Here is a 72,089-nt window from a genome sequence, read left to right as displayed (position 1 = left end):
AGATCTGACAATACATATGAGTACATCACTTTAGATTTCAGAGAGTATTGTATTGTGAATGAGATCGGTATGGTGAAGATTATTTTCCAAATGCCTCAAGAGAATGAATTAGTTGGAAAATGAATCAAACTATGAACGAGTGCGCTAGAAGCATGAGATTGCACGTCGGGCTACCTAAAACCTTATGGACATAATCTATCAACATTGTTGTCTACTTGATAAACAAAGGACCCTCTGTTCCTCTTGAATTCAATTATTTTAGAAGAATCCTAGAGCAATAAAAAGCAAACACTTCTTATTTAAAATTGTTTGGTTGTTTATCATATGTGAATATTAATGAATGTGATATAAACAAGCTTGATCCGAAGTCTAACAAGTATTTTCTATTGGTTATGGTGGTATCGAGTTTGGATATTATTTTTTGGATAATCAAATGTGGAAGATCATTCGTAGAAGGAACATCATCTTCATTGAATAGGTTCTTTACAAAGATTGTGTTGGGAAGTTAGATTGTAAATCTAAATTGGAAGAGACTGGTATGGTTGATTTGAGAGATTTTTTAAGCTAAATACCAATTATCGAAGAAGACCAAAGTGTTGTTGAAGAAGAAATCGTTGAGAGTTTGGTCCTAGAGGCAAATCAGCAAACACTAGCTATACAGTTGAAAAGATCTTCAATAAATCGAAACAAGTCGAGAAATGGTCACCATCTTTGAACTACATCTTGTTGATAGATAGAGAAGAACCTGAATGCTACGAGAAAATAATACAATCTAATGAATTAGTTAAGTAAGAGTCTATGAGAAAAGATGAGAATGACTATTTGACGTCGAATCAGACTTGGGAGCTCAACGAGCTATCAAAGAGAAATAAAACACTTCACAAAAAATGAATTTTCAAAATAAAAAAATATGATAAAACCATGAGGTATAAGGTAAGGCTGGTTTTGAAAAGATTTCAACAGAAATAATGTATTGACTACAACGAGATCTTCTCTTTAGTGGTCAAAATGATTACAATTAGAACTATTTTGAGTTTGGTTATGAAAGAAGACTTTCATTTTCAACAAATGGATGTCAAAACTTCTTTTCTTTAAGATAATTTGGATGAAGAGATTAAATGCGACAACCACATGACTTTGAAGTAAAAGGAAACTAGATGAGTTTGTGTGTAAGCTTCAGAAGAGTCTGTATAGTTTAAAGTAGGCTTCAAGACAATGGTACAAGAAATTTTATAGCTTCATGAAAAGTAACAACTTTATGAAGCGCAAACCTGATCATTGCTGCCAAATTAACAGATTTAATAAATCTTACATGATTCTACTCATCTACGTTGATGACATGTTAATTGTTGGAGCAAGTTAAACAAGCTAAAGAAAGAGTTATTTGAGAAGTTTGCAATGAAGGATTTGAGTTCTATAAAATAAATCATTGGGATGATGATATTTAACGATAAAGATATTCTCAAACTCTCACAAGAAGAATATGTGAAGAATATTCTCAACAGGTTCAGCTTATACGATGCAGAACTAGTTTCTACCCCCTTAACCACTCACTTTAGACTATCTAAAGCCTAGTCACCTTCAACAGAGGATGAGAACAATTACATGTACATATATCTGTATGCCTTTGTCATTGGTAGTATTATATATGCAATTGTTTGTACATGACCAGACGTTGCACATGTAGTGAGAGTTGTTAACAGATTTAAGAACAACTTGGGTAGATGGTATTAGGAAGTAGTAAGGTGAATACTACGATACTCACGAGGAAGTATGGGCTCTCTTTGTATTTTCGAAAGTCTAACATGGGTTTGGAAGAATACGTTGATGCTGGCAATGATGGTAATGTTGATAGTAAGAAGAATACAACATGTTCCATCTATACTCTAGGAAATACTACAATTAATTGGGTTTCAAAATTGTAGAAGATTGTTGTTCTTTCTAGTTACAAGTTAGAGTATGTTGTTGCGACTGAGGCTGCTAAGGAGATTATGTGGTTGCAACCATTTTTATGAGAATTGGGTCAAGACTACAAGGAAAGTGGTTTGCGATGCGATAGTTAGAGTGTCATTCATTTGGAAACGAATCTGGTTATCACGGTAAGACAAAGCATTTACACGTTTGTTATCATTTCATCCAATTAACTTTATAAAATTGAGTGTTAGCTCTTGGGAAGATTCCCTGGAGTGAGAATCCAACTGATATGCTGATGAAAGTTGTGACAAATCAGAAACTAAGTTGTGCGCAACTTCAGTTGGTCTTCTACATTAAGACATCGGATGGAGAGCCGTTACCGATTGAGAGAAGATGAATTTAGTCTCCAAGTAAGAGATTGTTGAGTTATAGAACCTACACTTATAATCAAATTTAAGAAGTTAATTAGAGTTTATTGGGTTTGTGTTTAGGTTTAGGTTTAGGCCTAGTTTGACCAAGAGTTATTTATATTTTATTATATGAATGTTTATCCTATAAATATGTTATTGTTAAGGTCTTACACATTAACACTAATTTTTAGAGAGATAAATAGTGTGAGGCAAAAACTTTGTATTCTTCCTTCTTCAAAGTGAAATTAGGTGGCAGCTAGAAATGGACTTAACTCTTTTAAGTGAACCACTATAAATTTGTGTCTTTTATATTCTTATTTTATTATATTTTTGTAGATCGCTTCAAACAAATAATATTTGGGAGATCCAAATCCTAACAAATATTAGTACAAAAAAATGGCGTCAAACCTAATAAAGCATGTTGAGAAGTTATCGAGTAGGTTACGATAGATTATCCGATCTCAGCTTGAAATCCATCGAGACGAGAAAAAGGCACTATGGTCGTCCACCTTCAAATGGAGGGAGTATTGTAATGAAAATAGTTGCTCATAGCTCTGATGTAACTGTGATAGAGGAGATAGAAAGTAGTAGAAAGCAAATGAGAGGCTTAAGATAATGACCTAGATATGACGTAAAGTTGAAATAATTAATAAATATATAAAAAAGGCCTTGAAGATATTATATAGTTACAAATAACTAATATTCTTTAAATGAAAATAAAATTTATCCCTATCGTTAGTTATTAAGGGATTACTATATAAATACTCTCATACATCTTTTTAAATATTGATTAATTTTGTTAAGAAATGCAATTTACACTTTTCATTTCACCTTTTGTAAGTTTTTTTTATGGTTCACTTTCGTTTCAACGTTTTTATTTTTAAAATACCCTGTTATAAAGAGGAGTTCGTGCGATTCGAAATTAGTCGGTCTCATTCATTGCCTTCCTCACGTGCTCCCGCAGTAGGAGACGAAAGATTTTTATGATAAGTTTTACTCGTATACTATTTTTAAGGAAGAAAATGTTTTGTTTGTTGATTATGCGAGCTATATTAGAGAACCCCTCACCTTACCTTCCTTTGCATCCCATAAAATATTCGAGAAGACCACTCTCTCAAGAGTTGTCTCGTCTCAAATGACTTAATTGCCCCGTAGAGGTTTTAAGTCAATTATGTATTCGAATATATTGATTAATTGACTTCGAGAGTCGCCGCTTTAGTTTACTTGTTAGAGTATTCATTTTAAGGTTCGGTGTTAGATTACGTGAGAGAAAAGTCATCAATGTTATGTCTCACACGTATATCCTAAACAAATAGTCTCTACTCGAATATAGTCGGCTATTTGTTTTTTTTTTTTTTTTGAAGGATTGTGTTTTGAGTTTAGAACTTTTTTTCTCTTATGAATATCATAACATGTATCTAAAATGGATAGTCTTATTAATTTCCTAGAACAAATCTAAAAGTCCATTAATTAAATATTAGGTTAGAATAAAAGAGAAGTCTAGAACGCCTTTCCCAGTCAAGAATGTGAATAAAACCGATAAGTAAAAAATTCCAAATTTTCTTGATTAGAGATTTGTTTGCACATTTGGGTAGAAAATATCTTCAGAAACACCTTGGAGCTTTCCTTGAAATTTTCAAAATCGAGAAACTCTATTCAAACACTGCAAGAATGAGTGATATTTCTCGAGCTGGTTAAAAATATTTTTGGGAGTATTCAGAAATCAAGTTTTTAATTTTAGGAGTTATAAAACTCCGTTGTGACATTATAAAGATAAAAAGAAAATTTTAATATGCTCCGAAAATTTTAATATTTTGTGGATATCAAAAATATTTTCAGGAACTTGCAGAATTTATTTTGTGAATTTTGGAGTTATGAAACTCAATTTATGACCTTACGAAGTTAAGGAATTTTCTAAACGGGTCCTGAAATTTTGATTTTTTTTATTATTGTTGAAAATAATATTTTTGGCCATTAAGATTTTTTATAATGATTTTGAATATATGAATCCATGAAAGAATCTATTTGCCAAAAAGAGAAAGAAATTGTCCTTAAATTGTTTTTAAATTTTGGAAATTGGTAGTTTAAGAACAAAATTGAACTTAAATGAAGTTTAGGGTGAATTTTGGAAATTCAGTGGCCAAAATATTTTTTTATTATTAAAAATAATTCGAAATTAGAACAGTCATAATTTGACTTATTTGAGGCTCGTATGAAAGAAGCTGAAAATTCTGAGAGTTAACAAATTTAACTTATTTATAATAAGTTAAAATTAAGAAGTATGGCTAAAATTGGTGGTCAATAAAGTCAGTGTAAAAAAGGACATCAACTGATGATTTGAGGGCTTGAACGTCTTATTTTAGGGACAACGGTAATTAGGGAGAATCGGACCCTTTAGCCGTGTTAGGGATGAACAAACGGGTAAAACCAATATGTTTTGTCCGATTCGTAATAAACCAAACTAAATTTATTCAATCCGTAATCCAAATCATTTTATTAATTAATACGGATCAAATACGGATTAATAAAATATGGTTTGGACAATCCAAACTATTTTTTTTTTGGAAAACGGCCTAGTGTCATTTCATTAAAAATCCCAAAATTGTAAATGAGTTTCAAATAACTGAATTACAGAACAAACAGAACAACAAACAATTGAATTATAAACAAGTCATCAAATAAGAACTATTTGAACCTGATAGAAAAATTTTATCATTATCCTAATCATGAATATAGACTATAATTATAACGCAGCGGAAGCGTATCTGAAGATGATCCCATTGTAGATCCGGATTGATCTGTTCTTGAAAGAAATGGTTAGGTCTTCCAAGACTAAGTATTATCCGTTCTCCTCTGATATTGACGGGGGAAATCAAAGGACAAGAAAACGGAGGAGAGTTGAGAGAGAGAAGGCGTGAGAGTTCTTCTTTGAATCTCCATCTTCTGTTTCTTAAATAATACTTGTCTCAGGGACCTAACCCTAGTTGAAGTCTATATATTGTTAAAGCCCACAATATAAGAAGGCCCACCATATTATTAATACTTGTTTTGTCACGTCACCAAATAAACAAATACTAAACGGATATCTACAATTATTCATTTCATAATCATTAAGCCCATGACTTTAATCTATAATATGTTCTATATATTTAAATCCAAAATCCAACAATCTCCCACTGGAATTAATATGTATCTGAATGAACACATTATTCTTCAAGAGCTCAATTTATCAGTCAATAAAAATAAAAGGCTTATAACAATCTGGTCCATCAATCATAGCAATATAGGACTAAAGAAGCATTCGTCATATTTATGGCTAAACTAACAATAATCACTAATACTACTGCAATCAAACGACATAGATCAATTATGAAACATGTAGAGAGAAAATCACATTAATGTGACCTGAATATGTCAATTTTCTCTGGTCCAAACTTAATGAGATCGTTATCTTTGAATATAGTGTACAAAAGTGTCAAAAATAAACTTTATTTCTGATCAGAAAAGTGCTTTAGAAAACATCGCGCAATTGACAAAAAATTAATTGTAGCATACTCTCCCACTATAATGAAGCTTCCTTATATTGTAACACACCTTTAGTTAGGGGGTCTGCTAACATAGATTTTGTTCCTAAATGCTCGATGCAAATCTGACCACTTTGTACCATTTCTTTCACACGTAGGAACTTAATGTCAATATTCTTTGACTTCGACGAGCTCCTATTTTTATTGGAATACAAAACAACTGAATTGTTTTCACAAAAAAATCTTAATAGGTCTTTCGATCCCCGGAATAATGCGCAGCCTTGTGACAAAATTCTTTAACCAAATTCCCTGATGTGATGCTTCAAAACATGCCACAAATTCAGCCTCCATAGTAGAGCTGGTAACAAGTGTCTGTTTGGCACTACGCCAAGAAATGGCTCCTCCAGCCAATGTATAAACGCAGCCAGATGTAGACCTCCTACTGTCTGGGCAACCCGCAAAATTGGAGTCAGAATACCCAACGATCTCCAAATGGTCTGACTTCCTATATGTGAGCATATAATCCTTTGTTTTCTTTAGGTATCTCATCACCCTTTTAGCTGCTTTCCAGTGATCCATTCCAGGATTATTGAGATATCTGCTTAACACACCAACTATGAACGCAATATCCGGACGCGTACATACTTGTGCATACATAAGACTTCCAACTGCAGAAGCATATTGAATCTTTTGCATTTCCTGGATGTCTAAACTTGATTTTGGACATTGATTTAAACTGAATTTGTCTCCTTTGGCAACTGGGGTATTTCCTGGTTTGCAATTCTGCATGTCAAATCGTTCAAGCACTTTATACTGAGAATATACTGAGATCTTTCACGGTATATTTAGATCCCTAATACAAAAGATGCTTCACCAAGATTTTTCATTTCAAAGTTATTCGAAAGAAATTTCTTAGTTTCGTGCAATAAGCTCATATCATTTGTGGAAAGCAGAATGTCATCCACATACAAAACCAAAAAAATAAATTTACTCCCTCTAAACTTTTAATAGACACAATCATCAACTACATTCATTTCAAAACCGTATGAAAGAATTATTTGATGAAATTTGTGATACCACTGGCGAGATGCTTGTTTTAGTCCATAAATAGATTTTCTTAATTTACAAACTATTTGTTTCGGGTCATCGACCTCAAAACTTCCAGGTTGTACCATATAGATTGTTTCATCAATGTCACCATTCACAAACGTTGTCTTTACATCCATCTGATGAACCTCCAAATCAAAATGTGCCACTAGAGCTATGATTGTCCTAAAAGAGTCTTTCGAAGAAACCGGAGAGAAAGTCTCTTTATAGTCAATTCCCTTTTTCTGAGTATAACCTTTAGCTACAAGACGTGCTTTATACCTCTCCACATTTCTATAAGCATCCCGTTTGGTTTTAAAAATCCATTTACAACCTACGGGTTTTGCACCTTCTGGCAATAGGACAAGTTCCCAAACCTTATTGTCTTGCACTGATTTATACTCATCACGCATTGCTTCGATCCATTTATCCAAATTAGGACCCTTCATGGCATGACAAAAGTTGATAGGATCATCCTCAGTCATGCCACCATTGTCCTCATTTTCTTGAAGAAATGTCACATAATCATTCGGAATGGCATTTCTCCGTTCTCTAGTGGATCTACGTAATAATGTTGGCTCTTGAACAATATGTTCTTGAATTTCTTGAGTTTGTTCTTCAGCTACAACTTGGTGTTCCCGTTCAATTTGAATGGGTTCCTCAATTGTATCTTGAAACTGTATGGGAGTTGGAATGACTAATCCTTCTTGAAGTGTCAGGTCAATCACTTTGGTGATTTCTTGATCCTCTAAATAAAAGTCTAAAACTGTATTTCTCCCCCCAAATTCAACATTCTCAAAGAACGTGGCAGTACCCGTCTCAAAAAATGTTTCTTGATGTGGGATCATAAAACTTATACCCCTTTGACCGTTCCGAGTAACCAATAAAGTGACTACTCACCGTATGAGATGCTAGCTTTGGTTCATTTGGCATATAACGCCTTACCTCAGCTGGACATCCCCACACCCTAAAATGAAGTAAGTTGGGTTTACGCCCAGTCCAGAGTTCATAAGGTGTTTTGATTGTCGCCTTAGTCGGTACTCGATTAAGAATGTAGACTGCAGTTTTCAATGCTTCCCCAAAAAAAGATTTTGGCAAAGTAGTTTGACATATCATACTTCGAACCATATCTTTTAATGTGCGATTACGTCTCTCTGCAACACCATTCATGTTAGGAGGACCCGACATGGTGTATTGAGGGACTATTCCACACTCTTTAAGGAAGTCAGCAAAAGGGCCTGGACGTTATTCACCTGATCCATCATTTCTACCGTAATATTCACCTCCATGGTCAGATCTGATGATCTTAATGCGTTTGTTGAGTTGATTTTCAACTTCAACCTTAAATGATTTGAACATGTCCACTGCCTCAAATTTTTCCCTTATGAGGTAAAGATAGCCATATCAAGAATAATCAGCTGTGAATGATACAAAGTATTGTTGACCATTCCACGAAGGTGTGGAAAATGGCCCACAAATGTTTGTATGTATCAACTCTAAGACTTCTGTAGCTCGATAAGCACCTGTCTTCTTCACTTTGGTTTGTTTACCTTTAATGCAGTTAACACAAATCTCAATATCCGAAAAATCTATGGAATCAAGGATTCCATCTTTAATGAGTCTTTCAACTCGATTTTTCGAAATATGACCTAAACGTTTGTGCCATAATAAACTTGAATTATTTAATTTTCGCTGAGTACCTCTCGTTTGCACATTTAGGGTTTCATGATATGAAGTTAAAGTGTCAAGCATGTATAAATTGTCATTCAACATAAAAGTACCAAAACCAACCAAATTTGAATTCAAAGACATTGTAACTTCATTATTTCCAAACGAACAATAATAACCGAATTTGTCCAAATAAGAAACATAAACCAAATTCCGTCTAAATGAAGGTATAATAAAAGTGTCTTTTAATTCAATAAAATGCCCAGTACTTAGCAATAATTTAAAATTTCCAACTACTTCCACTTCGACCGATTCCCCATTTCCAAAGTAAATACGTCTTTCAGCATCAATTGGGCTTCAGTGGCTTAGGCAACCCTTCATTGAAACACTGATGTTAGTAGTTGAACTAGAGTCTAACCACCAAGTGTTTCGAGGCACTGAATCTAGATTAACTTCAGAACAAACCAAAGTAAGAACAATACCTTTCTTCACACAACAATTGTGATAGCTGGCACAATCCTTCTTTTCATGTCCAGTCTTCTTGCAAAAGAAACAAGATTTCTCCATAAGACGAGCCTGAGGAGCTGGGACTGGAGCCTTAGCAGTCTCAATCTTCACGGCCTTAAACTTTCTTTTATTGCCGCCGACATATTTCGAGGTTCCAATCATATGTACCTCCTCAGTCCTTTTGTGCTTCATTCTTTCTTCCTCTTCAACATAGTGAGAAATGAGTTCATTAAGAGTCCATTTCTCCTTTTGACAGTTATAACTAACTTTGAACTGATCGTATTGAGTAGGAAGTGAGAGTAGGACCAATAGGACTAACATGTCCTCTGAAAGGTCTAACTTGAGTGCTCTCAGTTTTGAAGTGACATTGGACATATTAAGGATGTACTCCCTTATCTTCCCCTTCCCGAGATACCTCATGGTAATGAGTGACTTAAGAAAAGTACTCATTTCTGCCTTATCGCTTTTAGTAAAGCATTTTTCTATCTCGATGAGAAATTCTTCAGCCTTAGTGATATCATCAGATATCGTACCCCGAAATATTTTTGGAATGTTTTTCTTTAAGATCATCAAACTTAAACGATTAGACCTTTCCCACTTCTCAAACATCTGCCTTTGATCAACCGTGCTTACATCCGTAAGAGGAGCGGGTTGGTCTATCCTTAATGCTAAGTCCAGATCCATACAGCCAAAATGAATTAAAATGGATTCTTTCCAATTCTTAAAGTTGTCCCCCGATAAAATGGGGACTAGATAGTTAGCAGATATCAAAGAACCAGATCCTGAAGTTAACAAAAAATATAAACACTCACATTATTACAAATATTTAAATAATAAACAAATTATGGTTAACCCCATCGCAAGATACCAAACACATCATTAAAAACAAATCTTTGGATAATAATTTTAATTGTAAGTGGTACTCTTGTTGCAATAATAAAATCTTGACAATAAATTCTGTAAAACTAATAAATTTATCTTTAGATAAAAGTATAATCCACATGAAAACTTTATAACTGTCACAGATTTATTACCACGAGTATGTTTATATTTCTGCCAAGTATTGATCAACCTTTGAGTTAATCAATAAACGCATGAAATAAAAAAAAATATATACAACCATCCTTAAGAATTTAAATTAAACGATTACGAAATAGAGGTCACTTTGGTGACATCTGAAGATGAAATTATTTTATTTAAATGGAATAAATATTAGATTTAATATTATTATCTAATTTAATAAAACAGATTCTAATAATTCATTTCTTAGCCGTTAATATTATTTAATATAATATAAATTCTTTATTAATGATGATAAAAATAAAATTTATATTATCAATTCCTTATTTATTTAATGATATTAAAAAATTATTATATTATCAATTCCTTATTTATTTAATAATAATAAAAAATATTATATTATCAATTCCATATTTATTTAATAATAATAAAAAATATTATATTATCAATTCCTTATTTATTTTATTTTCTTAATAGAGAATATTATTTCCTTATTTATCTTGTAGTTTAATAATAATGATAATAAAAATAAAATAATATATTTTATTTGTTATTAATTAAAAATAAATAAACCAATCCAGATTCAAATACGATCATTATAAAAATTATCGATTCATAAATAGGATAGCTCTGATACCAACTGATAGAAATTTTTTTATCATTATCCTAATCATGAATATAGACTATAATTATAACGCAGCGAAAGCGTACCTGAAGATGATCCCATTGTAGATCCGGATTGATCTATTCTTGAAAGGAACAGTTAAGTCTTCCAAGACTAAGTATTATCCGTTCTCCTCTGATATTGACGGGGGAAATCAAAAGACAAGAAAACGGAGGTGAGTTGAGAGAGAGAAGACGTGAGAGTTCTTCTTTAAATCTCCCTCTCCTATTTCTTAAATAATACTTGTCTCAGGGACCTAACCCTAGTTGAAGCTCATATATTGTTAAAGCCCACAATATAAAAAGGCCCACCATATTATTAATATTTGTTTTGTCACGTCACCAAATAAACAAATACTAAACGGGTATCTACAATTATTCATTTAATAATCATTAAGCCCATGACTTTAATCTAATAATATGTTCTACATACATATTTAAATCCAAAATCCAACAGAACCTTCCTTTCCTTGTACTGATTTTATAGGGGATGTTCTATCTTTGACTAAACTTCCATCTGTCTTAATTTATCGGAATTTCCCTCCATGTATGTATGAGAGTGTTGCTATCAGAAAAAATATAATTCCAAACTTTTCATTATGTTCTCTTAATCGTGCTATGAATTCTTTTAGGGCTCCAAAGAAGCATTTGAAAATATTCGTGTTAAAGTTATCGCCCTTAGCCTTTTTCTTTACAAGATTTATGATTGCGTTCCATGTACCTGGAAATTTAGTGATATTAATGTTTTGAGCAAAATTGATACATAGCTTGGATACAAATGTGCACTCCCCAAATAAGTGGTCAATGCTTTCCTCTTTTACTGCGAAATTGGGCAATTAATGTCTGGAATATTCATATACTTCTTAAATTTGTCTCATGTCGCCAATCTTTTCCTAAATGTCAGCCAAAGAATGAATTGGTTTCGAGGTATAATCTTTGAAGACCAAACTACTTTATGCCAATTGACCACCACCTCCTTTGTTCTAATGATCTCCCATACTTTTCCTGACACAAACTTCCTATTCATAATAGTATCTCAGCTCTTTGTATTAGTGTTTTCATTGAATTTTATATTATTGACCAGATTCCGAATTCTAACTCCTTCTAGAATACTCCTAAGAATAGAACTGCATTTTCCTTTTTGAATATCTCTAATTGAGTACAAGAGAAAATTTCCTCTGATTCTGACTCCGATAGTTTGGAATTCTTCCCGAAAAATTATGGAATTCTAACTCTGATTCTGACAATTTCTTCATGTCAGAATAATATTCTCATTCCATTACCGAGTATAAACTTCATCATCTGAAAAAAATAATAAAAAATATAAAATAAGTCAACCTTTAAACTTAAGTGTTTTCCTAAAAACAATTAAAATATTTTTTAATGAAATTGTGTCTTGTTTTTTGGAAAACGGTTATAACCATTTCATTAAAATCTCAAAAGTGGGAGAGTCAGAAATCAAAGCTAGACAAACCCTAGCTATGATTAAGAATGACAATCAAAAGATCCTAAAAAATTGATTAGTAGCATTCATACATTCTAAAAAACAGAGATAACAAACAGAAAAGACTACATTCAAACCTAACCATCGTAGCCTGAGATTTTGGCATGCCATATATTTCTGAGATTACAAACAAAAATTGTGTCTTAATCAAAACTAAAATAAATAATTCATCAAATTTTATTTACAAATCTATATATATATATATATAATGATGCTTAATTTCAAACTTTCTGTCTAAATTGCAGGGTTCTTAGTGGTTAATTTATATATATATATATATACATATATATATATATATATATTGGGGAATAAAGGAAAACTAGCATGACAACCCCATAAACTATGACCCTCCTCTAAAACTCAAAGCGCTTCTAGATGGAATCGAACCGGTGACCTTTTGATCTCTTAAACCAACCATTACCATTGGGCTACCTTGGTAGGATGATTAATTTGGATATATGTGAGAGTAAATGGATACTTTGGTTGGATTGTGGGTTGACCCGTGCATAAACTTAAAATGATTAAAAATAAAGTTAAAATATTATATGTATGTTTCGAACTTACAACCTAACAAAAACACATACAATCCTTTAACTAGGTAGGCTAATAAGACGTTATATTTTAAATTTAACACCAAATTTGATGAGCGCGGGACATTCTTTACAATATAAGTTTAACTTTTTAACTAACTAATATATATATATATAATGATGCTTAATTTAAAGTGTCTGGATTGCTAGGTCGAGAGTTGTGTAATTTGGATATATATGTGAGAGTAAATGGATACTTGGGTCGGATTGTGGATTGACCCACCCATAAACTTAAAACAGTCAATAATAAAATTAAAAATGTTATATGTATGTTTCAAACATGCAACCTAACAAACACGCACAAACCTTTAACCAATTAGGTCCAATTAAGTTAATAAGACTTTATATTTTAAATTCAACATCAAATTTGATGAACTCGGGACATTATTAACAATTTAAGTTCAAATTTTTAACTAACTAATATATATATATATATTTATATATAATGACGCTTAATTTAAAAGTGTATGGATTGTCGAGTCGAGAGTTGTGGTTAATTTGGATATATATGTGAGAGTAAATAGATACTTGAGTCAGATTATGGGTTGACTCGCCCATAAATTTATAACGGTTAAAAATAAAATTAAAAATATTATATGTATGTTTCAAACTTAGAACCTAAAAAATAACTCAAATCATTTAATCAACTAGGCTAATAAGACTTTATATTTTAAATTTAACACCAAATTTGATGAACACTAGACATTCTTAACAATATAAGTTCAACATTTTAACTAACTAATTTATATATATATATATATATATATATATATATATAATGATGTTTAATTTCAATGTGACCGGATTGTCGGGTGGAGAGCTGTGGTTAATTTGGATAAATATTTGAGAGTAAATGAATATTTTGATCGGATTGTGTGTTGACCCGCCCATAAACTTAAAACGGTTAAAAATAAAATTAAAAATATTATATGTATGTTTTGAATTTGCAACATAATAAAACAAGTACAACCCTTAAACAAGTGTGATTGAGATGTGGTTTGCCGATGGATAATAGGCCGATAACAATTGAAAATGGTTAAAAGTTTTGAATCAAATATTTGATTGACCAAAGTGAAAGTTTGAGATCACGAGATGAAATGTTCATTAGAAAAAAATATGTGATAAAATTTGTGAGTAGATGAGTTGTTTTACCGAAGTGAATAAAATGTGGAATAAAAATGTTCTATTTTTATTTTAACATATTATTCGTGATTTATTAAAATAAATATATATTGAAGGCATATTATTATAATTTTTTATTAAAATTTTGTTTATATTTGCACCGGAATCGTCCTAATTCATTTAATTTGATAGATAATTCAGACATAATTACATTTCATAACAAGTCAAAACATTTTAAATTATATTTTCAATCGGCTAACCTATTTTTTTATCAAATAATAATTTTGTAATTACATAAAATTTTATATCATAATTATGTCACAGTGTTTATTTACCATACCATTATATATTTAAGAAGTAGAAATTATAAATAATAATTTTTAATTTTTTACGGAATTGTTAAATTAGGCTCCTTATATATAAGAGATTAACTAAGATTTTAGACTTCTTTTTTTTTACAAATTTCACCGTTTGTGACTTTTTATTGTTAAAATTATACAAAATAATGTTTTTGATTAACGAATTTCAAAAACTTATTAGTCAAAATTCTTAACTCCATAACTAATTAGTGATATAATTATTTATTTATTTATATATATGTCACTTAGATAATAAATTTCTAAAGATTAATAGTACTAAAAATAATCTAAAATGATAATCTATCAATAATAAATTTACAAAATGGACTATTGTTAGCCCATTTAACAACGGTAGTCAAAAGTGGCGAAGCTGTAATAACTGTAATTAAGACTCTTTCATTCTCTTCTCTGTCTCTTACACACAGACCGAAAGACACAGGCATAAAGACAAACCGTTGATTATCGGAAACGACGAGCTCCGATTTGAAAAGTGAAGATGATTTACATGATTTTTTTTTAACTTGGGCTATAAAAAAGTCAGTATTTGTCCGAGTCTTTAGGACTAGTTGGAATAAAGAAAGAGTCAGTAGTTGTCCGAGTCTTTAGGACTAGTTGGAATAAAGAAAGAGTCAGTAGTTGTCCGAGTCTTTAGAACTAGTTGGAATAAACTCCTATCTTGTAGAATTGTTAGTCTAATTTGATTAAGTCTTATTTTGTTTGTAATCGTGACTATTATTCAGCCTTAGTTTCTTTTTGTTGTGAGTTTGATGTAACTAACTAGTGCTATACATAGTTCTTATTGAATAACTTGCAAGTATTTTCTCTATTCTTTACATTTGGTATCAGAGCCAAGTTGTGAGAGTGAGAGTTTTTGAGAGGTGGCAACTTGAGATCTCAAACACAGCAAAATGAGTGAAGATAAAACACTTACAAAAATTCCACATTTTGATGGTCACTATGATCATTGGAGCGAGCTCATGGAAAACCTGTTGAGGATAAAGGGTCTCTAGATTCTTGTGGAATGCGGTTTTGAAGAACCAACGGAAAGAACCCTGCTCATAGATGCACAACATGGACAATTGGACAATGCCAGAACCAAAGATCACCAAGTAAAACATTATCTCTATCAAGTAATAGATAGAACTGTTTTCGAGCAAATTCTAGATCGGCACACGTCCAAGGTGGTGTGAGACTCACTAAAGAAGAAATTTGGAAGAAATGAAAAAGTGAAAAAATCATTGAAAAATTCTCTACGAAGAGATTTTGAAATTCTAGAGATTAAGAAAGGAGAAAACATCATTGATTACTTTGCAAGAGTAATGGTAATTGCAAATAAGTTGCGCATCAACGGGGAGAACATGCAGGATTCTAAGATTGTGGAGAAGATCTTGCGCACCTTGATTGAGCAATTCACATGTGTGATAGTGTTCATCAAAGAATCCAAGGACACAAATAACATATCCATTAATGAACTACAGAGCTCACTTGTGATGCACGAGCAGAAGTTCAATCGTGTTCACAAGGAAGATGACAACTAGGCTCTCAAGGTGGAAGAAAGAGCAAGTTATGTTAGGGACAAAGGACCATCTCGAGGTCGTGAACGAGGCATAGGAAGATATACTATGGATAAAGCCACTATTGAGTGTTTTAAGTGTCAAAATTTCGGACACTATCAATTTGAGTGTCCTAAGTGGAACAAAGAAGCAAATTATGCTGAACTGGAAGAGGATGAACTTCTATTGATGGCATATTAGGATGATTCTATGAGAAAAAGGAGAGACGCTTGGTTCATTGATTCAGGGTGCTCAAACCATATGTGTAGTGACAAAGATATGTTTTCAAAGTTTGGACTTGACATTATCTCATTCAGTAAAGCTTGGAAACAACAACAGAATGCAAGTAAGTGGCAAAGGGGTTGATAAACTGGAGCTAAAAGGTGTTGTATATGGCATATGAAATGTCTATTTCGTACCAAATCTCAAGAACAATATGTTGAGTGTTGACCAACTGCAAGAGAAGGTATTATCAGTGTTGTTTTAAGGGAAAATATGCAATATCTATCACCCACAAAGAGGTTTGATTGCACAGACGGAGAAGAGTGCAAACAGGATGTTCACAATTTTGTTAGAATCACCCAGGGTTAATAATGTGCATCAAGAAAGAAGCAAAGAAGTGAATTGTTTTCACACAAATGGAGATGATTTATCTAAGCTTTGGCACCAACGATATGGCCACCTCAGTTACAAAGGTCTACGCACACTTCAATACAAAGAGATGGTACATGGTCTTCCAATGTTCTCGACTTCAATTGTAACGTGTGTGGATTGCCTAAATGGAAAACAGACAAGAAGTGCAATCCCAAAGCATGTCTCTTGGAGAGTAACTCAACTGTTGGAGCTCGTGTACTTAGACATTTGTGGTCCTATAACTCCTACATCCAATAGTGGAAAGATGTATTTTCTAAGCTTTATTGATGATTTTAGCAGAAAAATATGGGTCTATTTTTTATAAAAAAAAATCAGAAGCCCTAGAATGTTTCAAAATGTTCAAGATTTTAGTTGAAAAGAAAGCAGGGAAGGCACTCAAGTCTCTAAGAACTAATTAGGGCGGTGAATACACATCCATTCTTTTTTATGACTTTTTCAATAAGAACGGGATTCGTAGGCAACTAAAAAATTCCTACACACCTCAACAAAATGGCATTGCCAAGAGGAAGAACCGAATATTAATGAATATGGTGCGAGCATTACTTTCAGCAATGAAAAATTCCAAAATATTTCGGGCTAGATACAGTCAACTGGACTTTTCACGTACTGAACCAATGTTCCACTTTAAAAGTAAAAGACGTCACCCCTCACGAAGCTTGGAGTGGAGTTAAGCCTTACGTGAAGCACTTCAATGTCTGGAGATGTATAGCTCATGCTCACGTTCCCAAAGTCAACAAAGGTAAACTGGATAATAAAAGTTCAGTTTGTGTTTTCTTAGGAGTAAGTGAGAATACTAAACCCTATAGACTTCTGAGTGTTGAAAATAATAAAATTATTGTGAGTCGAGATGTGGTGTTTGAAGAAAGTGAGTAGTGGGAGTGGGGGAAAGAATTTGACACACTTGTGGGTGTTGTTCTAGAATGGGATGATAAAATACAAAATGAGGGAGGTGATGGTAACGTGGAAAGTGAAGATGAGATTGAGGGAGAAAATGAAGAAGTAGAAAATGAGGAAGAGCCACAAGTTAAAGAGGAAGAGTTACAAGTTCCAAGGAGAGTAAGAAGACCTCCTGCTTGGATGAATGATTTTGTAAGTGGAGACACTTTGTTAGATGATGACAATGTTAATATTGTTATTCTCTATGGAACTGATTTCATTGTCCATTGTTGTACGGACTAAAACAATCTCCTAGACCTTGGTTTAGTCGAATCAAAGCTCATTTTATTAAAGAGGGATTTTAGGGCTGCCACAGTGAACAAACCCTCTTCGCCAAAAGAAGCAAGGAAGGTAAAGTTATCATCATCAGCATCTATGTCAATGATTTAATTTTCACTGGTGATGATGAGTCCTTGATGATGGAGTTTAAAGCATCATTGATGAGGGAGTTCGACATGACTGATTTGGTGTGTATAAGTTATTTCTTGGGTATTGAAGTTATATATCAAGTCTGCTAAGTAGGTACATGGCTAAGCCCACCATGCTTCATCTATAAATCGCAAAAAGGGTTCTTAGATACCTCAAAGGAACGATAAATCTGAGGATTTTCTACAAGAAAGGGAGTCAACTGGAGGAACTTGAAGCCTACATTGACAGTGATTATGCCGGTGACAGTGACGATCGAAAAAGTATTAGTGGGTATACATTTCTACTCAGCTCAGGAGCAGTAGCTTGGAGTTCGAAGAAACAACCTATTGTGACACTATATACTATCGAAGTAGAATTTTTTGCAACAACTGTATGTGTTTGTCAAGCCATTTGGATGAAGAGGATACTCAAGGTGATGATCTATGAAGGGAAGACTTGTACAAGCATAAAATGTGACAATAGTTCAACAATCAAGTTATCTAGAAATCCAGTTATGCATGGTCGTAACAAGCATATCGATGTTCGTTTTCACTTCTTAAGGGATTTATAGGAAGAAGGAACTATCTCCTTAGTTCACTGTGCAAGTGCTGATCAAATTGTAGATATCATGACCAAGATATTGAAGGTAGATGCGTTTCAGAAACTTCGAGCCTCACTTGGTATGTGTGATTTTGCATAAATAAACTAATGGTTGTTCATGACATTATCTTAAGGGAGATATTAAAAGAGTTAGTACTTGTTCGAGTCTTTAAGACTAGTTCAAATAAAGAATAAGTCAGTAGTTGTCCGAGTCTTTAGAACTAGTTGAAATAAACTCATATCTTGTAGGATTGTTAGTCTATTTTGATTAAGTCTTATTTTGTTTGTAATTGAGGTTATTATTCAGCCTTAGTTTCCTTTTATTGTGAGTCTGGTGTATAGCCTAGTTCTTATTGAATAACATGCAAGTATTTTCTCTATTCTTTACACACCCATCCCTCTATGTAGCTCCGTCATTGCTCCATCATCAATTTATCAATCACTCGCATAGTCTTTCTTTGAAGCTAAAAGTAAGTTGTGGAATACACAAAAGTCCGGGCTGGTCTAGAAGTAAGTTGCGGAATACACAAAAGCTCGGGTTGGTCCGAGAATTAGAAGCCCAATTAAAAAAATAATTTGTGGAGCACAAAGTTAAAAATAATATAATAAATGAGAGATAATATCAAAGTTGTCGATTCTTCTTTTTACTAGTGAGACATTTTAAATTTATTTTTAGAACAATTTGAATCTAGAGTAAATAGATAATTGGTTATAACTAGAATTGTGGAATTGAAAAAAAAAAATTGAATACTTTTTTTCATTTTTAATATTTCTTTGAAACTCAACTCTTTGAGATTTAGAAGGAGATTATAGATTCTCATCGGAAATTATTATACTTGGTTCGACTGGATCAGATAATGAAAGATTATCAATTCTTGGCTCAAAAAAAGATAAAGTATTTGTTCTCTCTTCCTCTCTAAAATTTGACAATTAAAAAAATTATTGAATTTCAATATTCTTAACCTGTAAATATATTAAATACTATGAAAATTATCCTTGAAACATGAATAATGTAAAACGATTCACATAAACACACATTACTATAAAATTGAAATTATACAATCCCAGTGAGAGAATAAATTTCAATATAAGCCAACAAAATGCGGTCTTCCGTTTTAGCCTTACAAATTATAGAGATATAATGGCTAGTAGAAAAAAATCAACTTTTTTAAATTATGACGGTGACTATTATTGTTAGGAACATATTTTTCTAATTAAGCTGAATAAATTATATATAGTTTCATATGTTATGTAACTAAATTCAATTAGAAATGAACATGCTATAGCCCCTTTAATTAGGAATGATATATTATATATTATTGAGTGAGTTATTTATTTAGGAAATAACAAATTATGATGTTCTTTAATTATAAATAAATATATTATAAAATATATTATTAGTATTGATTGGTTGTTGAAATTTTTCTATTTATTTAAGAATTAATAAATTAGATACGGTGATGATTTAGTTATGAATAAATATATTATATAATATATTAGTATTAAGGATATAGTATATCATGGTAAGGCCTCCGGACTAATTATATAGAATTAATAAATTATGAAGTTATATAATAATGAGTAATGATATATACAGCACCCTTATACAACACCTTCATATAGCACCTATCTCATTTGGAAAGAAAGAGAAAATATATCTTTAAAAAAATACAAGAGAGAGAAAAATATTTTCTCTTTTTTTCCAAATGAGGTAGGTGTTGTATTAAGCTATTGTATAAGGGTGTTGTATATATCATTACTCTATAATAATATATTATATAATATATTAGGACTATCATTTCTTCTAGTTTAGCGACAACAAGGGGTGAATATTCTCAGTCTCCTTGAAAGGTCCTAGGTTCAATCCCGTTAGATAACAAGTTCTCCGCTTAGTTAAATGGTTAAATGTGTTTGTGGGTTATGTGATTATGCTTATGATTGACTTTGTCCCTGTGTGTAGTCTGTCCCCTAAGAAACTAGAAAAGGAAGTTAAAGCTCCTTATATAGTTAGTTTTGAGAATTTAAAGTTTTAGACAGTTTGAGTTATTGGGCTTGATGAGTCAAGTGGGCCTTGTCAAGTCATTGGGCGAAGTTCTAGTCAAGTTGGTTGGATAGCCAGGACTCAGACCCATAATTTTTGTTTTTAATCAGCCCATTTCAATAACCCTAGCCCAAGATATAACTTTTATAAAATCCTTCTTACTTTGATTTTGTTTTTAACCATCTTGTTCGGACCGAAACTTCATTGGTCTCTCCCGGAGGGCTCAGGCAACGTCACATGCTAAGTCAATTCTCATTGGAAAGGTATGGACGTAGGCTACAACTCTTGTGTTTCACGTTTTAGACGAAATAGGCTACAAATCAACGTACGTTTGATTGACTCCTAATAGCCCTAATTTGCACACCTTGACTTACGGGCGACCTAACGTGGGTTGTAGGCCATAGGCTCTACATGGTATTAATAGAAAGATGACATCTAAAGATTTTTAATAGTAGCTCATTCATCTCAAATGGTTGAATAAAACTCAAGTCATCAACTTTTGAAGTAAAGTCTATTTCCATTTGACTCCTGTACTTAGCCAATTCAAATTGTGATTTCATCGAGTTCTACTCATCATCTTAGGATGAATTAGAGGCGGGGAATTGGTACCATTGGAAAGATATGTTCAAAGGCTATAAGTTGAATGAAATGGACTATAGTTACCATAATCTTCAATTGTAGGAAAAATTGGGTGGCCTATTTGATATAAAAAAAACTAAGAGGCATACAATTCTAATGGTGGGTCATACATACACTTCAAAGTTAAGGATGTTGGAAGAGAGACTATATTAGATTAGCTCATGGGTGAAAACCTGAACATGCATCACTTTATATTCAATGCTTCGAGCCCTTAAACGTGGTCTGGAAGGTTGTCACTAGTTCCATTTGAAAGTTATGGATGTTAGCTAACTCTTCGAATTGGAATCACCCTACTTGGATCGCTACCGCTCAAGTTATGAATTTTTTAATAAAGGTGTGTCAAGTTTGATCATCATCTGATACTTTTTCTTTGTCTCAGAATTTCATCGCATTTGAAAACTTTAATTCGAAATAGTCTGAGAGGTTTCGTAAAGGACTCTCTCAGCTTTCTAGAACATGTAAGGTCATAAAAATGGTCAAGTAATTAAGCATAGGTGATTTATTGAGTTGAGATGAAATCTGGACTTTCTTAAGCCATCTTCATACCAAATGAAGAACACCTTTGAGCTTCCTTTGAAGATTTTAGACACTCTGTAGGTTTGATCAGTCTTGACCATGTTGACCAGCATTGTCTAAATTTATATATTATATTTATTTATTTAGAATCCTTCTTTCAACCTTTCTTGCAAAACGCAAAAAGTAATATTATAGTTAATTGTTATTATGAACGTATTAATTTTTGCAAATTTTGCATTTTACAAAAGAGTTGATTTTAATTTCAATAAATGATCATTGGGAGGCATTTCTGTCGAAAATATCAACAATAATATTATTTTTAAAATTCACAATTTTTCGAGCCGATCCTCATGAAGATATTAGTTTGCCCAAATTTTGAGTATTTTTAAAAAGTGACGTTTGAATCAACCCGAAATAGACAATGAGAAGCCAGTTTACAGGTTAATTAATTATTTCAAATATTTTAGTCTAGTATTTGTGTATAAACATTATACTAGACCAAATATATATATTAATTATTTATGTGTCAAAATGGGATGTCTACATTTTACCTTCTTAAATTTTCTTCTTTTTCTATCTTCTCATCCTCTTCTCATTGATTCTCTATAAACCATTCATAATCATCACAATATCATATTTGAGCTTTAATTCTTTTTCCATATTTTACATCACATGTTTAGGTTTGGATAAAAACTTCAGGCGCATTCTTAGAATTTGATAAATAAATAAATTGTAAAATCATATTTTTAATATGCCCAAAAAATTAAAATAGATACCATATTTCAATAGACATGTGAGACATAACAATAATGTCATTTCTCACGTGTAATAAAATACCAAACCAAAAATATAATCTCTAAAACGTATTTGAACACAGCGATATTTTTTTCTATATAAAAGATCAATTCTCACTTAAAACGTCTAAAATTAATAAGATAATGTGCCATACTAACTTTTGACATAAAAAATCAAAAAATTAAATATTTCTTTTTCAAATAATCCAAACATAAAAGAAGTTCTTAGTTGAAATTCTAGATCCTAACCCAAAAAAAAAAAAAAAAAAAAAAAACTTTTTTTTATAGATGGGCTTATTATATTTGTATTACTCAGCCCATTAAAATATTAAAAGGATAATAAGAAGCCCAAATTGTAGTTAGGTTTTTGTTGAAAAATCTCCACCGCCGAAATTGAAAGTAATCTTGTTTTCTCTCACTAAAAAAATACTTCGCGCCAGTCAGTCATCGTAGACTTGTAATCGTCCTCATCTTCATCATCTTCCTTATTGATAATTATCCGCAATGCTCCATCTTTGCTCCCTGCTTCTCCTTCAATTCCGACGAAAGTTTATTATTATTGCCTTTTCTTCTTTGATTATCATCACCACTATTTTCACCATTATCACAACTCCTTCAATTTCTCACAATACTTCCAACTAACCTCTTTTTCTCAACTGAAATCTCTAATTTCTTTCAATCTGCAACTCATTTCTTCTCTTTCAAAGGATTTCTATTACTACCTGTGATTCAACTTCAAGATGTCAGTTTCAGCTCAACAAATATCTGCTTTCAAGAGCTACGGTGGATTGTTAAAGGAAGATCACCGGATTCCGCGGCCATCTTTCATTGCAAATCCGAAGAAGTTAGTCTCTCTTTCTCTTTCTATCTCTCAGATTAATGTATATTACTCGGTTACAATGAGTGTGCGTGAATCTGATGCTAGTCCTAGGGTTCTCATTTCTAGATTTTCTCAGTAATTGAACTCTAAATTATCTGTTTAATCAAAATCAATGGTGTTTGTATGGATAGAATACACATAAGCTTTGTTTACTTCAAGAGCTGATGTAAATTTATTTTACCTTATGAGTAGAAGGAATTCCAAATGGACATTCCCTCAGGCTGCTGTAATACCTAATTTCCATCTTCCAATGCGAAGTTTCGAGGTTAAAAACAGGTAATCCATCATTTTTCCTTTGAAAAAATCAATTCTTTCTATATTCATTTATATCCTATCCTCTTGATCCTCAGAACATCATCAGAAGAAATAAAGTCTTTGAGACTGATAACAGCCATCAAGACACCATATCTTCCAGATGGAAGATTCGATCTCGAAGCATACGATGCATTAATGCATATGCAAATCAAAGACGGAGTTGAAGCTGTGATTGTTGGTGGTACGACCGGTGAAGGACAATTAATGAGTTGGGATGAACATATCATGCTCATTGGTCATACAGTAAACTGTTTTGGAGGATCAATCAAAGTCATTGGAAACACAGGTAGTAACTCCACTCGCGAAGCAATCCACGCTACTGAACAAGGATTCGCTGTCGGTATGCACGCTGCTCTTCACATAAACCCTTATTACGGGAAAACTTCTTTAGAAGGAATTCTTTCTCATTTCGAAAGTGTTCTCCCAATGGGGCCAACCATTATATACAATGTCCCTTCAAGAACAGGCCAAGATATCCCGCCTCAGGTAATTCAGGTTTTGGCCCAGAATTCGAATCTAGCAGGTGTGAAAGAGTGTATGGGAAACGAACGAGTTGAGCAGTATACAAACGATGGAATTGTTGTTTGGAGTGGGAATGATGATCAATGTCATGATGCTAGATGGGGACATGGTGCGACTGGTGTTATATCGGTTGTTAGTAATCTTGTCCCGGGATTAATGAAAGAGATTATGTTTTCTGGGAAGAACTTGTCTTTAAATTCAAAGATTATGCCTTTGATTGAATGGCTTTTCGTTGAGCCTAATCCGATTGGGTTAAATACAGCTCTTGCACAGCTTGGTGTGGTGAGACCTGTTTTTCGGCTGCCTTATGTACCTCTTCCTTTGGCTAAGAGGTTGGAGTTTGTGAGAATTGTGAAGGAAATTGGTCGGGACAAGTTTATAGGTGAAAAAGAGGTTCGGGTTCTTAGTGACGACGATTTCATTTTGGTTAGTCGCTATTAGATCGATTAATATGTTGTTTTTCATGAAAAATAGTTGGAAAAGGTGTTCATTTTGAGACTGAATTTTTGTGTGTGATTTGAATCAATATTTATGCAATAACTAAAACCATTTGTTATTAAGTGTGATTCTTTTATATTTATATTGTAGAAAGACTACAAATTTTAAGTCAATGAAATTATAATTTTTTTAAAATAATGCTTCATATTTTTAAAAGATAATATATTTTCAAACTAATAAATTTTAAATTATAGATATTTAATTATTAAAACAATTATTTAAAAATTTAAAAATAATCTAAAAACACCATCTAATATTTGTTTATTTATTAATTTATATATCATAAATATTATAAATCCACCAAAGCAGTGAAGTAGGGTAAGTAATCAAAAAGTCTAGTTCTCCTTCATTTAAAAAAATTATTTTTGATAAATAATAATAATAATTCAAATATATTTGTGACAGATTCAACCTGCGGATAAGGGATAGGTTTAAGCACTCTTGATAAACTGCGGAGCTACTTAGGGTTGGGATGAGTTGTCGAGGGTAAACCTTTTTAAATATATATATATATATATATATATATATAAATAAATAATAACTTGCAAGTTACTTATATAAAGTATGTCCAGATGATGAAACCATGTAGCAATGCAATTCGTATCTTTGTTCCCAAATTGGTGTGTTTCTTTTATATTTTTTTTCACATGGGAAAAGACATTTTCGTAACAAAAAAAAAGAATGTTTTTTTTAATTACAAAAGTACCCTTCTCATGCTCCAGTGAGAAAACAAAGAGGAACACACTAATTTGGAGCAAAGATCAGAGATGAATTCCGTCCTTCTTTAATTATAAAGTTAATTATAATTTTAATTTCTTTATTATATTTTAAAATATAATAATAATAAATTATATAAATAGTATAAATTAATACAACTTATATCTAATTTTATTATAATTATTATTTTATTTTATACCAGTAATATTTTCTAATATACAAATATTTATAATAATATAAAATTTTAATTAATATAAATAAAATGTTTAATTATATAAGTTGAAATATAAGAAATTATATATAAAATAATATTATTTATTTTAAAACTACATTTATATGAAAATTATATATTAATTTTAATATAATTAATAATACAAAAATAATAATTTATATAAATATAAGAATAAAATAGTCTTTTTATTTCTTAATTTAAAATTAAATTTAAACTATTACAAAAAAAAAGTTATAAAAATATATAAATTAATATTAAAAACAAGTTAAAATAATTAAATTTATTCAATTATTTAAATAAATAACTTTATATATTCTAAACGATTTATAGACATTCATATTCTATAATCATCGTTTAGAGTATATACTTGATAATCTGATTTAGGCAATAATTTTAAGTTAAATTTTTATATTTTTATTTATTTATATAATTAGTCATCATCTATTTAAAACTTAATTAATGTAACATATCATCCTGTGTGGTTCAGTTGAATAATGTAATGTATATAAACTAGATAAGAGATCATGGTTGGTTAGAGATTTGGGAAGTCTAGATAAGAATATGGTTTTTACATTGGTATATCGGTTGATTGAGTTATCACTGGTTTTACCTGTTATGACTGTTTCTGTTGAAATAGTCTTTTCTGCGATAAAAATTATCAAGACCGATTTACGTAATAGAATGGGTGATGAGTGGATGAATGACAATTTGGTAATATACATCGAGAGGAGATTTTTGCCACAATTGAAAATGAACAAATTTTACAACATTTTCAACAAATGAATACCCGAAAAACTCAATTGTCTCTATTTGTTTGCACGTCTAGTAGTTGAATTGTAAAAGGATAAATATTTTATTAGTATTGGTGTGGTTTTGTATTTTTATTATTGTTATTATTAATTATACTTTTATTTTTGATATAAGTTTTGTATAATAAAAAAATTATACTTGATAAATTTTGAAGTACTCATTTAAATTTGACTCTAGATTCACCACGAGGTGATGAAGGAGTTGTTAGAAGGCAATTCTAATATATTTATGTCAAAATTGTTTTAGAAAGATTGTAATACATAGAAATAAAAATGATAGTTAAAAAAAGTCTCACCCTATAATACTTTAATTAATAATAACCGTACACCTATGACCTAACATTCTCATCCATTTATACATCTTTTTCAAATAGGCTCACTATATTTTTTTTAAATATTAAAATAAACTTCTAAATTTAAATACAAATATTTAATCGTCACAAGGTGATGTGGTGTAGTGGTTATCACGTCTGCTTTACACGCAGTAGGTCCCAGTTCGATCCTGGGCAGCATCAAATATTGTTTTGTAATAAGTGTTTCCTTCTCATGACTCTTCACTCGGGAAATTTGATCAAATAACCTCAAAGATGAGGTTATTTGATCTGATGGTAAAGTGATAATTTTATTGCGCTCGTGGTGATTTTATTTTTTTTGGACGATTTTGCCCTTGTCGCGAAACGCTAAGTGACTTAGCGTTTCGCGAAGTGACGACATGTGAAAAGTCCAAATTGCCCTTACTATTTAATATAACCTCCGTACTTTTTTTTAATTTTTTTTCTTCTCCTTCTCTCTCTTCCCGCTCTTCTCCTCCTTCTCTCTAAACTCCGGCGGCGGCGGCGGCGATCTCGTCGGAGATCTCGGCGGAGAAGTTCGTTCGAAATCCACTATGAGCTCGACGACGTGCACGAGCACTGTTCCAATAGGTACGTCTATTTGAAGCATGTTTTATTGATGTTCGTTTTCTGAGATTGATTAGGGTTTACTTCCCGTTTCGCTAAGCGCCCAGCGATTCGCGAAGGACTTCTCGTTTCGCTAAGTGCCTTACGATTCGCGAAGGCCTTCCCGTTTCGCTAAGTTCATAGCGATTCGCGAAGTATTAATTATCCGTCTCTAAATCAAATCATGTTTTTATATTGCAGCTGAAGTTTTCGTTTTCTATAATGGAGAGTGGAAACTTGATGCTGATGGAACACTGTATTTTGATGCATCTTCAATCAAAACATTTGATCTACCCCAAAATACTCGTTATGCTGAATTACTTGATATACTCTACGACATACAGACAGACGAGCTCGGTCACTTCAAGTATATGTTCATGTCCCTAGGCCTCTCAATTAGGGGTTTCAAATCCTTTTGCCGTCCTGTATTATGTGTTGATGCTAGTTTTCTTAAGCACAAGGTGGGTGGTCAATTATTGGTGGCTATTGCATTGGATGCGAATGAGCAACTATATCCTGTCGCATTCGGCGTTGTTGATTCAGAGAATAATAACTCCTGGACTTATTTCATGCAAAAACTGAGAGACGCAATTGGATTAGTTGATGATCTCGTCTTCGTATCCGACAGACACCCAAGCATCGCTAATGCCTTGTGTGCTGTTTTCCCAGAAGCAGACCACGGTGCGTGCACATATCACATAAAGATGAATATTGTGGCCAAATTCAAAAGTGATAAGTGTCATGCGGAGTTTGATTCGGCTTCAAGGGCATACACTGTCCACGAATTTAATCGTTGGTTTGAGAAAATCAAGGTTAAAGATCACCGGATTGCTGCCTATTTGGAAGAAATTGGGTTCCCAAGATGGAGTAGAGCATTTTTTTCCCGGTAAGCGATACAATCAACTGACAAGCAATTATGCTGAGAGTTTCAATAGTCAGAGCAGGGAAGCCAGAAAGTATCCCATTTCAGAAATGGCTGAGTATTTAAGATTCACAATACAACAATGGTTTAACGATAGAAGAGAAAGAGCGTCTAATCACGAAGAAGTTTTATCTCCAAATTATGAGAAGGTGTTACGTGAGGGATTCGAGAAGGCCAGATTCTATACAGTCCAATCCCTTAACCGATTCGAGTTTTATGTGCATGACAATCAGTCCCATTTCAAAGTCAATTTGAAAGACATGAACTGCACTTGTAGAGTATTCGAAGTTTCGGGACTTCCTTGTACGCATGCAATGGCTACTGCCCGTAGTCGGAATTTGGTTTCTTATGACTTCTGTTCAAGGTATTAATATCTAGCTCACGTGTTCATTCTGTTTAACCAATTAATAATTCTGTTGTGTTACACAGGTATTACACAACTGAGTGTTGGATAAATTCATATGCCGAGACATGTTATCCTCCCGGTGATGAAGAAAATTGGGATGTTCCCGAACATATCAAGCAACGTTCGTGTCTTAAACCAAATGTGAAGGTTAAGAAAGGCAGACCACAAACAAAGCGTAGGTCATCCCAGAGTGAGGTCCGTAAGATCCCGAGACGATGCAGCTCATGTGGTGGGCTTGGACATAATAGGGCAACATGCAAAGCAGTTATGCCTGCACCATCTACTGCACGAGCTTCATCATCTAAGCAGCATGACTCATCATCTAAGCAGCATGACTCATCATCTCAACAATATGAACCTTTAGCTTGATAGATACTATGTTGTAATATATGTTGTTAATTGAACTATGGTACTGGTATGTTGTTAATTCAGGTTTAATGTGTTAATTCAGGTTTAATGTTTATGTTGTATGTTCTAGTAGTAGTAGTATATGAGTAGGGAAACGATGAGTATTAACTTAGCGAAACGGGAGGCACTTAGCGAAACGGGAGGCACTTAGCGAATCGCGAGGGACTTAGCGAATCGGGAGGGACTTAGCGAATCGGGAGGGACTTAGCGAATCGAAAAGTGCTAACTTAGCGAAACGAAAAGTACTTGGCGAAACGAAGAGTACTGGGCGAAACGAAGAGTACTTGGCGAAACGAAGGCTACTAACTTATCTTTTTTGTAGGTTGAAGGGTCAATTTACAATACATCAATTTACACAAAATAATTTACAATACATCATCCAACTTCCAAAATATTCATCAAGGTTTACAATACATCAAAATAAGTTATCACTTTTACACAAAATAATGTTTAAGGTTCCATAATCTGATGGAATAACCGGACCGCCATCTTCTGCCTAAAAAACCCCATGTTTTCTGAGGTCACATTGTGCACGGGTTGATTAGCGGTCAAGTGTTCCATGTACATTAGCGTGAAGACCCCACAATCCCCGCTCTCTGTTGCCCGTGGGACTTCTCCAACCTTAGCAGCAGCGGTTTTCACTTTGGGGTGTGGAAACCGTTTGTAAGTCATTGGTTGGATGGGGCCTTCGAAGTTGAAATTAGGATACCTTACCCTCTCACCGGGAGTGATTGTTTTGGCGAATATAATTGGAATCATGTCGCAGAAGGGTTTCAAATAAGGATCCAGATTCTTATAAAGATAGGCATCACAGTCGTACACTTCAATGCGGTACTTTTGAAGACGTGCTACACACAAAATCCAGTGTTTCTGGTTAATGTTCACTGGCATGTAGACATCGTCAATTGTTGACCATTCTGGCATATATCTATGTGGTGCGCCCATATAATAGTCTTTGAATTCGTCGACTGGAAATTTGGAAGGATCCTTAATAAAATCCCTGTGCAGTCGCCTGATTCTATCCGACAATACGCAATCCCCAATTGCCGCATGTGTATTTTTATATGTCTTGGGATAGCAGGAAATCCTTTTCCGCAGAAGATGGCAGAATGCATCCATTTCCTGCACAATGGGAGCATACAACATACATTGAGTACATATCAAACAACATTGACTAAGTACTTAGCGAAACGAAGAGTACTTTGCGAAACGAAGAGTACTTTGCGAAACGAAGAGTACTTTGCGAAACGAAGAGTACTTTGCGAAACGAAGAGTACTTTGCGAAACGAATAGTACTTTGCGAAACGAAGATTAATGAATTGATTTGAACGACTTACCGTGTCTTCAATCCATGTAAGCCTTGTTACAACTCTAACCAACACTTCCTTCTTTGCTTGAACCGTATGTAAATCCGTTGTCGAATTATCGGTTTTTGGATCATCCAACCACGCCTTAACTTTATGAAGTAGCTCATCATCAAATTTTTGAAGGTGATTCACTTTCATAGGATCCTTTGTCTTGGGCATTTTTGACAAGGAAGGGTTGGTGTACGAGTCATCTTTTTTCGGCTTCCTCACTCTCCTCCCATAATTTCCTTTAGGAGGAGTATTGTATAACTGGAAATCGTCATTGTCATCATTGTCATCATTTGCCTTCACATCCCCCACAGTCTTCTCATCCTTCACCTTCACTTTCAAATCCTTCAGTTTCAGATCAACCTCCACATCATCCACCCTAGCCACACCATCCAGCTTCTCACCGTCCTCCAATTTAGCCTCAACCTCTATCTTTACGTCCTCCACCTTCGCATCGTTGTCTTTTCGTTCATCCTCCACCTTCTCATCATCATCTACCTTCTCATCGTTGTCTTTTCTTTCATCCTCCACCTTCTCTTCATCATCGACCTTCTCATCCATCTTTTCATCATCATCCACCTTCTCATCGGTCTCCACCTTCTGTGCGTCCTCCACCTTCTCAACGTCCTCTTTTTGTTCATCCTCCACCTTCTCATTGTCCTCCATTACATCGTCTTTCCCATCAGTCCCATCATTCACCTTCTCATCATCCCCCACAATCTCCTGCATCGCTATCATCTCCTACAAAATAGACAAAATTCACACTTAGCGAATCGACAACAAATAATTTGCGAAACGGAAACTACTTTGCGAAACGAAAAATACTAACTTAGCGAAACGGAAACTACTTTGCGAAACGAAAAATACTAACTTAGCGAAACGAAAACTACTTTGCGAAACAAAAAATACTAACTTAGCGAAACGGAAACTACTTTGCGAAACGAAAAATACTAACTTAGCGAAACGGAAACTACTTTGCGAAACGAAAAGTTCGCAGAATACCTCTTTCTTCTCCTCCTCCTATTCAACCTTGCTCTTCTCAACTTCGACATCCTTCTTACAATCCTTAACCTGCAAAATAGGTACTGGTCAGATTAGATATGTACTTAACGAAATGAAATGTAAAATATCTCCATACCTCAGTATTCTTTTCCTCTTCGACCTTCACAGCCTTCTTAGAATCCTTCTTCTTACTCTTCTTCTTCTTTATATTATCCTCCATATCATCTAATCTGGTTAATAATATGGACATCCTTTTGTTGGATTTTTCTAACAACTGTGTGGACATATTAAAAACCATCTTCTTGAACGACTCAACGTGAGTTTGTTGAGTTTCTTGGATTGTGATTTTTAGCTCTTTGATGAGCTCTGTTTTCATCTTTTTCATCTCCTCTTTCAACTCTATTTTCAGCTCCTCCTTCATCTCATTAAAATCACATCCAACAGTAGGTGTTGGAGCCCGAGGAGAAGGTGTGTCAGCCCGAGGAGAAGGTGTGTCAGCCCGAGGACTTGAGGTCGCGGATGGGGGAGTAAGAATGCGGGCCGGAATCGATTCATAAGCAAGCTTCTTCTTCAAGTTGGCTGCTTCTTTAAGAGTAGCATCAGCCTTTCTCTTCCTCGTGGCAGGTTTGGGGGGAATCGGAGTAACTTCTTCATCTTCACTTTCATCATCTTCATCAAAATCATCTTTTATTACCTTCCCATCAGTAAATCCCTCAAAAAAATCATCAGCTGTCTCGTCGATTTGCTCAAATACATCACCACTGTATAACCTCTTCTCCATTGAGGACTCTTCCATCTTAGTCACATCCGTGGTCTCTAGGGCAGTCTTTACCTCCATCGATGTGTTTTTCCTGTTGGAATGATAGAGTAACAACCTTGGGCGTAGAGGGTCATTAATCTGATTCCTTCTGGAGAATTTAGGGATAAAGTTTTCGATGACCTCATACGTCCACACTTGAAGTGCCAATGCGAACCCATAGATGTTATATGCAAAAGGAGCATAAGGTTGTTCAGCCTTCTCCTTCTTGTCAAAAAATGAGGTACAGAGATGTTTCATGTTCTTGTTTAAACCCTTGAGGGTGGCTCTAAAGGTGACCTTCCCCCATGGATATTGGAGGAAAGTGTCCTTGTCTTCCACCATGTTGAGTATTTTTGGAAATATAACTCTTTTTGGGTCAAATGTGAATAGGTACTGGCAAATCAGGCATACCAGCCCCATCTTGAATGCATCTTCCTTGTCTTTGCATTTGAAAAAAGCCTTCTCGAAGTCGCACATTTTCACACTCATGCTCCCTTTAAAGTATTTAACCGAGAGAGGTGGACAACAGCGCAATTTTTCTTGGTCCAACTCAGGATAAACGCCGAAACATAGGCCGGTAACTAACGCATACTCCTTCATACCAAATACAAGCTTTTGCCCATTCACCATGAAAGTTATCTCCTTGGAGTTTGAGCTTAACCTCCTCATCAACATTTGATGTACAATACTTCCTGAGAACTGCAAGAGGGGGGCTGTGAATAATGATCTGAACTGGGTATTGTACACACTCTCTAGAAGATCCATTTCCTCGAACTTATTCACAATCTTCTTCAGGGTGAGGGCACTTTTCCACGAAATCCGACCGGGAAACTCAGTAACAGTTGTTTCTGCCATCTACAAAAGGAAACAACATCATCAAAAATGTTAGAACAAACACATACAAACGTAAGAACTTAGCGAATCGGGAGGAACCTAGCGATTCGCTAAGTGCCTCCCGATTCGCTAAGTACTTAGCGAATCGGGAGGCACTTAGCGAATCGCTAGGCACTTAGCGAATCGGGAGGCACTTAGCGAATCGAGAGGTACCGAGCGAAACCGTTAACTGAACATAAGACAGCATTACCGAATCGGAAACAATACGAAACTAATCAGAAACAAACAATAAACTTAACATGCAAAAACCCTAAACAAAAAATCTGAAACAAACACTTAAACTTAACATGCAAAGACCAAAAGCAAAAAACCAGAAAATGATCGACCACAACTAGGTATTTAGCGAATCGCTAGGTCCTTACCGAATCGGAAGGTACTTACCGAATCGGAAGGTACCTAGCGAAACCCTGATGAAACCCTAATGGCAACAAAAATATACTGAACAGAAACCCTACTGGCAAAAAAATATATACTTAACAGAAACACTTAACATTACACTAACATGCAAAAACCACCAATGAACAAAAAAGCAGAAAATGATAATGAACTAACCTTAATGACGAACGAGAAGAAAGCAGAAATGATCGGGCTTGACAAGATTCAGTGAAGAGAAAATGGGTTAGAGAGAGAGTCGGGCGGTTGAAATGAAATGTTCTGAATTTTTTGAATATATAAGGTCTAGCGCGTGTGAGTACGCGCGTCTCTTCAACTTCCGTAGCGAGTCGGGAGGCACTTAGCGAATCGGGAGGCACTTAACGAAACGGAAGGGACTTAGCGAAACGGGAGGCACTTAGCGAATCGGGAGGCACTTAGCGAATCGGGAGGGACTTAGCGAATCGGGAGGGACTTAGCGAATCGGGAGGGACTTAGCGAATCGAGAGGTCAACGAGCTCCAGCTAAGAGAAGATGGTTTGAATACGTTTTCGCTACTATATTTTAATAACGAAATCGAATTCAAACCATTCTCCTAGTTGGAGCTCGTAGTACTTAGCGAATCGTCAAGTACAAAATTTTTTATTGGTTTCATAGGTAATCTATCTCGTTTGACAAGGTATCAACAACAAAGTCATGGTTTTGAAAAGAACATGTGTTAGCAAAACAAACCCTATAATTTTACATGGAAACATTTAGATTCTTCAGAAAAAGTCTTTGAAGAAGCGATCGTTGAACTCCAGATAAGAGAAAATTGTTTGAAATTTATTTCTTTAGCTTAACGACTAACGAAATCAAAGTCAGCCAATCTTTGCTTATCTGGAGGTCAATGATAGATTCTTCAAAGGCATTTTCTGAAGAATCTAAATGTTTCCAATGTAAAATTAGAAGGTTTGTTTTGTTAACACATGTTCTCTTCATAACCATGAAGTGATGTAAATACCTTGTCAAATGAAGTTCATGATTAACTATAAATAACAAAAAATCTTGATACTTAGCGAATCGCGAGGTATACTTAGCGAAACGGTAAGTCCGTAGCGAAACGGTAAGTCCGTAGCGAAACGGTAAGTCCGTAGCGAAACGGTAAGTCCGTAGCGAAACGGTAAGCAGATCTGAAACGGAAACACATACGCTCTTATCAGACAGAGATTTTCTGCAAATATGAACAGATAACAAATAATAACCTAACGAAATGCTCAAACATGAACCAATATGAACCATTTAAGAAATAAGAATCAACCAAAACGGAGAAAATGATGGAAATAAAGGAAATATGAAAAAGTTTTTGAAATGAAGAAAATGTAAACAAGAACATAACTGTTAGAATGAAGATCTACCTCGACGCCGTTCAAATAGTATAAGAAACCTGCATGCAAAATAAATCTAGGGTTATAAATCGGCAATAGATAAACATAAATGAATTAGTTAGGTTAGAAGAGCTCTGATCGGGTTTGATTTGTATGGATATTGGAGGAAACAGAGATGTCGTCACCGCCGGCCGCCGTCGTCGCCGGCCACCGTGAGTGAAGGAGAGAATTGGAGGAAGAGAGAGAAAAAAATTTAGGGAAATGAAATTATTTGGGTATTTATACAAACCTCTAATCCACTTCGCGAAACGCTAAGTGACTTAGCGTTTCGCGACAAGGGCAAAATCGTATAAAAAAAATAGAACACCACGAGCGCAAAAAAAATTATAAAATTCCACCAGGTCAAATAAACAAGTTTGCAAGGTCATTTCGTCAAATTTCCCCTTCACTCTTTATTTTATCTTTTTTTCAACCTTACTTCAACTTCTATCTTTAATTCTCTCAACATTATTTGCAATAAGTGTTTCCCTCTCATGAGTTATGACTCTTAATCTTCAATCTTCATTTTTTTTTTATATTCTTTCAACCTTATTCAACTTATATTTTTAGCATTCTCTATGGTTTTTGTTCTAACAAAAAAAAATTTGTTATATTTTTCAACATGTACCATATAATTATGCAACTAATAATGTTTCATATGTGTTTTTAAAATTTTGATATTACAAATTTTAATGTTATTTATTATTTAATAAAGTTATGCTTAAGGATGACAATGGGTACCCATATATCTGATACACGTGGGTACCCGATCATCGGGTTCGAATATTTAAAACCGAAGTCGGGGTCGGGAATGAAGAGTGAAAAATATTACCCGACCGAGTTCGGGGACGGGAATGAGTTGTGTTGAAAACCCAAACCCGATACCCGAATATATTAATATATATATTGTTAAAATTTAAATAAATTTTCAAATTTTACTTCTTAATCATTATTACAATAAATACAATATTTATTTTTTCTTACCCAAAACCATTCATGTCAACATCATTATAACTCGCATGTAACCCGTACATTTGCACGAGTAATGATATAAAAACCGAGAAAAAAAATTACGGTGAAAATGTGATAGCATTTTTAATTTATTCTCACATTTATATTCAAATTAACCTTTAACTCTCGACTCGATAATCCGGACATTTTTAAAATTAAGCATCATTATATATTATATATTATATATTATATATATATATATATATATATATATATTAGTTAATTAAAAAAAATAGAACTTATACTCGGCAATCCGAACATGAAAATTAAAATCACTAGATATATATATAAATTAGTTAATTAAAAAGTTAAACTTATAATGTTTAAACGTTCCGCGTTCATCAAATTTGGTGTTGAATTTAAAATATAAAATCTTATTAGCTTAGTTGATTAAAGGGTTGTACTTATGTTGGTTATGTTGAAAATTTGAAACATACATATAACATTTTTAATTAGATATTTAGATCAGTTAATTAAAAAATAGAACTTATACTCGATAATTCGGACACTTTAAAAATTAAACATTGAATTAATTAGTTAAAAAATTGAACTTATATTGTTAAAACATTCGGCGTTCATTAAATTTGGTGTTTAATTTAAAATATAAAATTTTATTAGTCTATTTAGTTAAAGGGTTGTAATTTTTTTTATTAGGTTGCGAATTCGAAATATATATATAGCATTTTTATTTTTATTTTTAATCGTTTTAAGTTTATGGGCGGGTCAACCCACAATCCGACCCAAATATCTATTTACTCTCATATATATATATATATATATATATATATATATATATATATATATATATATATATATATAACTTAACCACAACTCTCGACCCGCCAATCCGGACACTTTGAAAATTAAGGATCATTATATATATATAGATCGATTAAAAAGTTATACTTATTTCTGTTAGGTTGCGAGTTCGAAACATAGATATAACATTTTTAATTTTATTTTTAACCGTTTTAAGTTTATGCGCGGGTCAACCCACAATCCGACCCAAATATTCATTTACTCTCACATATATATTCAAATTAACTACAACTCTCGACATGAAAATCCGAACATTTTTGAAAATTAAGCATAATTATATATATATATATATATATATATATATATATAAAAGTTAGTTAAACGTTGAACTTATATTGTTAAAATGCCACGCGTTCATCAAATTTGGTGTTAAATGTAAAATATAAAGTTTTATTAGCCTAGAGTTGGTTAAAAGATTGTACTTGTTTTTGTTAGGTTACAAGTTCGAAACACACGTATAGTATTTTTAATTTTATTTTAAATCGTTTTAAGTTTATGGGCGGCTTAACCCACAATCCGACTAAGTATTCATTACTCTCACATATATATCCAAATTAACCACGGCCCTTGACAGAGCAATCCAAACACTTTGAAAATTAAACATCATTATATATATATATATATATATATATATATATAAATAAAGTGTTTCTCTCTCATTAATTCTACTCTTAATCTTCCTTCTTCATTTTTCATGTTTTTTCAACCTAATTTCAAGTTTTATATTCACCATTCTCTCTAGTTTTTTACCAACTCCTCTCTAATAATAAAAAGATTATTATATTGTTCAACCTCTATAACATAACTACACAAATAAGTAATGTTTTCATTTGAGTTTTTCAAATTTTTGATAATATTAGTTTTAATGTTATGTTTGTCTTCAACTTTTATAATGTTATACTTATTTATTAAGTTAATATTCTATCTTTATATTGTAACTTTTACTGTTTTAGTGACAACAAAGTTGCCATTTCTGTAATTTTTACAAGATTATTCAAAAATGATGTGTTTTTTTTTTTGTGTGAGAAAACTGCCTTCATTAATATTTTGAAGTTTATCTTTAATTAAGTATTATATTAAGTTTATTATATTTTGTAGTATGGATGATTAAATGTTGTATAAGGATTAAATATTTATTAATATTTTTTTAGTTAATTATATTTTGTAATAACATGTTAATTAAGATATTAAATTTAATTTATAATAATTTTAAATAATTTTAGTTTATTTAAAAAATAATAAATATAATTTCACACTTTAATCGTGTAATAGAATATTCTACAAATCGGAGATGATGATATAAATATAGATACTAATCGGGTTCAGAGATTAGTGCTTCACTATCCGACGATTAAAATACCCGTTATCATCCCTAGTTATGCTTGTCTTCAACTTTTAATTTAATCTTCCATCTCTATTTCATATCTTTTTCTTTCGTTTCAAAAGCAACAAAAGATGTAACTTCTACAAAGACTATTCATGATGTATTTTCTTTTTGAGTATGGTAATTGTTCCAAGCACAAAGAGACTTGGAATCAAACTAAGTTGTGGGGTGGAATGATGTGATGAAGACGAAAACAGGGATAAAGACACGAACACTCAGAAACGCTATTCAAGGCTAGAAAACAAACTAAAAAAGAAAGCATCATAAAAACAAAGATAAATCTGTGACTCATCAATTATTCTCTTCTTCTTTAGTAGATTTATATCCATATGTTATTTTTCAACCATATCTTATCTTAGATCCATAAACAAAATTATTTCCAGACAGAATCATGCTGCCAATTCTTATGCATCAAGGCATATATCTATCTATATTGCTAGAGAATGAAATCAATATGGGTCTTATATTACTGGATGCTTGTTTTGAGTCCTGATTTATGAAGAAATAACAACCTTTCCTAGTAACAACAAAAAAACAAACAAACCATCGATGATAAAGAACATTAGATCGATCCAATTCAAAGTCAACCAATGATGCAACAGTTTAAGCGTGGCAGCCATACTCTTTGCTATTTCATATTTTTTTGTGAATTGTCCATGGAGATAATGAAGCTGAACTTTTGTGCTTAAACTATATGCATATCTAACCTTAAACCACGGCTAAAGATGTTGAAAAACTGATGTCAAACAGTTAAACCCGAGATTTTCAGTGAAAAAAATAACTCAACCTAACTGCTTTCACCCCCACTAAACCACTTAGCATGCACATAAGAATCATATTCATACAAAAATTAACTCACCAAAAAGAAAAAAGAATTACAGACTTACCAATCTTATTTACAGTCATCATCATCATCTTCCATTGTTGCCAACTTAATCCTCCTCCTCCTCTTCAGTATCTTCCTCATCTTCATCCATCCGCTCAACTCCATCATCTTCTTCCATCCCTCTCTCAACTCCATCATCATCTTCTTCCATCCCTCTCTCAACTCCATCATCTTCTTTCATCCCTCTCTCAACTCCATCATCATCTTCCTTATTTTCCTCACCATCTGTATAGTCTTCAGTATCCGAGTTCGAATCAACAGCTTTATCACCATCTTCTCTTTTCGCCGCCCCTGCAAATTCCTCCTCCATATCGGGTGCTACGATCCCAATCATCTGGCTCAAAGCCTGTCGTTCTAGATTCCTTTTATTAGCAAGAATCTCGGAAACTGGGGTAGTTTGGCTCTCGTGAGAATCAACGGCCAGGATCTGATCGTGCATCGAAGGAGCCGTACTGTAAGCCCAGCTCCCTGCTACTTCAGAAGTTACAAGATCAGCAGTCTGAATGATGATCCCAACTGTCATTTCCGTATCTTCCATATTCTGAGTTTCGATTTCAATGTCCCTTTTTGAAACAGAATTAGTTATTCTGTCTCTATCGTCGTCGTCCAATTGGTTCAAACCTACTTGGCTCTCGGTGTCGAGCACTCGTTCGGTTCCTGTGAGATCCACGATTGGGATTGGTTCTATTTCTGAACCGAAACCTTCACCTTCCTTCTGTTGTTGCTCACCGCTAGTGAATTCCGCCTCCTGAGTGTTCTGATACTCTTGGCTTCGATTTTCGCAGTCGTGCTTCTCTGTCTCACTGACACCGTCAGTCGATGTGTCAGACACATCTCTTACTGGCCTTCTGGATATTATAGGACCTTTTGTCAATACTTCTCCTTTTATGTTCATTGGGCGATTAAGGTCGATGTCCAGAAAAGTATTATCGTAATTATCTTCGTCTTCTAATGTCCTTTGCATTGCCTTTAACTGTTCTTGCTGCCTTGCAAACAATACTGATATTTCTTCTGTCGTCGAATAGAATGCCCTTAGCTGCGTCTCTCTATATATAACAGAAGATTAAATTATATTTTCATTTTTATAGAAGAAAAGGGAATTGAATAATTGTATATTTATACCGGAGCATAATTCTTTCTCTAGCTGCTTTCAATCCACGCCTCTCATAATCAAGATCTTTCATTGCATCGTTTATCTCGAGTTCAAGAGCGGATACTTTAGCCCACGCTTCTTCTCTAGCTGACTGCTACCCACATCAAAAACAAACCTCAGTTCAACGAAAAAAAACTCATTAAACTAGTGATTTGCAGAACTCCAATTCCCATCATCCAAACACAGCCTTAAGTGATTTGAAGGACAAGAATTCAAGTCGTAGAGCGTGCTCTTACCTTTTCATTCTCAAGTTCCTGAGTCAACCTTTTGATCTCCAGCTCGAGTTCTTCAATTTTCTGAATTTAGAAAATTATATCTACATATTAAAATGATCCATATTTGTTGATAAAAACGAACAAGAGCATAAAAAACAATGGTTACATTTTTCCCATTCGCGGAAACTTCTTGCTCTTCACAAAGTTGGGCTTCTAGTTGTCGAACTTTATTCTCGGAGATAACTAATTTATCTCGTGTGTCGTCCTGTCAATAATTTATACCAGAGATTGTGGGTGGGTCAGCTGAAATAGGAGGTAATATTCTTGACGAAATACTCTTACCAGCTTGGATCTCAAGGTTTCCACCAAAAAGCATCGTTCTTTCTCTAGTTCCTGAAAACGATAAAATTCTCTATGATAAACTTCAAAGGAAAAATGATATTGCATACAAATTTAGTAACTGCCAAACCTGAAGCTTATTAATAAGTTCTTGTTGGTCCTTCTCTCGTTTTGAAAATGCTTCGGAGACCCGTTTTATCTCCACTTGAGCCTCTGCCTGAACCCTCTGTATTGACTCCTTTAAATCCGCACCTGCCTTTTCTCGTTCTTCTTTTCTTTGTTCTCGTTCTTCGTATAACTGTGCCTTGAGTTCAGATATAGATGCATTCTGACTAAAGGCAAGATAAACAACAGTATTAAAAATTTGTAGGTTAACAACAAATTATCTAAACGAAAAGAAAACAAGCTACGACTAACCTGTTTATTATTTCTTTTGCTTCAGCACATGACTGCATTGACGATTCGAGTCTCTTGTTAAGGTCCTCCATTCCGTGCTTTTGTTCAGCTGAGATTCTTTGGATTTCTGATAATTCCTTATGTTTGATCTCCAGTGAATTTTGTAGTTCCTTGAGTTGATCCACGAAAGAATTTGAAACAGTTGCTTTCAAATCATTCATCTCCTACAAATAGGTAATAATTCAGGTTTAGGTGTAACTTCTGAATTAAAGATCGTTAATTTACAATGGATTTTTCACATTGATAAAATCACAACTTTTTATGTTTGTGAAAAATCACAATGATGGAAGAAACAATAATTTCATGGATCCAAAAAATAATTTGATGATCAATACCAAATGAAAAGAAAAAATTTACACTATTTTTTTTATCATGATCTAAATATAATTTGTATACCAAATGAAGAAAATAATCATACTATATATCTGAATCACAAAAATAATCGCATCATGATCCAGTTGCAGGGAAACACCACAAGGTAAACGGAGAAGAACAATTTGAAAAAAAAACTTACATGCTCATGACGTTCAGTAGCTGCACGATTTTCATTGCGCAAAGACTCAATTGTAATGACCTGACTTTCTAATTGCGTTCGTAGCTCCTTCAACAGTAGAAATGTGTAAAGGTTGTGTAACATGAAGATTTTTCATCACAAAAAGCACAAAACTCTGATATTCTAAAATTAAATACCGTATTGGATCGCTGAAGGCTTCTAAAGTCGTCAAGAGATATAGGACCTTCAGGTGCACCAATGCCAATGCCTTTTACTCTCTTGCTTTCAGAACCATGTTCCTCTTTAGGAAACGGAAACAGACATAGATCAGTAACTAAAGAAACATCTTGTTTGATGAAAAAAATGAATTTTTGGGGTTATTTGGGTTAAATGACTAAAATATACTTTATATTTAATTTTTAAAATGTTATAAAACATTCAGTTTTGATAATTTGGTATTTTGGTTGATCATTTGAATGATGAAGTGGTTGATGATGAGATAAGAAGTTAATGGATTAAATTCAAATAACTCGTCATCAAACAAGGCCTTAAAGTCTTTCACGGATAAAGGCCAATTTTCTTTCATTCTAAATTCCATGAGAATAAATAAGGGAAGTAGTCCCACGCTATAACTTGTGCAGGCTTGTGTCTGTCAGTTTATTTTGATAAGCAGATTAGAGATGTGGTAAAATTCAGTCTGTAATCTATTAATTAGAAGATAGGGCATTGGATTATTAAGCTAGTTAGCCATTCAAGAATGGCTAACTCCAGAAGGATATAACATACCAGACTTTCTCTTCAAGTTTAAGCCATTGCCTGAAGAATTTGATCTGAGAACTTCTCGAAATACAAAAGCAAAGGCCTGTTCTGTTGTCAATAAACAAAAAAAATTATGTTGATGCACAAAACACAAAAATGTTTATTCCTGTAAATTGGAGAGAGGGAGTGGATTAGGTCTCAGGTTCAATTCCATCTAAGAACGGCTTATTGAAAGTGGGGTCCATGTCTGTAGGGGGTCATGCTAGCTTCTTCGAGTGAATAAACCCTGGCTTTCAAAAAGGAAAAAGATAAAGGGGATTGACATTAGATTTACCATGTTGAGGAGGAGCTACCAAAGATATAATATCCCCATGACGTAGTGTAGTTTCAGGGCTGGTTTTCTTTAGCTTTGACGAGTTTAGATATGTCCCATTAGTGCTGCAAATGCTCTTTCAAATAAGAGAATGCACCAGAATCTTAACTAAGATAAAACTAAACCAAGAGTAGCCAAACCTATTATCCTTCAAAAAGGCAGCCATGCAAGATGTAGATGAAGACTCTGAGTGGTTTTCATTATCTACCCTCTTCCTGTAAATTCTGCAGTGTTTTGCACTGACCGAATTTGCATCGATCTGGAAACGCAAGTCATCTACCATACGGCCAATGTTATGTTCCTCAGAAGTCAGTAGCATATTCATGCCCTGGTTGTCATAATATTATCAGCCAAATTAGCAAATATTTCTCACGATATATTGAAATCAAAATAAAATGATAGAATATGATCTCATTTTACATTGATGGATGGAAATAAAGAAAACAGCTTCCGGACATCTTGGTATGAGGTTAGTTTCACTGAATTTTCAAATGAAACAAGTTTGAGCCAAATCTAGTACATTTCTTCTTTAAGGGGTTATTATGCTTGTCTTTTTAATTTAAGACTTAGGTTAGTTTTACAAACATCAAATCGACCATCTTTTTCCAATGCCCATCTCAATTAGAAGAATTTTCTCTGTAACAATCAAAGTTCAATCATTTTAATCATACAGTTTTGAAGTTAGGGTTAGACCTGGTGACGCTTACGAGCACTGACAGAGATGGCAGTCAGAACGCCCCATACGTCGGGATCGGAGTTCTGAAGAGGCTGAGATGCAATCTTCGCGGCTGCAGAAGCAATAAAGTCGAGAGAAGGGCAAGGCTTGGATTTGGAAGCAGCCTCATTAGCGTCGGGATTAGGTGGACTAGCGGAAGAGACAATGGGAACTTCCTTCTCAGGGTCTGAAATTGGCCTTGAAGCAACAGGAGTGTGAGGGTTTTCCTGCACTTTGGCCATTTAAGGAAAAGAATTGCTCGAAATGCAGCGAGTACGAAGATGAAAGAGTGCACAAATCGATGAACATGCAATGCGGAACTCAATTATTAATGTTTGAGAGAGAGAGTACAGACTACATATGGTTGAATAGGAACGGGATTCTGCAAAACCCTAATTACCGAACGGTGTTCGACTAAGGCCGGTTTGCTGTATTTCCCGGGAAGAATTTATGGAAACTCATTGAAAATCTATAATAGCCCCTCAACTATCTTCATATTTTGATATAAACTCGAAAACTTTTCTTTTTTATATTTAAGCCCTTAAAATAGTTTAAAAAATTATTGATTTGTTCAAGCAAGTAATAATTTTTTAAGGATTGAAGAGTTTTTAAGTAAAAATTAATCTCAAACATAAATAGTAGTAAAAAATTGAAATAACTAAAAACACAAAATAACATTACACAAATTTTATAATTTATCTTTCACATAATTTCTTTTTAAATTTAAGAAGTTAGTCCAACCCAATAATTATTCACTTCAATTTAGAATATTTTAGTGGAAATCGAATCCGGAATATTTGATCTCATAAATCCGACTCTTAATATTAATATTTGAGTTATCCTAATTAACTTACTTATAAAGTATTGGTTGTTAGAATAAAATAACACATTTTTAATATGAAAATTAGAGATAATCCTAAGTCTTAAATAAATATATCTTAGACAATATAAGCTATTATTATTTATTAATAAAAGAATGATAAAATTTTAGTAAATTTTATAAATAAAATTAAAAATAATTAATATAATATTATTAAAAAATTTAATACGATATAAAACTAAAATTTATTAAAATAGAACATATATTTTGATTCAAATACTAAAATTTTATTGTTATTTCAAATCATGTTATCATATAGATATGGAGTTTACTAAGTATTATTAATTAGAGAAATGATTAAGGCAATGAGGAGCAAAATGTTACGGCTCATTAGTGTCTCGACCCATTCAGGGGATGTCGAGGCTCATTAAAGTCTTGACCCCACACAGTGCGCGAATCTTCCCATCCTAGAGGGAGGCCCAATCGCTTATGTTGGCCCAAACCAATGAATATTATACTTAAGAAATATATATTCTAATTAAAGAAGATATATTCTAATTTTAAAAAATGATATTCTAATTAAGAAGATATCTAATTTAAGAAGGAATTTTCTAGTTAAGGAATATCTTATATTAGTGTAATTAAATTGTAATTAGAAAGCAATTCCTAATATAGTATGTCATAAGTCTTATAAATACCTCAAAGGTATTATATTGTAATTATCAAGTATTTTATTAATACAATTCTTATTCTCAAACTTTTTCTCTTTATAAGTTCTTCTTGCATTGTCTAAAAAGGCTTACTTGCTAGAATCTGAGACCGCCCACCCAAGAAGTGACATCCACACAACAACTCAGGGAGGCAAACCGACGAATCGAGTAAGCCAAAAGTTTATCATATTTGTGGTTCTCATAATCACATAAAGTTTATGTGTCCATTTAAGGAGGAAAATGTTGCAACAGTTAAAGGATCTGAGTCCTCCGATGAGGAAGAAAATACTCAAATAGGATCCTTAAAACTGCTCAATGTTGTGAAGGCTAGTGTTGCAGAACCGATCAAGGGAACAAAGAGGGGCTCAATGTTCGTAGATGACTTGATTGGGAGAAGGCACATCAAATCACTAGTGGATACTAGAGCTACCCACAACTTCATGCGTGAAGGAGTGACTAAGGCCTTGGGTCTTCGCATCAACCCAACGAGAGGGACGGTCAAGTCTGTGAATACAACAGCTAAGACGGTGACTAGGGAGGTTAGGGGAGTACACACCAAGATCGGAGATTGGAAGGGAACTGTCTCGTTTACATTAGTCCTTATGGATGACTACGATGTAGTATTGGGACTACAATGGTTCGATCAGGTATGTGCTTGTATAATGCCTTATTCTGATTCGTTAATCATTTTGGATCACGGGAAGACTAGTATGATACCAACAAGAAGAGAATTAGAGGGAATGTGCATGTTCTCGGCAATGCAGTTCAGCCGAGGTCGCAAACGTGGTAAAGAGACATTTACCACTTTTGCCAGGATGGATGATGGGGAAGAGTCCAAAAGAAAAGAAGAACTACCCGAGGATGTCTAGATAGTGTGTGTCGAAGCCTTCGAGGGGCTCAAGGCCAAAGACACCACACATCTATCAACTCCACAAGCTTTGACCACAAGGTTTGACCACATGTTACGTTGGTCAAAATCAGTCCACCTTCACTCATGACAAATCCTTAAGAGAGGAAGCAGATCTTGCTAGGGTATCTTTTGATAAAGACACCAATAAGATGAAGAAATGAGCAGATCTGAAGAGGTGTGCAGTCGGGTTTAAGGAGGGGGACCGATGAATAGGGAAATTACTTATGCATCAATGTAAATCTCTACAATCTTTGCTCAAGTGGCTTGTGCGCAGATACGAGGGACCGTTTAAAATAGAGCTTCGAGGGTAAAGGTCTACCTAGTGTCGAGAATTGTTGGGAAAGAGAGGATCTCTTATGGAAATTCAGGCAGAAGATCGGTCCAAGCTCGAGCCGAGGACGGTCGCGACTTAGGTGGGGGAGAATGTTACGTCCTATTAGTGTCTCGACCCATTCAAGGGGATGTCGAGAATCATTAAAGTCTTGGCCTCACAGTGCACGAATCTTCCTATCCCAAGGGGAGGCCCAACCTAATGAATATTCTATTTAAGGAAGATACATTTTAATTAAGGAAGATATATTCTAATTTAAGAAAGGATATTCTAATTAAGGAAGAGATATCTAATTTAAGAAGAGATATTCTAGTTAAGGAAGGGATATCCTAAATTAGTGTAATTAAATTGTAATTGGAAGACAATTCTTAATATAATATGTCATAAGTCCTATAAATACCTTAGAGATATTACATTGTAATTACCAAGTATTTTATCAATACAAATCTTATTCTCAAACTATTTCTCTCTCTAAGTTCTTCTTACATTTTCTAAAAAGGTTTACTAGCTAGAATCTTAGTCGATATAGCCTAGTGCCACTCGGGTCAAATTTCATCCAGTGACAGAAAGATAGTGAAGCGAATTCGACGTGGCATACCACGACGACGGATATGGAGATAGAGAAAATAAAATAAAAAAATAAAAATTTGATGAGAAAGGGTTTCCCGCTCACTACAATTCATCCCCGTCCTAGTATTACTCTCTCTCTCTCTCTCAAAGCGAAAGGGTTTCTCTCAACGTGACTCTTCTTCCTAGCTCTTTCGATCTAAAATGCTACTTTATCGACGATCATTTGACAACCAACACATGTTGTTCATAAATCAATATGAGTCTACACGAATCATGAGTGAGGTACATACTAACACGTGCATACCACATGTGAATGAGCTAGCTTTGGCTAAGAAGAACTCTATTTCAGGTATTATTGACAAAACATGGAGCAAAAGTATTTAACTTTTGTCAAGAAGTGTCACTAATGTCAAATTTATGCAAATCTAAAACACACTCCGGTGTCTTTGTTATACAACATGACTTCACCATGGTCTTTCTCCAAGTGGGGCATCAACATCATTAAGAATATTTTTCCCCATACCTCAAATGGTCACGGGTTTATACTTGTAGTTATTGACTACTTCACTAAATGGGTAGAATTGACATCGTAGAAAGCATTAAAGTCATCACACATAACCAAATTCATATGAAATAATATTATCTCATAATACGTATTACCTGATTCAATGATTTTAGAAAACGGGCATCACTTCCAAGGGAAAGTACTCAAGGTGTTGGACGAGTTCAAAGTTGAGCATCATAAGTAGTCTCCATGTCGACTCTAAACTAATGAAGCAGTTGAAGCGACTAACAAGAATTTCATCACGATTATCAAGAAGATGACCCGACCATACAACGATTGGCATGAGAAGCTACCTTATGTCTTGTGGGGTTATTGAACGATTGTCCGAACGTCTATAGACAAAACTCCATTCTCATTGGTCTATGGTATGGATGATATGCAACCTATCGAGATCGAATTTCTCACACTTAGAGTACTCCTCGAAAGTCAAGTTATGGAAGAAGATTGGATGAAACCGGTACGAGTAGTTGACTATAATAAATTTTATATTATATTTTAAAAAATATATTAAAACTAAATAATATAATTAATCATCCATTATCACAAAATAACATCATCAATCATCTATTATCACAAAATATATTCAAATTAAACTTTAAACATAAGTCATTAAAACTAAAATATATATCAAATGATATTCTTGAAATTACTACTAATAGTACTAACAAAATCCATAAACACAATCAACTTACACAGTCCATAAATGCAACCCATTGATTCTTTAAACACCAAGTATATATCAACGGGATTCAAAAAAGCTTCTATTAGGATCTAGGTCGCGGCTGAGGAACCGGGGTCTGGCCGGTCGACACATCTCACTTGGTGATTAATCCGGTTAGAGATTAATACCGGAGTTTCAATACTACACAAATTGCCACAAACCCTTGAACCGAGTTCAAGTGCGGAAGTGGTTTGTTTCAGGTTGAAGCAGCACACACACGAGATAGGCAAAACCGGATTTGAATAAGATAGGTTTGGAGATTGCTGGGTCGGTTTTGAAGCTTAGTAATTCGGTTTAGGTGATGTTGAATCGGTTGGAGCGGTATTAGTAGGTTAGTGCAGATCGGTTAGAAAGTAAAGCAGATGGAAAGTAAATAACAAGACAGGTTTTTATAGATGTTCGGAGATAAACTCCTACGTCACCCTTCCTCTCGAAACCGCGAGAAGGATATTCACTAAGGAATACAAACACAATCCGATCGAGACTTATTTCCTACTCGATAACACCCGTACAATTTTAACCGAAATTGTAAATACACTTCAAATAAGCGTTTAAGCTTTCTAGAGATAGAACACAATCTTTTACTTAGGCTGTAGAAAATTCAGAACTTGTAACCGCATTTATTCCTCTTCAGCTCCTTCTTTTATAGGTGAAATGTGCCAACAGTCACATTTCATTTCCTTGAATCTGATTGGTTGAGAAGAGGTTTAGTGATTCAGACATGGCGGTCTAGTCTTCAGACCTGGCGGTCTAGTCTTCCAGTGTGTAGGTCAAACCGGCTAGGTTTGTCTTTTACTCAATATGGCAACTGTCGGTTGGACAGTTGCCTGTACCTGAAAGATTGCCTTTCTGATTTATCCTGGAGTGGAAAGATCTTGTAGGACGGTCTTCTGCAGCCTGCAAACTGTCCTCAAACTTGTATGAATATGGCAATACTAAGTCTGTTCCTTCGGTATCATTCTCAACAGATACCCGAAGTATCTATTTGTGCTGGTCGGTTGTTTATGTTAACCGAATGACTTCCGGTTTTTCCATAGTTTCTGATTGACCGACTGTTCAATGATTTTGGCCTTCTGATTTGACCGATCTTGTCTTTCTTGTTCGGTTAGGTTTTTGGTCGGTTTGATTGCTTGACCGGTTGAGTAATTTGACCGGTTGAGTTCTTTGCCTATTCCTGCACAAGAGATTTGTTTTTGTTAAGTTTTGTTTAACCGATCTAATTTTATCTAACAATTTCTCCCTTTTTGATTATTTTATTTAAAATATTCAAAATCATGTAAGAATGCAAATGTAGGCCGGTTTTGTTTTTAAGAGTTTATTTGGCCGGATTTTTGGAAACTAACTTGGGAGAATTTTTCGAAAAATTTTGGAAAATTTTGAGAAAAATTTTGAAAAATTTTATATTTTATCTTATCAATTTCTCCCTTTTTGATTATTTTATTTAAAATATTCAAAATCATGTAAGAGTGCAAATGTAGGCCGGTTTCCAAAAATCACTTTATATATATAAGAAATATACTAAGGCAAAAATACTATATATATATAACCGAAATAGTCGTAAGTAAATAAAAGGAAATAAGGCCCCTATTTCTTTGCTCTAGGCGGCAGGAAATGTTCCAGCAATTCATCGGTTGTTTTTCCCTTGACCGCTTGAGTTGGCCTGGAAGAGGGTCCTTGACCGCCTGAGGTGCCGGTGTGAGGGGAGAACGGTTTGACCGATCGATCTGATTGGAACCGCATTCAAACACCGCTGTTTTGTGAGTTGTGGCTCGAGCTCTTCCTCGAAATCATCCTCGGCTTACAAAACCGGGTTGGGTGGAGGGTCAACAATCGTGTCAGTGACTCTGTCCAATAGTCCGGTGATTTCCGCCCTCCTCGAAGCAACTTTTCTTTTTCGTGTAACCGGAACGGAAGGGGAAGCAACCTCCTTGGACTTCTTGTGAGCCTTGGCGAACTTGTTATACGTTTCTTGTTGGTCCCTTAGCTAGTTAGCATCTTTGGTTTGTTGAGCCGCTATGGATGCTGCTATGGCCGGTGCACTGTTTTCTAGATTTTACATATGTCCGGCTATGTTCGCATCCGCCGCTGCCGTTTCCTTCTGAATCTGGGTCTGCTCATCCAGGGCATCTTGGAGCTTCTGAGCCGCGAGAGCATTCGCTTCCTCAAGTGCCTTGTCGGCAGCCAACTTAACTTCTATTAGCTCCGCCACCTGTTCGGTGATCGCCTTGAGATCGACTTCAAGCTTGGCATTCTTTTCTTCAAGGGTCATTACCCTGTCAAGTGTTGAGCCGGCTTGGGCACCTGATCGAGCTAGGTCCTCATCGACCTTCGTCAACCTTTGATCGGTCGTTTCTTGAGACCATTCCATATCAGCTACCCTTTGGCTGACCGAGGCGAGGTCGTTCACCAGCTTCGGAGTTATATCCTTCAATGCCTTGGTTCGATCAAGATGACCGCCGTACAGCTCATCCGTATTACCGTAATTTGTTTCAACAGACGTGATCCGATCGACCGCCTTGTTTAGATCATCCTTTGTTGTCTCGGCCATCTCGAATGCTTTAGCCGCGGTTTATTTGATTTTCTTCTTCCATGGCTGAACCGCGTCGTTGACAAATTCTTCAATGAGGGTCTTGACCCTCTCTTCCGTTATGGCCGGTTCCGAATCCCCGGTTTGAGCAGATGCTCGGTGGTCGGTGAGAGGTGTTTCTGTCCTGACTTCGGTTATGTTGATATTCTGATCCGGTGGAGGAGAGGATAACATTTTATCGGTCGGATTCTGACCGCCAACATCCTCAGGAGAGGATCTGGATGACTTCGATGTTTCTAGGTGGTCGGGCTCCACTTCAAGCCGCGTCATCTCCTCGGTCAGTGCCCTTTCCTTGACCGCAAGCAGTTCTAACACCAAAAGTTCAAGTTGAGAGTTCGGTGTCCCCGGAGTATGCTTTTCTTGGAGGCGTTGAATGTGTTCGGTGAGCCTTTGTAACCGAGCACGCGGTTCGACCATCGTGTTTCGTTTTAGGGCGGTTGTGACGTCCTAAGCCTTTGTGAGGCTGATGACCTCCTCCTCCATCTCAAGCAACTTCTCGAATTTCTGGCTAACGGTGAGATCCGGTAGCATGTGTTTGTAGAGTATCTGATTCCGGTGTCGGATCCATTGATAGAACACTTCGGATGCCGCGCGAGCCTGCTGATGTATTTCGTCCATGATTCTGCTGACGAGATCCTCGACCGTTTTCCGGGTGTTATCATCAGCGTAGTCATCTTCCTCCCCAAGTCTGTCCGAGCTGGCATCATCATCATGTCGGACCGATTCTTCCTCGACTATCGGTCCTTTCTCCTTACCGGACTGATCTTCTTCGGTATTTTGTGAAGCGGTTTGGCCAGAGATGGATGCCGAATCTTCATCATCGGGGTGTCGGACCGCAGATCAGCCGATCCGGTTGGTTGTCTATCTTTCTTGCTTCCGGATTTTTCTTTGACCGGAGCTGCTTTCTTACCGGTTGCCTTCTTCTTTCGGCCACCTGTAGAACCGGAGGCCTTTCTTTTGCCTTTCTTGTCCCTAAATTGACGGGACTTTATAATTTTGCTGGGTGATAGGAGAACACCAGGGCCGGTGTTGATGTTGAGGTGACGCATGATTTTTCCAAGTGGGATGGCGTATCCCCATGACCGAGTGGATGTCGGATCCACCATTTCACACAGGTTTGTGAAAACTACCTTAGCCTAGTTAATTTTGATGCCGTTGACTAAACCAGCAATCATCTCAATCTTTGCCCGGGTGAGACTGTCAAAGTTTCCCCCTCTTGCTTGGACCGATTTTGTGAAGATATCACACAACGGTGTATATTTCGGTCGAAGGGTTGATTTCTTACCGGATACTACGATAGGGACCGCTGTTTCTGAATGAATCTGGCAAGCTGCCTCGAAGGTCTCCTCATCTAAGTTTACCGAGAAGTTGCTCCCTTCGGATGGAAGCTGTAGTATCTCAGCGACCGACTTCTCCGTCAGTTCGATCTGTTGACCGCATACGGATCCGATGATTGTCCCTTCGGCAAGAATGCGGTTAGGAAAAATTCTTTGACCGCATCCTGGTATAATACAAATGGCCCGCCTAGAAAGTGTTCGAGACCGGACTCGGAGATCCGGGATATCACCTGCTTTGCCTGAGCCGAACCGTTTGCCCGGACTTCCTCGAAATCGACTTGGAAGATGTCTTTGAACAGCACTGAATCGCGACCCATTTTAGATAATAGGACCGAAAGATCAAGAGGGTAAAGGTTTGAGAGAGTTGAGAAAGTTGAAAGCTAGAGAGAGAAAGTCGATTTGCGTGAGAATGAATGAAAATGACTAAGGACCCTATTTATAGTCGCAGTTTGGAATTCCAACCGTCGCGAACCGTCACATCATGTTTGGGCGGGAATTTTCCCTCCAAAGACTTTGAGCGGGAAAACCATGGGCGGGATTTATGAGCGGGAACCTATGAGCGGGAATCCATGAGCGGGAATTTTCCCTCAAAAAACTTTGAGCGGTCTTTTGATTGCCGTTATCTAACCGGTGATAAGTCGGTTCTTCTTGTAACCGTTTATTAAATTAAGCGATTTATTAACCGCGATGATGCGGTTTTTTAAGTTTGAACGGAGTTTTCAACGAAGTAATTTATCGATATTATCCGGTTAGCTAGATGACTGTTCTAATATTGCGATTTTTGACCCGGTTAACAAGCTTAAAAAGTAGATATTCATTGAAAGGAAAGATACATGATAGAAACCGATCGGTTTAGAATACATAAGAAATAGAGATACAACTTATGTAATGACTATTCTAGAGAGCTTGTCCTCCACCCCTTCCTTATCGAGAACATTTGATGGGCACGCTAGTGTACCCGGTCCAAAATCTGAACTGTGGTCCATAATAAGCCCGCTGATGTGGGGGCGTAGCCGAGACATTTCTTTGTCTCGACCATAGTCCTCAAGTTTTGGAAGAGGACCGATGCCCAATTGATAGGGGTGTTGCTGACAATGTAGGTCATCATGTCAAAAACCTTCTTGGAGTAGTGTTGGTTCGGAGATTGGCAAATGATGGATCGATTGACAATCTCGTAAAGGAGTTGGATATGGTGGGTAAGGCGGGTTTTTAGCCCGTGGTTCTCCACCGGCACCTCGGTTCCGGAGAACATTTCCGAATAATCGGTTGTTGCGCTTTCCACCATGGTTAGGAAATCGGAAAACCCTTCTGTGGGCAGATTAAACATTTCAACAAATTGGGATTCGCTCAGAGAGATGGTGTGCCTTCTCACCGTGGAGAAAATTTCATCGTCACTCACAATTGCATTGTGAAAGAATTCCAGCACTTCTGGAATGAGTATAGGTCCGGATTCTTCGAGAAAATCAAGAAGACCGGTATCGATTAATGATTCAAATATGAGTTCCTTTGTCTCCAGATCATCATACTCCATGCATGAGTCGAAATCAATGCTCAAGAAGTTCCTTAGAGTACGGCTCGACATGTTTTGAGACTTTGTCAAGATAGAGAGAGTTCAAGAAGGTTTTGATTTTAGGATGTGGTGAGTTGATAAGGTGGAGTTCCTTATATAGATCTGAAGTTGGAGGGAAAATAGCAACATTTAATGCTGAAATTCAGTTTTGTCTCATTCATGAAGAGAATATTTATGTTTCCAAAACTCCTTGGGAAGGAGTTACTTTTGACCGGTTGCGGAGCTCGAGGTAAGGAATCTAGTTCAAAAGTAACTAAGCTTGTTGGATAGTAATTACTCATGTAGTTGGAAGTTGAAAGTTACTTATCATTAATGAAGAAGAGTACAAGAAACCGGAAGATGGATAATTAAAACCGAAAAATAGCATAGACTAAGCCGAGATGATCATAATAGAGTTGGACACTGATACAACCGGTGCGTACAGCAAAATGACCGGTTGTAGGAGGGAATGACTTAGTTTCCGTTGGAGTTGATGTGGCGGTTCTTCCTTTTCCAGGCCTTCTCAAACCGCTCATAGAATGAGTCGGTGACCTCTTTGGTGATGACCTGTGCCTGGTTCAACCCTTCTCCCGGACAGAGTGGAACTCCAAGTTCCATAAGTAGGCAGCTTATCTAGGGGACGAGACCGATTGCGCAAATGCCGATCATCCAGATTAGGACATCAAACAACACCCTTGACCAGTTGACTGGCGTACCCGTGATTATGGCAGACATCATGTTAAAAACTACGGTACATTAGGTATTTGTCACATCCTTTCCTAGGATGCCTCGACCGATGACATCGTTGAGAAGCTGGTACTAAGCTCTCAGCGATGACCTGGCACCGTGGTCATTGACCGGGCGGTATGACCGAGCAAAGCTTAAGGCGATTTCGGCCTTTATTTCAGCCGGAACGTTTAGATCGGTGAGCCCTTGCTTCGGAAGGTCGAAGCATCTGGCGAAATCACTTTCTGTGAAATCAAACACAGTTCCTCACACCTTGGACTGAATGTGGGTGTCAAAGTGAGGATTACCTCGGAAGACCCTGACATTGTAGAAGAATTCCAGGACTGTTTCTGGGAAGATGACATATTTGTCATCTAGGAAGTATTTGAGACCGGTGTCTTCAAGTGACTTAATCATCTTGAAGACTTCATAATGCTCAGTGCCTTGAGCTGAATCGAAATCCACTTGAAGGATGTTTGGAAACTGAGACATTTGTCTTAGTAAGAGGATAAGTTGTAGTTTGTGATTGTTTTGTTTAAGGTTTGCCTAACTTATATATTAGTGGAGGGATGATAGTATTATCCAGTGTGTCGCAGGTAATGATGTCTATTAACCATAGGGTAAGGCATTTTGTATGAAATAAGCATGTCTACAACCTAGGATGTGAGTCATAGACCTGGACGGTGAAAGATATCGTATCTTCACGTCTTTTGAGGTATGACCGTTTTACTTTGAAAAGGTAGTTTTTCAGAACAGATAAGTTTAAACATAGATAATTATTCCACTTTTGTTTGGAGGCCAAATAATCCGAAGCAAACTATTTCCAAACCGGTTTGTTTTCAGTTATTCGTCCCGATGTGGTTATTTGGTGCATGCACTAAGTAACCGGTCGGTTTACTCTAACTTATAGACAAAGCGGTTCTTCCATAGATACCTTGGTGAATTTGGAATCCGACAATTTAGGAGGAACTACCGGTTTTGTCTGTTCGAACCGATTTCCCTTTTAAACATTTTTAGGAATAATCCGACTAATATCGGTTAGACCAAGTGTGAGTCTGAATTGAGAGAACTTAGCTTCCTGTAGAGGCTTTGTGAAGATATCAGCTACTTGTTGTTCTGTCGATACGTATTCCAGCCGGATATGCTTCAACATGACATGTTCCCGAATGAAGTGGTGCCTTATGTCAATGTGCTTGGTTCTAGAGTGTAGAACCGGATTGTAGGTGATTGCTATGGCACTTGTATTATCACAGAAAATTGGAGACTCTTCGGCTGTGATACCGAAATCCTTCAGTTGTTGTTGGATCCAAAGAAGTTGTGAACAACAACTTCCGACTGCCAGGTATTCAGCTTCTGCGGTTGATGTGGCCACTGATGTTTGTTTCTTGCTGTGCCATGAAACAAGTCGATCACCTAGGAATTGGCATGTTCCGCTGGTGCTTTTTCTATCAACCTTGCAACCTGCATAGTCTGCATCTGAGTAACTTGTGAGGTTAAAAGATGAGTCCTTTGGATACCACAAACCGACGTCGGGAGTTCCCTTTAGGTATTTCAAGATTCGCTTTGCGGCTGTGTAGTGTGACTGTTTTGGATTAGCCTGGAATCTTCCACACACATCGACCGCAAATAGTATATCCGGTCTACTTGCTGTCAGGTATAGGAGAGAGCCGATGATTCCTCGGTAAGCTATCAGGTCTACTGCTTGACCGTCATCATCCTTGTCCAGTTTGACCGATGAGCTCATTGGAGTAGTGACTAAGGAGCACGTGTCCATCCCAAATTTTTTTAGAAGTTCCTTAGTGTACTTAGGTTGGCTTATGAAAGTTCTTTCTTCGAGTTGCTTAACCTGAAGACCTAGGAAGAAGCTTAATTCTCCCATCATACTTATTTCAAATTTTTTAGTTATCAGGGTTGAGAATTTATCACATAGCTTAAGATCGGTTGAACCGAAGATGATATCATCTACATATATTTGAACAAGTATGATATGTTCCTTTTTTCTCAAATTTAAATAGTGTTTTGTCCACCGAACCGATGGTGAAATCATGTTTTAACAAGAATGCGGTTAGTGTGTCATACGAGGCTCTAGGAGCTTGCTTTAAACCGTATAGTGCTTTGTTTAACCGGTATACATGGTTGGGCAGTTCATCATTTTTGAAACCGGGTGGTTGTTCAACATATATTTCTTCACGTAGGTCACCATTCAAAAATGCACTTTTAACATCCATTTGAAAAACTTTAAAGTTTTTGAATGCAGCAAAAGCTAGAAAAATCCTAATAGCTTCAATCCTAGCTACAGGGGCAAATGATTCTTCAAAATCAATGCCTTCTTCCTATTTGTATCATTGTGCCACTAATCTGGCTTTGTTCCTCGTGACCAAACCGTCTTCATTGAGTTTATTTCTAAATACCCATCTTGTTCCTATGACCGGTTGATCTTTCGGTCTAGGGACTAGGTACCAGACTTTGTTACTCTCAAACTGGTTTAACTCTTATTGCATTCCCAAGATCCAATCCGGATCTGACAATGCTTCATCCACTCTTTTCGGCTCAATCTGGGATATAAAGGCAGAATTGAAGTATTCCTCCAGGATTTGTCGCCTAGTTCGAACGGGTTCTGAAGGGTCACCTATAATTAGCTCAGGAGGATGATTTGTGTTCCTTTTGAGATTCGGTTCAGGAATGTCTACCAAATCACCGTTTACTTGATCAAGGCTAGACATATCGGTAGGCTGAACAAGAGTGTTAAACCGACCGATTTCCTTGGTTTGAACCGAAGTGTCAGCTTCCTACCGTGGGACAGCTTGATCCGGATGGGTTTCATCATTACCTATTTGGTCATGGACAAACCGTCTAAAAACCGGAATCTCATCTTCACTATCAGAATGGATATTGTTATTTTCCAATCTGTTGTGTAGATCAAAGCATGATGCAGTGTTTCTTTCAACCGATTCATCGAAAACAACATGAAGTGATTCCTCCACGGTTAAAGTTCTAGTATTATACACTCTATATGCTTTACTAACTGCTGAGTAACCTAACATGATCCCAATATCGGATTTTGCATCAAAAGTAGATAAATAGGTTTTGCCATTTATGTGAATGTAGCATTTACAACCGAAAATCTTAAGATACCTAAGGTTAGGAACCCTATCAAAGTATACCTCATATGGTGTTTGGTTGTGAAACTTGTTGATCAGAGACCAGTTTTGTGTGTGACATGCGGTATTGATAGCCTCAGCCCAGAATTTCTGGGCAATGCCCGAATCGGCTATCATGGACCGTGCGGCTTCCTTGAGAGTTCGGTTTCTTCTCTCGGCCAGGCCGTTCTGTTGAGGAGTCCTAGCACTAGACAACTCGTGTCTAATACCGGATTCATCAAGGAATGCATTTAGAGTACTATTTGTAAATTCGGTTCCTCTATTACTTCTAATGCTATTAATGCGTGTTGATTTTTCATTTTGCAAACGTTTAAGCAGTGTGATCAAATTTGATGCGGTTTCACGTTTGGATGGCAAGAATATTACCCATGTATATCTAGAATAATCATCAACAACTACCATAGTGTAAAGCATACCTCCTAGGCTGACGACCCTAATCGGTCCAAATAAGTCCATGTGAAGAAGATCTAAGCATCGGTTAGATTGAATGTGTCCTTTACTTTTAAAGGTTGACTTAGTTTGTTTACCCATTTGACATGCTGAACATACCTTATCCTTATTAAACACTATGCCAAGAACTCATTCGACTAACTTTTTACCGCGTATATAGTTTAAGGTTTTCATGTTTAAGTGGTTTAGTCTTTTATGCCACAGTCAGGTTTGATCGGTTTTAGCTATCATGCAGACAAGATATTCTACTTTATTTTTCCAATCTACCTTGTAAATATTTCCTAACCTATTTCCGGTTAGCAGTATGATACCTTGAGAGTTTTTAACTAAGCATGCATGTTTAAGAAATTCTACAGTGTATCCAGCATCACACATTTGACTAATGCTTAGCAGGTTAAAACGTAGGTTTTCGACTAAGAGTACATTATCAATTGTCAAGTTACCATGGACAATCTTACCCTTGCCCACAGTTCTACCTTTTGAGTTGTCACCGAAGGTGATCAATGCACCGGTTTCTATTCTGATGTCGGTTAGAAGATTGTTGTTTCCGGTCATATGTCTGGAGCAACCGCTATCCAAGTACCATTCAGAGTTTCCTAGCCGTTTCTTCATATCCTGTAAAATGTACATATTTACAACTATTTGGTACCCACATTTACTTGGGTCTACAAGTGATTAGTCCATTGGGTATCCAGACTTTGACAAGTCGGACGACTTTCCCGGTTAAGGTTTTAACTAATTTTCTTGCACTCGGTTTGGAGTCTTTCTGCTTTCCTAAGAGGGCCTTATGTGGGGATGATCTTTGGTTTGTCCTATGCGGTTGTGAGTTGGCTTCCCTATTTTTGAACCGGTTAGCTTTCCTTTTCTCAGGGTGAATCCATTTCTCAGAATCAGTTGAACCTACATAGATTAGTTTGTCTTTCGGATATGAGGCACTTAATTCCTCTTCAACGGTTAAGGAACTTCTGACAAAACTTACAAAGGGGAGATTATCCTTTGTGAGCCTCATGATGTCGAAGTGATTCCGGTTGTTGGATCTGTTGTTTTTGTATCCTAGACCAAACTTGCACTTAGGATGTCTTTTATAACTACACATTCTGTTTACCATTTCACTAGATCTTTTCCATACGGCCATTCGATACTGAATTCGGGCATTTTCCTCTTCGGTCAACTCTTGAACTGGCTCCTTGAGCTGTTCGGTCTCAGAGGATAGTTCAATTGCTGCCTCAGTTTCCAGGGTTTCATCAGGGTGTATGGTCTTTGGTTCGATCAAGGTAGGTACTATGGGGTCGGCTCTAAAGTTGGGTAATAGTGTTAATAGGTTCTTATACTCTGCTACCATATCATTTAGTGCATTAAATAACTCATCTTTAGTAAATTCTTCACAAGGAGAGTTAAATACCTTTTCCTCATTTTCCATGAGGCATGTGAGTTCATCATCACTGTCACTGTGAGCCCATAAGCTTCCTCCATCATCGACTATCAGTGCTTTCTGAACTTCACTTCTTTCACCGGTTTATTGATAATTATTTCGGTTATTCTGATTGTCCGGTTTCCAATCATCTCTCATCGGTTTTCTGCATTCCCACTTGAAATGTCCCAAACAATTGCAGTTATAACATCTAACATTAGATTTATCACCGTAGTTATAGTTGTTTGTCGGTTGGCTTCTCTTCATGAATCTGCCGAATTTCTGTGTAAGCATTGCCATGGCATCCTCGGTGAACTGTTCAGCGGTTCTGATCGGTGCAGGAGCAACCGGTTCTGTGGATGTGATCAATGCTCTAGTTGAGGTTGAGGCTGAGACTTCTTCTTCAGTCCTAGATCTCATTTCAAACTCATATGCCTTAAGATCTTCGAATACATCGTGTAGCTTCATCTTGGTTTAGGCAGTTTAATTCCCTCATCACCATTGTCTTTATGTCCCATGCGCTTGGAAGAGATCTTAACGCTTTCATGATGACTTCCTTGTTGTCATACCTCTTGCCAAGAATTGCTAGCTCGTCTATCACACTTGTGAACCGGTCACTATATTCTCTCATTGTTTCTCCCGGTCTCATCTTGATGTTTTCAAACTTCTGAGTAGCCACCATTATCTTATTTTCCTTGGTTCTTTCATTTCCCTCATGAATCTGAATCACTGCTTCCCATGTTTCCTTTGCTGTTTTGTAATCTCTGACCTTGCAATACGTGTTTTTGTCCAAACCGTTGGAGATGCGGTTTCTGGCATGATTATCCAGATTATTTATTCTCCTATCTTCAGCTGTCCAATCCTTTCTGTCTTTATCAATTATTATCGGTCCTTCAGCTATAATGAACTGCATCTCGTCATCCATGGTGATTAAATGCAGGTGCATGCGTGCCTTCTAGTTGGCAAAGTCGTCACCTTCTAGCATTGGGGGCCTATCGAACGACATGCTTGCTTGAGTATTGAAACTAACTGCTCTGATACCAATTGTTAGGATCTAGGTCGCGGCTAGGGAACCTGGGTCTGGCCGGTCGGCGCGTCTCACTCAAAGGTGGTGATAAATCTGGTTAGAGATTAATACCGGGGTTTCAATACTACACAAACTGTCACAAACCCTTGAACCGAGTTCAAGCGCGGAAGTAGTTTGTTTCAGGTTGAAGCAGCACACACACGAGATAAACAGAACCGGATTTGAATAAGACAGGTTTGGAGATTGCTGGGTCGGTTTTGGAGCTTAGTAATTCGGTTTAGGTGATGTTGAATCGGTTGGAGCGGTATTAGTAGGTTAGTGCAGATCGGTTAGAAAGTAAAGTAGGCGGAAAGTAAATAACAAGACATGTTTTTATGGATGTTCGTAGATAAAACTCCTACGTCACCCCTTCCTCTCGAAACCGCGAGAAGGATATTCACTAAGGAATACAAACACAATCCGATCGAGACTTATTTCCTGCTCGATAACACCCGTACAATTTTAATCGAAATTGTAAATACACTTCAAATAAGCGTTTAAGCTTTCTAGAGATAGAACACAATCTTTTACTTAGGCTGTAGAAAATTCAGAACTTGTAACCGCATTTATTCCTCTCCAGATCCTTCTTTTATAGGTGAAATGTGCCAACGGTCACATTTCATTTCCTTGAATCTGATTGGTTGAGCAGAGGTTCAGTGATTCAGACCTGGCAGTCTAGTCTTCAGACCTGGCGGTCTAGTCTTCAGACCTGGCGGTCTAGTCTTCCAGTGTGGAGGTCAAACCGGCTAGGTTTGTCTTTTACTTAATATGGCAACTGTCGGTTGGACAATTGCCTGTACCTGAAAGATTGCCTTTCTGATTTATCCTGGAGTGGAAAGATCTTGTAGGACGGTCTTCTGCAGCCTGCAGACTGTCCTTAGACTTGTATGAATATGGCAATACTAAGTCTGTTCCTTCGGTATCATTCTCAACAGATACCCGAAGTATCTATTTGTGCTGGTCGGTTGTTTATGTTAACCGGATGACTTCCGTTTTTTCCATAGCTTCTAATTGACCGACTGTTCAATGATTATGGCCTTCTGATTTGACCGATCTTGTCTTTCTTGTTCGGTCAGGTTTTTGGTCGGTTTGATTGCTTGACCGGTTGAGTTTCTTAACCGGTTGAGTAATTTGACCGGTTGAGTTCTTTGCCTATTCCTACACAAGAGATTTGTTTTTGTTAAGTTTTGTTTAACCGATCTAATTTTATCTAACAACTTCGATCTTCAAATATATATCAACGAAATTGAACAAAGTTTCATCTTCAAACATATATCAACGAAATTCAACAAAGCTTCATCTTCAAACATATATCAACGACGAGTGAACAAAAGCTCGAAACTGCAATCAATCTAAATCAAATTTAAAATTAATTATAAAGATGTTTTTATTACCTTCAAAATAGAAACAATAAATAACATAGTAAAATTGAAATTCATACATTATCGTTGTCACTTCTTCCGACTTTTAAATGTTGTCATTATTTCGTTCATTTGGGCCTGCATAATTTCTTGTCCTTTTAGAAGAGCAGCAATTACAACATCCGATTGAATCTTTTCTTCCTTTGTTTTCCTTCTTTCCTCAATCAATTCTTCATCTTTTTTTTTCATTTCTTCTTTTCGTTCTTCATCATTTTTCTTCAACTCTGGTATTGTATCCTCTAATCCTGTAATTTTTTTAAGATTTATAAAGATAAAGATTCTTGATTCATGAAACAGAAGCTTGCCCCCGTGCCCATGCCAAATATTCTTCCTTTTTTAGGGCTACCCACAGCTATAACCCATAATTTCTCGCTTGTCATTTTGTTAGATTCGTCACAACTATCATTAACTTCGTTAAGCTCCACAAACTTTTCTTAAAAATACATACAAATAATATTGTTCAAAATAAATATGATTCATTTTTTTAAAACAATCTTAAACTGAAATAATATAAAAGTAATTTAATACATCTACTTTAGCAGCTCGTGGGCCACTCCAGTTGCCATTCTTTTTTTGATATGTACGCATAAAAGTCTCCATTACTGTTGGTATCCTTCCTAACTCCACTTACTAGATAAGAGAATATATAACATAATATAAATTGATATTTATATGATTTAATTCACAAAAGATATTACTAATTAAAAAGATTAACAAACTTACAAGCCGTCTTTTATGTGTTTGAATACTTATGGATCCTCCACAATATATGGACCCCATAGATTCCTCAGAATTCGCTTTCCGACTTGTTTTTGCTTTTTTACTTTTACACTCATATTCAGGAGTCGCGAAAGTACTTTGCATTTTTTCCCAACTTTGGTCAGAAACGAACCATGGCTTTTTGTTACATCGTTTCGCATGATATACAACATTCCTTATTTTTTCACCCCCTTTTCTATTGAATATTTGTCGAATCTCTGATGTGTGAATCTCATCGTATTTGAAACGCAGCTGTCATAGATTATAACATATTTTTATTCATTTACTATAAGAAAACAAAATTAAATTAACTTACATTGAATTGATGCCACCATAATTCTTTAACTTATAGTGGCACATCATTCCAATTAATATAGGGACCACCTTGCCATAAAGATGTTATCATTTTGTTCAATATCCTCGTAACATCCGGTAGAAAGCTATCAAAAGTATTAAAAACAAAATATATTATATTTGAATAAAAAATAGAGTGTAATCAATGGAGAGAAAATTACTTATATAATCTATTTATATTCAAAATTTATAAAAATGTGAAACACTTACTTAAGTCCGTTAGGTTGAATTTCCGAAATATCATTTCTTTGTGCATATGAAGACAAAGATGGAATTCATGTATCTTGTGTATTCTCTTCAGACATAATCTTCATGGAAAAAATAAATAATATAAATATGCAGAATCAAGAAAGTTATGTAAAGAATTATTTGGCATGCTTTTACTCTAATATAAATAATCAACATCATCTTTATGTAAGCACATGAAAATCATTAATGTAAAAAAAATATGAATCATTACACTTTTTCATGATTACAACTCCATTAATACAGCTATCCAAACAAGAACGGTCTTCCAACATATCTAAGCTATCCAACCAATGGAGAAATCAAATCAAATCAATTACCAAATGACTGACATCTACAAGCAAAGCCTTCCTCCAATACAGCGCACCAACACCACTCGTCTTCTGGAAAAAAGCAACCGGGAATTGAAAAAGAGAAAAAGAAAGGCAGTTACTACTCAATCTCTTTAGAACATCCATTATTTAAACCAGTTAGAACATTCAAAGTGAATTATGACGAAGACCAAACGTTACAGAAACAAAAATTAACAAATTTAAAAAGAGTGATTACATGTATTATGATATGAGTAGGGATTTTGGTTCCTTTCATGGCTATAGAAGCATTATGTGTTCTTATTTCAATGATTTGATTACTTGAAGCACATATATTTTCCTATTTTCCCAATCTAATCTATGTTTTATCACTTTCTTCAATCAAATCAAGCATTCTTCTTCATACATATACATACTAAGTGATTGTAGTAGTACAATGTAATTTAGCTATCCAAATGGATCCAATATAGTTTTATTTTAACAACTTCCTAGCTGTAGCGTTCAATATCACCAACCTCTGGAAATTATGACAGTTTCCTTCCTTCACATCCATCAACTTTACCATTTTATTGAAATATGAGTAAGACAAAGAAAAGAGAAGTTCATCACATAAAGATTTTCTCAAATGAAGCAAATGAGATATCTATATCCAAACAAAGTCTTAAGTTATATAGCAAACAAGTAATACAGTACCATCCATATCTAAACCCTAACAATACAGTGATTTTGGTTTATCTAAGAAGAAGATGGTGTAAACTGTATATTATGTGACAATATTGGTAGAGATGAAGTTAGATCGTTGATCTTAGAGATGCCTTTTACAACTGTTGATTGAAGGTCGAGTCGAATGCTGATAAAATGAAAACATAGATCTTCAAAGCCGACGAACAACGAAACTCTAAAACATGAAAATAGTAAGGAGTGATTGAAGCTTATCATTCGAATGCTAATTGAAAAAACTCTGATTCAATGAAGAGAGGGGAAAATGTTGACTGTCGAATGCTTATTCAATGAAGAGAGGGGAAAATCAGTGAAGAAGTGAAAAATCAGTGAAGAAGGGAAAATTAGTGAAGAAGGGAAAAATCAGTGAAGGGAGGGAAAAGTCAGTGAAGGAGAGGAAATGACAGGCGCGAATGAAAGTTTAGAGAAATATATTATGCACATCATTTTCGACGCCCAATATTAAATATATTATTTATAATTAATTTTCTATATTATATATTATTTAGGTTTCCACATAATATTCGACGTACCAAATTATCCACGGAGTTTTCGACGCATCAAATTATCTACGTAATTTTCGACGACTAATATTAAATATATTAATTTATTTTATATTATTTACAAATTAATTTTCTATATTCTATATTATTTAGGTTTCCACATAATATTCGACGTACCAAATTATCCACGGAGTTTTCGACGCACTAAATTATCTACGTAATTTTTGACGTACTAAATTATCCATGTAATTTTCGATGACTAATATTAAATATATTAATTTATTTTATATTATTTATAAATTAATTTTCTATACTATATATTATTTATGTTTTCACATCATTTTCGATGGCCAACATTAAATATATTTATCTTTTATTTTATAATATTTATAAATTAATTTTCTATATTATATAGCTAGTATTCACATGTTTAAAATAAATTGAAATAGGTTGATTTTAATATTAAAACAGTTTAATATTTTGGGATTAAATTTTTAACATTGAAGTTATTTTAAGTTTATCAATTTCAAAAAAAACATAATCAAATAAGTCTTAAATTTATTGATACAAATTGAAATAGTTTTTTTTTTACTAAATGAAATCTTGTTACATTTTATAAATAAATCAGTTGTAATGATCAAAACTGAATTACTAATTACATACAAACAAACAACCAAATATCCATAAGCAATCAAAATATTTATCTATTTAATGAAGTTCAAACATGAGTTACAACAATTGTACTATGAAATATAACACCAAATTCAAGTAAAATAATAAAAGCAACTCACAAGATATTTAATAGAGAACATAATCATCAACTTTAACATAGGACATAACACCAACTTTAAGTAAACTATTTTCTCGAATAATTGCCACATAATAGAATATGTCTACCAACTTTTCCAAGTGAAACCTGTTGAACATTAGCATAATAACATTGTTATTACTTACTACTCACTTATTTTATAGGAATTAAGGGCATATATTAAAATAAGGAATTACTTACATGTTCATGTTTCAAATAGATCATTGTCATCTTCGACGTATTCACTTCGATCTTCATTATCATTAAACTGTAATTCTCCATGGACATTAGTGTCAAAGTTATCAATTGTTTCATCATCATGGGCACCATTAGGATCACACAATTGTGCAATTTCATAAATTGGAATGTCAAATGATCCTATCATTTCATCTTGTTGGTATGCTTTTTCGGTCCAACGCTCCTCAACTTTAGTTCTAGCCTTGGCTTTACAAACAGCCCACCATTGTGTGTTGTCTTTCCTATTACTCGGATAAGGAGAGTAATACACCTGAACCGCTTGTTGCGTTAATATAAATGGCTCATATTTATTGTATGGCTGCAGAGGATTTATGTCAACTAATTTATATTTTTTATGAACATTGACTCCTCTAATGGGATGAAACCAAGAACATTTAAATAACACTACCCGAAGATATAAACCTAGATACTCCAATTCAATAATTTTATCTAAAAAGCCATAATAATCATGATCAGAGTGCACACATACTCCACTGTTCATTGAAGATTTGTTTGATCCATATCTCGAGTGTGCCAAACAAATCCATTAATGAAATACATAAGTCAACTCGTTGATGGGCTATTGTGACTCCATGCAAGGTTATAAAGCAACCCTTTTTCGGCAACAAGAATAGGATCGATAAGAATCTGAAATTGAATAATGAATTATTCTTAATATGTTACAAATCATTGATAATGAGAGCTTTATTTTAAATTCTTACTTGTGAAGAAAACCACTTAGCAAAATTATCGGCAACAACACGATCTAATTGATTTGCATGCACTCTTTCGAGTGAATTATAATATCTCCTGTAAATTAACATTTACAATAATAGTAATAATTAGTAACACTATAAAAAAATTACTTGTAGTACGGATCCACTTCAGGACAATTTAATAGAACATATGTATGTGCGGCTCGAAGTTCTTCATCATTTAAATATCGAGGCTTAGAACCACTACCGTGGCGTCCAAGGTAATTGAATATAGAATGTGTAGGAATAAAACTATTAATTGGACCTTCTGTGTTCCTTTGCGGTCTTTTTCTTTTTGAATTCACGTGTGGTGCAAAAAAATGTGACGCAAATGTGGATATTTCTTCAACAAGATAAGCATTGTAAATTGAGGCTTCCACTTTCGATTTGTTTTTCACTTTCTTCTTTAAATGATGTAAAAACTTAACAAATTATCATGTTATTAATAAATCATAAATAATATACATAGTAAAATAAAATATATTGTGTACCTTTCAAATGGATACATCCATCTATAATGAACGGGACCTCCAACTTTAGCTTCATAAGGAAGATGCTCCAAAAGATGCTCCATTGAGTCAAAAAATGATGGAGGAAATATTCTTTCAAGGTTGCAAAGAATCACTAGAATATCAACTTCCATTCTTTCAATATTTGAAATACTCAATGTTGTTGAGCAAAGTTCATTAAAAAAGTTACTCAAATCTGTCAACGCGCCCCACACAAAATTTGGTAATAATTTTTTGAAAGCAATTGAATCAATCGTTCCATAAAGATATGACAATCATGACTTTTCAATCCACTCAACTTGCATCCATTAAAATCAATACATCTTGCAATGTTTGACACATAACCATCGGGAAATTTTAGACTTTTAAGCCATTCAAGCACTATACGATTTTCTTCTTTGGTTAACGTATAAATAGATTTAGGCTTCGGACCATTACTATCGGGATGCACATGCAACGAGGGAGGATTGCAATGTAGAAACAAGTCTTTCCTCGAATTGATATTGTCCTTTGTCTTTCCTTTCACATTCATAACGGTGTGAATGACATTATCGAAAACATTTTTTTCAATATGCATGACATCGAGGTTGTGACGGATGAGAGAATGTTTCCAATAAGGAAGCTCCCAAAAAATATTTTTTTGTCCATTTATGCAACACACCGAAATCTGAAGGCGTGTCATTAGGATTTTCTAGAGCCGTGGGCAAATCACACACCATTGACAATATTTCATTACTGCTCGGTCTTTGTGGGGGAGGTGACAACTCAATTCGGTCTTCAATGAAATTTTTTTATCTCGTCTGAATTGATGTTGTTTTGGTAAAAATTGTCTATGAGAATCAAAGTAGCACGGCTTCATACCAAATTTCAGTCGAAACGATTTTGAATTTTTCATACATATAGGACATCCATGAATCCCAGCAGTACTTCAACCAGATAACATTCCATATGTTGGAAAATCATTTATCGTCCATAAAGAGCCGCTCTCATATTGAATGTTTGTCCACTTGATATGTCAAATGTTGGAACACCTTCCACCCATAATTATTTATCTCTTCTATTAATGGTTGCATATATATGTCAATTTTTTTTTGGATTTGATGGTCCGGGCACAATCAATGAAAGAAACATGTATTGTGTCTTCATACACATACCTGGTGGAAGATTGTATGGAGTCACCATTACCGGCCAAGAAGAATATGTAGACATATCAAAAGATGAAAATCCATCAGCGCAAAGTCCTAAACGAATATTGCGTTTCTCGATTGAAAATTCTAGAAATTTACGGTCAAATGATTTCCACGCCTCTCCATCTGAAGGATGACACATCACACCATTTTCAATATCATGTTGCGCATGCCACGTCATGTGTTCGGCTGTTACATTTGAAGCGTATAACCTTTGTAACCTTGGCGTCAAAGGCAAATATATTAGCTGTTTCCAAGGTTTTTTCTTGTAGAGTTGACTTCATTTTGTTTGTATCTTGGTTGCAAACAAAACTTACAATGCTCAATTAGATTATCATCCTTCCAGAAGAGCATACAACCTTTAACACATACATCAATTTTTACAACCGGCAAACCTAGATCTTTGAGCAGTTTTTTCGCAGTATAATAATTTCTAGGCAAGTTGTTGTCACTTGGCATTAGATCGCGCAACAATACAATAATGTCATCCATTGCACTTTCAGATAAATTGTAATCAGATTTAAGACTTATAAGTCTCGCAGTTGCTGATAATTTTGTTTCTCTTGGGTGACCTGACTAAATAGGTTGATCTGCAACATTTAACATTTCCCAAAATTTGCCGCCTTCAATAGGTTTATCTACCGGAACATTAGATGAAGAACTCGCACCTTCATTTTGTATTTGCGGATCATAACTAGATGCAGCATTGAAAACCATTCTATGGTACGAATTAATATCGTCAACGCTATAACTTGGTTCAACATTAATTTCGTCCGAAAACGGTACAAACTGAGTTGGTGCTTCCCCATGACATACCCACGTATAATAGTTCTCGATAAAACCACTACGATAAAGATGACTCTACAAGTTTCTGAATCTTGAAATTTACGATTTCTGCATTTTCTACATGGGCACAAAATATTTCCTACATTCATACTGTTAGCATTGTGCATAGAAAATTGAATAAACTCTTCTACCCCTTCAATAAATTCGTTAGTTAATCCTCGACGATCTGGTAAAATTTTGCTATACATCCAAAGCCGATTTTCTCTCATATTATTCTGACAAAATTGTAATTGCCAAAAAATTTAATTAAAATTACCTTGGATAGACTCTCATGAGAAATTTGTAACAATTATTACAAATGAATCAAAAATAGTGATGGACATACCTGTATTATTCCAATAGCAGCTAAAGATTATTCATCAACAAATGCAAAATGATAAGCTCAGTTAAATCTCCAAATATAAGGACCGGATCTTTAGAAGCCCTAGAATATAACCAAAATTTCTATAAGAAATAAAAAATTTGTTTAAATGGGTTTCTATTTCATGTGAGAATCATCGTTTACAATGACTAATATGTTTTAGCAATACACACTTGTTATGAAGAACTGGAGATACAAGAAGTAAAAACAAGTATAGCTAGTAGTAATAGTAGTGACAAACAATAAAGAGAAGAAACAAGCAATTCTGGTATACTGTTATTTACCATTGTTAATGAGCGAACTTAAACAAATCAAGAACTAAATCATCATCATCAACAACTAAAGCTCCAACAATAATAATAATAATAACAGCAATAGGCTCTAGGTTTTTGCATCTTGCCTGTAAGAGATTACTCTTGGTAGATGTTGCATATTGCATCACTGATCCTCTTACAATCATATTCCATCGTCTTCATCCAGTTCTCAAAGTCTCCAATTTCCTGCACAATCAATCAAATTTCAACATTTGAATTCAATTCCATTCCATGATTCAATAACTTATACCTTCAAGTCCGTGTTGATTCCATGAGAAGCAGCAAGCCACTGATCGGTCTGCTTCCCAAACCGCACAACTGATGCTGCTAAAGCCCTTGTCTCGAGCTCGATACGCTTCTCATAAATGAATGCTTCTTGGACGCCTCCATTGACGGCATCGATTAGCAGATCAGAAACCCTCACCGAATTCTTAATCGCTTCTTTCTTCACCTTCTATGTAACAATCTTACATCACAAAACTCAGAAATCAGAGACGCTATCAACCCTAACAACTTAGGGGACTAATATTAACTAATATAATAAATCTAAGGGATTACATACTATATGGAGCCCTATCAATTAATCTCATAAATGTTACACAAATACATAGAGTGCATTAAACCTATCAACAATGAAACAAGGCTTCAATAGCTTCAAAAACATTTTAACAAACACCTAGAGTGCATTAAATCTATCAACAATGAAATGGGGCTTCAATAACTTCAAAATCATTTTAACAAACACTTAGAGTGCATTAAACCTATCAACTGTAAAATTTGGGTTCAATAGCTTCCAAATCATTTTAACAAACACCCAAATTGCATTAAACACATAACAATGAAATGGGGCTTCAAAATCATTTTAAGAACAGCTAGATTCTATTAACCCTATCAACAATGAAATGAGGGCATCAATAAGTTCAAACTTATTTAAAATCATTTTAACAAACACCAAGAATGCATTAAACTTATTCAATCCTTCAAAATTAACTTGCATTGCATTCATTAAACCGATATCTATTAAGCTGTTAAAAGACCAATCCATTATAATCTAACACCAAGCAATCAAATCAGCAAGCCAGCAAGCCACTATGAGATTAACCTTAGATTGAAGAATAACGGCTGGAACGAAGAACAATCGATCGGTTGAAACACTTACAATCGATCGATTTTGGATCTTGTAATGGAGAACGTATGACGTGACCAACACAAATACGTTTATGATTCTGTTATATCCATATCTCCAAACTCAACAAAACATAAAGAAACTGGAGCCTTCATTATGTTGTTCTTTCTAAACCTAGAAAATATAAATGTTTGTCATTTACAATGAAATTTATGATAAAAATGAATGTTGAAAATAAAGTTAAATATAACGTCGAAACGACCGTCGAAAATCTACAACGAATTTTGAACACTAATATTTTCTACGGAATTTTTGACAAACTAAATAAAACTCCGACACTAAACATTTTCGTCGTAAATTTAATCCAAAATATAGTATAAATTAATTGACTGATTTTCCTACGGAAATTTACCTTTAAATTTAGGGATGATTATTGATCATAGGTAAAATATCTTTATTTATTGTGATGAAGTTTTTTTCATTTATTAATATTTCCGACGATTTATGTTTTTCGTGGATTAAATCGTCGCGATCGCCGTCACATATTTTCGACGCTAACTAAACGTCGATAATTATTCGTCGCTAATTAGGCGTTTTTTTGCATTCACTTTGATGATTGTTTTAAAAAGAACTATGTGTTTTTTGAAACTTGAACAAATGATATCTGAATAAACACTCTCTTAAGTCATACAAACGCTTAAAATGTATAATTTTTTAAGTGATACTCGTGGAAATTCACAACTTAAACTTGAAACCAAGTTATCAAAGAGATGTGACTTATGATGGCCATGCGTGAGAACTTGAATACTTCGGAAAAATAATAACAGTAAAAGATTGTGTTGGTTTGGAGATTGAAATCGCCATTTATTACTCATTGAAACTTTCGATTTGGCTGATATGAATGACATGAGTAGAAATGTATTGATTATATCAGATATTACCCTAATCTAAAAAAAGAATAAAAAAGTCCATACTCATAGAGAATGAGATATTGAAATCATCGTTTGTTGTTCAACTAAATTATTGTCTTGATTGCTAAAGGGTATAACAAAAATGTTTTGATTCTATCATATACATCACACGTATGTAAAATAAGAAAAAAAATGAAGCCTAAAGGTCATAACGCAAAACT

The 72,089-nt window shown here is 34.9% G+C and overlaps 4 protein-coding genes and 1 non-coding gene across 6 annotated transcripts in view; 2 read left to right on the top strand and 3 right to left on the bottom strand.

Moving 5' to 3' along the window:
• The first annotated feature begins 22,893 nt into the window (after positions 1 to 22,893).
• Positions 22,894 to 24,785, top strand: LOC124919441 (4-hydroxy-tetrahydrodipicolinate synthase, chloroplastic-like). The gene is made up of 3 exons (XM_047459680.1): positions 22,894 to 23,352; positions 23,581 to 23,664; positions 23,739 to 24,785. The coding sequence occupies exons 1-3, from the start codon at positions 23,249 to 23,251 to the stop codon at positions 24,664 to 24,666; spliced, it is 1,116 nt and encodes a 371-aa protein (XP_047315636.1). The 5' UTR covers positions 22,894 to 23,248; the 3' UTR covers positions 24,667 to 24,785.
• Positions 24,786 to 26,924: 2,139 nt separating this feature from the next.
• Positions 26,925 to 26,996, top strand: TRNAV-UAC. The gene has a single exon. It is a non-coding gene; the product is annotated as a tRNA-Val (tRNA).
• A 2,609-nt stretch (positions 26,997 to 29,605) lies between these two features.
• Positions 29,606 to 32,350, bottom strand: LOC124938770. The gene is made up of 4 exons (XM_047479278.1): positions 32,267 to 32,350; positions 31,159 to 31,251; positions 30,493 to 31,110; positions 29,606 to 30,277 (listed from the first exon to the last, which is right to left on the bottom strand). The coding sequence occupies exons 1-4, from the start codon at positions 32,348 to 32,350 to the stop codon at positions 29,606 to 29,608; spliced, it is 1,467 nt and encodes a 488-aa protein (XP_047335234.1).
• A 6,398-nt stretch (positions 32,351 to 38,748) lies between these two features.
• LOC124919440 (trichohyalin) lies at positions 38,749 to 43,995 on the bottom strand. Of its 2 annotated transcripts, none has more exons than XM_047459678.1 (13): positions 43,565 to 43,995; positions 43,012 to 43,199; positions 42,833 to 42,936; positions 42,526 to 42,606; positions 41,937 to 42,040; positions 41,761 to 41,847; positions 41,208 to 41,410; positions 40,921 to 41,122; positions 40,794 to 40,844; positions 40,618 to 40,716; positions 40,473 to 40,532; positions 40,206 to 40,330; positions 38,749 to 40,129 (listed from the first exon to the last, which is right to left on the bottom strand). In XM_047459678.1, the coding sequence occupies exons 1-13, from the start codon at positions 43,826 to 43,828 to the stop codon at positions 39,130 to 39,132; spliced, it is 2,568 nt and encodes an 855-aa protein (XP_047315634.1). In that variant the 5' UTR covers positions 43,829 to 43,995; the 3' UTR covers positions 38,749 to 39,129. The 2 variants fall into 2 exon arrangements, with proteins under 2 accessions (XP_047315634.1, XP_047315635.1); XM_047459679.1 differs by having other exon boundaries at positions 40,206 to 40,327.
• A 25,932-nt stretch (positions 43,996 to 69,927) lies between these two features.
• Positions 69,928 to 72,089, bottom strand: part of LOC124938760 (biogenesis of lysosome-related organelles complex 1 subunit 1-like) — a 4,608-nt gene continuing 2,446 nt past the window's right edge. The window contains exons 2-3 of the mRNA XM_047479266.1: positions 70,082 to 70,285; positions 69,928 to 70,017 (exon numbers count right to left, since the gene is read on the bottom strand). Of these exons, the coding sequence (XP_047335222.1) occupies positions 69,928 to 70,017; positions 70,082 to 70,285 (294 nt within the window). The remainder of the gene's footprint in view (positions 70,018 to 70,081; positions 70,286 to 72,089) is intronic.

The sequence above is a fragment of the Impatiens glandulifera genome, chromosome 1, assembly GCF_907164915.1.
Source record: "Impatiens glandulifera chromosome 1, dImpGla2.1, whole genome shotgun sequence".
Classification (NCBI taxonomy): domain Eukaryota; kingdom Viridiplantae; phylum Streptophyta; class Magnoliopsida; order Ericales; family Balsaminaceae; genus Impatiens; species Impatiens glandulifera.
The sequence above is the reverse complement of the archived record's forward strand: the minus strand, read 5'-3'. Positions and strand labels throughout refer to the sequence as shown.

Coding starts and splice junctions, on each gene's coding strand:
- LOC124919441 (XM_047459680.1), top strand. CDS start 23,249: ATGTCAGTTTCAGCTCAACAAATATCTGCTTTCAAGAGCTACGGTGGA. Junction 23,353..23,580: donor TTCATTGCAAATCCGAAGAA/GTTAGTCTCTCT, acceptor CCTTATGAGTAG/AAGGAATTCCAAATGGACAT. Junction 23,665..23,738: donor AGTTTCGAGGTTAAAAACAG/GTAATCCATCAT, acceptor CTTGATCCTCAG/AACATCATCAGAAGAAATAA.
- LOC124938770 (XM_047479278.1), bottom strand. CDS start 32,350: ATGGAGGTAAAGACTGCCCTAGAGACCACGGATGTGACTAAGATGGAA. Junction 31,252..32,266: donor AGAGGTTATACAGTGGTGAT/GTATTTGAGCAA, acceptor TCTATTTTGTAG/GAGATGATAGCGATGCAGGA. Junction 31,111..31,158: donor TAATGGAGGACAATGAGAAG/GTGGAGGATGAA, acceptor GAGGACGCACAG/AAGGTGGAGACCGATGAGAA.
- LOC124919440 (XM_047459678.1), bottom strand. CDS start 43,828: ATGGCCAAAGTGCAGGAAAACCCTCACACTCCTGTTGCTTCAAGGCCA. Junction 42,607..42,832: donor GGTAGCTCCTCCTCAACATG/GTAAATCTAATG, acceptor TATTGACAACAG/AACAGGCCTTTGCTTTTGTA. Junction 40,130..40,205: donor AGAGAAAGAATTATGCTCCG/GTATAAATATAC, acceptor TGTTATATATAG/AGAGACGCAGCTAAGGGCAT.